The 65,060-nt window shown below is 44.5% G+C and overlaps 7 protein-coding genes across 7 annotated transcripts; all 7 read right to left on the minus strand.

Annotated features, from left to right (window-relative positions):
• Positions 1-746: 746 nt before the first annotated feature.
• On the minus strand, positions 747-37,186 carry LOC107188965 (homeobox protein OTX1 A-like; the record flags this gene model as incomplete). Its single annotated transcript, XM_015577369.1, has 4 exons — positions 747-2,700; positions 5,967-6,121; positions 13,556-14,012; positions 37,118-37,186. Coding segments are annotated over 4 exons (1,395 nt in total), but the record flags the coding sequence as incomplete, so codon positions are not given.
• A 6,473-nt stretch (positions 37,187-43,659) lies between these two features.
• LOC107189073 (sodium-coupled monocarboxylate transporter 2-like) lies at positions 43,660-46,313 on the minus strand. Its single transcript, XM_015577506.1, has 7 exons — positions 46,093-46,313; positions 45,626-45,971; positions 44,924-45,246; positions 44,750-44,858; positions 44,440-44,661; positions 43,836-44,341; positions 43,660-43,753 (listed from the first exon to the last, which is right to left on the minus strand). The coding sequence occupies exons 1-7, from the start codon at positions 46,311-46,313 to the stop codon at positions 43,660-43,662; spliced, it is 1,821 nt and encodes a 606-aa protein (XP_015432992.1).
• Positions 46,314-47,303: 990 nt separating this feature from the next.
• Positions 47,304-49,422, minus strand: LOC107189059 (integrin-alpha FG-GAP repeat-containing protein 2-like). Its single transcript, XM_015577492.1, is given in 7 exon segments — positions 47,304-47,483; positions 47,560-47,794; positions 47,865-48,258; positions 48,261-48,585; positions 48,650-48,904; positions 48,965-49,201; positions 49,258-49,422. Coding segments are annotated over 7 exon segments (1,773 nt in total). The 5' UTR covers positions 49,405-49,422.
• On the minus strand, positions 49,422-49,971 carry LOC107189060 (mitochondrial inner membrane protease subunit 2). The gene is made up of 2 exons (XM_015577493.1): positions 49,672-49,971; positions 49,422-49,610 (listed from the first exon to the last, which is right to left on the minus strand). Exons 1-2 carry the CDS (start codon positions 49,969-49,971, stop codon positions 49,443-49,445), a joined length of 468 nt encoding a protein of 155 aa, XP_015432979.1. The 3' UTR covers positions 49,422-49,442.
• Positions 49,972-51,809: 1,838 nt separating this feature from the next.
• LOC107188966 (microtubule-associated protein 1B) lies at positions 51,810-56,957 on the minus strand. The gene is made up of 8 exons (XM_015577371.1): positions 56,813-56,957; positions 56,217-56,570; positions 55,470-55,732; positions 55,200-55,398; positions 54,756-54,892; positions 53,771-53,811; positions 53,553-53,739; positions 51,810-52,968 (listed from the first exon to the last, which is right to left on the minus strand). Exons 1-8 carry the CDS (start codon positions 56,955-56,957, stop codon positions 52,330-52,332), a joined length of 1,965 nt encoding a protein of 654 aa, XP_015432857.1. The 3' UTR covers positions 51,810-52,329.
• Positions 56,958-57,549: 592 nt separating this feature from the next.
• Positions 57,550-58,364, minus strand: LOC107189081 (28S ribosomal protein S36, mitochondrial). Its single transcript, XM_015577514.1, has 4 exons — positions 58,257-58,364; positions 58,105-58,159; positions 57,857-58,029; positions 57,550-57,660 (listed from the first exon to the last, which is right to left on the minus strand). The coding sequence occupies exons 1-4, from the start codon at positions 58,278-58,280 to the stop codon at positions 57,643-57,645; spliced, it is 270 nt and encodes an 89-aa protein (XP_015433000.1). The 5' UTR covers positions 58,281-58,364; the 3' UTR covers positions 57,550-57,642.
• A 391-nt stretch (positions 58,365-58,755) lies between these two features.
• Positions 58,756-61,556, minus strand: LOC107189107 (heat shock protein 83). The gene is made up of 2 exons (XM_015577560.1): positions 61,484-61,556; positions 58,756-61,117 (listed from the first exon to the last, which is right to left on the minus strand). The coding sequence occupies exon 2, from the start codon at positions 61,115-61,117 to the stop codon at positions 58,964-58,966; it is 2,154 nt and encodes a 717-aa protein (XP_015433046.1). The 5' UTR covers positions 61,484-61,556; the 3' UTR covers positions 58,756-58,963.
• Between the last annotated feature and the right edge of the window lie 3,504 nt (positions 61,557-65,060).

Here is a 65,060-nt window from a genome sequence, read left to right on the forward strand (position 1 = left end):
TCAATGCATACCGATATGGAAGAAAATTTTCAAGCAAAAAACTATCGACGAGAATAATATGCATGCTTTCCTGCTATCGTTTACTTCGAAAATTCACTTTTATTAAAGTATGACTAATATTATTTGTTTGATATGGGATTTCATCCGTAGCAGTCGGATAGATTTTCATCGCGTTGCTTCTTGCTGAAAGATTTCCTTTTTTCTCTGCAACAGTATGTATCGATAATGAGTATGTAAAATGGAAAGCTTTAAGCTCAATTTTCTTGCGATATTTTAAGAACAACGTGCTGTATGTGTTTAACAGATTCTTGTGTACTCTGTATACTACTACTTATACGCGGAATTTAAATTAAACCGATGATCCAAACGTCGAGTAGTCTTCTTGCAAGAATAGTTACGGCAGTGATGATGAGTACTCGTCGTTTCGCGTTAAAACTGCAAACATCCTCGACTATACCGGTAAAATCATTGTTGTACGCGGTTTCTCTTGACGCTTTGAAAAATGTACAGATTACCGAAGAAACTTCAGTTGCTTCCCATTCGTTTACTCTTGTGTTCATCACTTTCTGGAAATCAAGAGGTCGACCATCGAAGAACATAAAATGCGCGTTTTCGTCGCGCAGAAAAGGAAAAGGAACGGTAAAGTATCGGCGGTTGATTAGCAATCAACGACGAAACTCGAATTCGTCGGATGCGATTCAACCTTTCGTTTCCGTCGATTGTCTCTGGGTTCGATTAAAGCGATATCTGGAAACGAAGTAACTCGCGACGGTGGTCGTCTTGCGATCGATCGCGACGCGTCCTGGTTATTTCCTACTCTCTTCAATTTGCCTAACGATCGACAGTTTCTTTGAATTTTGAAGATTTGAAATGTGCCGCGAATAAAATCTCGAGTATAATTCTGGTGGATACAGAGCCGAGACGTTTGATTGTTTGAACGCTACGCGCTGGAAAAAAAACGGATATACGATAAACGATTGTTGCGCGTCAATTCTAAAAAAAAAAATGCTTGAACTCGAAGAATAAGGTATATCTCCATTCGGTGTTCGAACATAAAATTGGAAAAACGGAACCTAACCCGAGCCGTGAACCGAGTCAATCATTTGTCGGTGAATGACTCGTCGAACAATGGTCGTCCAACGTGGTACGTTTCTTACCACCGATTGAAAGTCCTTGCTAAAAATAATCTATTCGTATTTACGTATTTTCCAGTGATCGTGGATCACAATCGTGCCACGCCTAGCGTACCGCTCTGTCGGTGTTCGTGATCTTTCACGCGACCAAAACGAAAACAGCGAAGAACGTGTCGTAAATTATGGTAAGATCAGCTTTCTCAGTCTCGTCATTATTTACACACGTTTTCGTTCTCTCGCGGGTCGCGTCGTCGACGTGAAACCGTTTCCAACTCAAAGCTTTTCGACGGGCACTCTGTAAACGAAGATGACAGAATCGACGTCGATCTTCATCGACATTTACATTGACCATCGAAAATTCAAATCGCGAACGTTTCACAATCATCCTACATTCCAAAATGATGCTAGTGTACTCGCGAATGGGAGAAAGAGAGGGACAGTTTGACGTTAAAGACGAAGCAAATAACCGATTGCGATTGATTTATTACGTTCGAGTCGTCGTGAGTTTGCGCAATTCGAAGTTCACGCTCGCGACGACGGCTGCTCGGACCGCAGCGCGATTCGCACGCGCTGGGAGGTGGGGTACCGAGAACGATGCGCCGATCCGAACCGTCGAACTTCGTTGCTGGTCAACCGGGGATCGATTCGACCGAAGAAAATGACCGTGTTCACCTATATATTATCAATTATCGTCGGAATCGATGTTACCGTTGATCTCGAGACAACTCGCCGCGGAGTTCAGACGCCAGTGATAAGCCGCGGAGGATCCGGCCGCGGCTGCTGCGGCGGCGGCGGCAACGGTGGCGGCGTCTTGGCCGCGATGAAATAAACCGGTGGACGACCTGTTGGACCGCTATACCATCGTCTGGTACTTTTGGTCGGGAAGTATATAACCGTCGGAGTCGGTGGGCGAGGCTGCCATGTCGTTCGTGCCCGTTGGGTTCTGATGATGCAGGGTCAAATGGGACACCGAGGACGTGAGCGTCATATTGTGATGGTACTGAGGATGGTGGTAATTTCCTTGGGGGCTGTGATGCATATGCGAGATCTGGGTCTGATAATAATCGCCGCTGGTGTACGGATTCTGGTAGGCGTTGTAAGTCTGCCCGGCGTAACATTGGTTCGGGTTCACCGAGCCGGGCGACGCTGAACTCCAAGTGAAACCATACTCGCCGTGATGAATCTGGTTCATGGGAGGTGGATAAGACGACGGTGGTAACTGGCTGGAACCGGGGGTCAACGGCGGCGACGGTGTTGTAAGGGCGCTGTTCGCGCCGCTGCCACCGGTTGGAGTCACGCCGAGACGAGGATACGTCGACGTCGTCGAGAGGAGAGGCGAGTTCGGGCCCGGTGCCTCTTTGCCGCGCGGCGGGGAGACTGGAGATGAACGCCTGCTGGGCGTCGCCGACGTGCTCGTCGACATTTTGTTTGCGTTGTTGCTGTTGCTTTGCGCCTGATTCGATCTCGGTGAACCCTTCGCCGGGGAGGTCTGTTGCTGTTGTTGCTGTTGTTGCTGCTGCTGTTGCTGTTGCTGTCTGCACTTTGCCCGACGGTTTTTGAACCATACCTGCGGAAACGAGAATGAAAACATACGAGGGTTAAAGGAGGATTCTTACGGATGACAATACATCGAATAGCAAAGTTTTAATTGGAAATCATTCGAACGCGAACGAATGTCCTTCGGTGTTCGTAGCACCGAAGCACGAAACGATGCCGAAATCTTTCCGTGGGGTATGTCCGTCGGTTTCGTAGAAACCATTGCCCGAGGGAGTATCGAGAAGAAAAGCCGTCCCGTCACGCGGGGCCAGAACCGTACCCGATGGGGAGTTAATCGGTGCAATGGGAAAGTAATCGCGGGCGGACAGCCGTAACATTTCATTAAATCGCAACAATAACAAGAAGCCGAAAGAGGGGGCGGGAAAAAGCTGGGGGTTCCGTGCACGTACACGAATTCAGAATCTGGTTTTGTGCGTGTATCGGTGTATCCCTCGGGATTCGCGGTAACGGTATAACGTCGGCACGCATGCGCGAATCAAAGCCCGTACACGACGGGCGTTAGGGTTGTTTTCACCCTGCTGACGGAGATCGAATGGTTCTGCCCCGCGAATACGCGTACAATGGCCATAGGTGTATCGACCTTCGCGCGTTACCTACGGGACTCTGGCTCTGCTACCGGTGTAACGCATGGACGTAGGTAACGGCGCGATCGTAACAACGAATACAAGGAGGAATCGCGTAAGTGAAATCGAAAAATATCTCTCTCGTTCACCCCGCGCGAACAAGGGGAGCGAAGAAGGACAAAAAGTAACCCCCCCCCGACGATCCGCAAGCTCGCGCGCACAGACCCCCTTTCACTCCCCCTCACGCACCCTCTGTAATCCCGGCACACAATGTGGCCAGGGGTGCGATCCTATGAATCTATGCCTGTGCCTTTAAAAGCGGGACCCGCCGTCATTGTTGTTATTATCGGCGGCATTGTAACAGTTGTTGCGAGGAGCGCGATTCGTCCAAGCGAACACGGGATTTCCAGCCGCTATAGATTCCGTGTTAGTTGGTCGAGTTGAGAACACGAAGAAAGGAAGGCTCGAAACGAGAAAAACCCTTTTGGAAAAACCGAATCGCGGGGACAATCGTTTCGCCCGGCTCTGGGGCATTGAAGAAACGGTTAAAGGTAGCCTCGAAAGAAATTAGAAATTCGAACGACAGGCTAATTCGTAAAGGAGCCGCGTGATGACGACGATGGAAACTGTTTGTTCCGTTCCTTATCGACGGAGACGACGGGCGGATCGTCGGTTCCGCAAACACATCCCTGAAAATAGGGTGCGAAAATCCGACGCGGGTGAAACGCGGATATTGCGTATCAACCGCAAGAGAAATGATCTCGAAGAGGGGTTGAGGAGGGGGTGGAAAGTCTACGAACGCGATGGAAGTTGAACGAGAGAGATAGAGAAAACGCCCATTACCGCGGTGTGTTTGCACAACGACACCCTTCGTTCGGAACAACACACAACCGGAGTTCGCAGCTACCCCAAAAACCAACTGAACGGGCCCGCGCGGTGCCACCCGGAAGCCCCCGGGGCGACCACAGCCAGTTTTACCCGTGTGTATCGATGGCTAGGTGTAAATTGCATCACCATCTGGATGGCATCCGACTCGGAAAACCAACCCATCCGCCACGGGGTGGAGCAGCTGCGTTGACGTTTCGTTATGACAAATATATTTTCTTATTTATACTATTAATACGACCTCGCGGAGTCCTGGCCTTCGTACACGTTCGTTCGAACGTTCGTCGAAAGACAGAGAAAAGCCTACCCGATACACGTATGTATGTATGTACAAATATGGATCTCGACTGGAGAATACAAAACGATCGGCCGTGGAGCGGAACAGATTGCAACGACGATGGTTACCGTGCACGCTCCGTCCTGGATCCGGATGCGTATAGACTGTGCGATCATCGAGATTATCGTCGAGTGGAATTTAATACTAATAAATCTGTCCTCGGATAGCACTTCATGGCTTTACTCGTTCAATGTCGCCGCCTCCCGAGGCACAGTCAGCCTTTCGATCGTTTTTTCTTTTCTTTTTCTCTTTTTTTTTCTCTTTTTTTTTTCACCGGGGAAATAACGTTCCGACGCGTTCGTCGATCGTAAATGACGGACGAACGACCTGGCGCATTCAAACGTAGCAAACATCGCGCGCAGCTGTGTCGTTCTCTCGCAGAAAATGCGCGTATAGAAACTCGCGAGCGAGATAGAGCGAAGGGCTATAATCCAGGAACAAATCAACTATATGTTGTGCTCCATACATCGTGCTCCTCTGTCCGCTACCTAGACTCATACACTTCTGTGTCCCGCGTCGAGCTCTCTCTCTCTCTCTCTCTCTTTCTCTCTGTTTCCCTCTCCTCTCCTTCTCCCACGGAAACTTTTAGATCCACGGATCACCATCCTCTCCTACCCACCTCTCACCTTACCCCCCTGCCCCCTCTACATTATTCGTTCACGTGGGTACGCCTCTATAATGTGCAGCGTGCACACGTGTGCGCTGCCATGACGTGCGTATGTTACACCCTTTTGCAGTTGCTCCTCCATTCACGAGAGGCTTAACTTTGCGTGGAAACTTTGCTGGGCGGAATTTCCTGGCGGTGTCCCATATTCTCGTGAATGGCGGCCCCTAATGTCAAATATGCTCGCGTGATTTGGTGACCCATGTTTTTTGGGTACCGTTGTGCCCGAGTCGAAACAGACGATCGATACAAAACTGCACCACAAATTTCCGTATATATGTACACATATCGGATGCTAGATATCCTTCGGTGGATCCTTCTAATGGCGTATTATTATTGTGCTTCCCGAGAATACGAAAGTACACACGAGGGATTCGCAAGCTCGAAATTCCCGTCACGATCGTGACTTTGAGACGTCGGGGCACCCCGCCACGAAATAAAGATGTCACGAGGACCGCAATAAAAGCGTCAACGAGCTCGTCGGGCACATCTATCAATGTACAGCCACGGCCGGGACAATGGCGAAACCGGAGGGACGTAGGGCGCGACACCGCGTTGTGTAAATACCTTAAATCTCGTCTATGCTTGCCGAAGCACGAAGCACTCTCCTTCCCTCTTTCTCGCCGGCTCGTTACCATCGGACGAGGAACAATCTCATTCTCGGTGACTTGTTACACAATTGTGAATCCGACCCGCGGCGAATAAAGCCACCGATTTCCCCCGACCGATGCGGTCGCTACCCCCGGAAATTGATTTCAGGCAACGCGGCGTGTTCGAATTTCGAACAAATAAAAAGAATACGAGAAACTAATAGAAAATCAATTTACCTGTACTCTCGACTCGGGCAGGTTTATCTTTAGAGCGACCTCTTCTCGCATGAAGATGTCTGGGTACCTCGTTTTCCCGAAAAGTCCTTCCAGTACGTCCAGTTGAGCTCTGGTGAACGTCGTCCTTTCTCGACGCTGTTTGCGTTGATTCATTCCTGAAACGCAAGAAAGCGGGACGCTAGTTAAATAACCGTCCAAGATCGTAAGAACCGCGTGCATCGAGAATCCGTAACGGTGAACGAGTATGTCAAGGTGTGTATCGGTATTGAATGCGATCGCTCGTGACGGCAGACACGAAAGGTACCTACGTCAGTGCTGGATAGAAAAGATTGATTCCATTCGAACGGATACAGAGTTGTGCAGAACGGTGTGTTCACGAGTTGGTCGACCAAAACGAATAACGACTACTAGAAGCCACGGAATGTTTGACATTCTCGAGGAGACGAGTCTCGTCGGCGAAAAAGGAACATTCGCGACGTGGTTAGTCGTCGAGAGGACGAAGACGAGTCGAGGCAGTTCGACTCTCGAGAAGGGTGAGGCGTCACCACCGCAGATCGGAGGACAGGAAAGGGGGTAGCGCGGAGGGGTGTAAGCGTTGCGAGGTCGCGATAGCGTAATTTTGAACAGTCCCCCCCGCCCCGCTTCGACCCACCCTCCTCTACCTTCCTCGTGCCATCGAGCCTCGCTTGGCTCGTTTCGGGACCCACGTAATCCGCTTATGAGGGGGGTCACAGGGGGGTGGCAGGAGGACGGGGGACAAGCCAGAACGGTGGATCGGGGGAGAGGCGAAGGGTACAACCCGGAATACACGACCATCCAGAGGACCAAAGTCGCGGTTCGTTCCCAGCTGCCTCTGGAAACGATGGTACCCAACACGCCAGCGTACAACGTTCCGACCAATAAAAAGAAGCGCCTGGAAAACTGCGTCTCGCCAGTGTCTCCCGGTTGGAAGCTGGATCGTAAAGTCAAGAAAGGAATGGTGGATACCACCGGTGGCAAGAGGATCGCTCGTTACGCCGCTGTGCCACGCGATAGATCGTACTGACCCTCACGAACCATTTCTAGGAATTATAAAGCCGTAACTAAAGATGGAGACGTTCTCCGCGTCTCCTGTCTCATGAGCTTAACGTAAAGAAACTTTACCTTTGCCATCGACGAACCAAAGACGCAGAAATATCTTTCTTCCGGGTAAACTCTCGCGACCCTTTCCGTCCATGTTTGTTTCAGGCGCGGAGAGTCAATCGAGCCGCGTCTTGGCACGATGACGACGAAAAAGTACCGTCGTCGTGGCGAAAAAAAGAGAAAGCGCCGGTGAGTAGGTTCGGCGGGCAAAGGGAACAACGCGAAAAAGGCGAGGATAGAAGGTGGAGAAGAAGAAAGAGAGAGGAATTAAAAGCAACAGCAGCAGCAGCTTCTAGCGGCGAGAAGTGGTTTATGGCCAGAAGAGAAAGCAAGCGGCAGAGAAGACATTGTACGAAACGCATATATTCTTCTCCCTTTTTCAAGGTTGAAGATAATAATTACGAAGATAACACGTGTCTCCGGCTACACGTCAGAGGGGACCAACGAAACAGGACTGTAAAAAAATAACGAGCTCGCGAATGGAACACGAGGAACGAATGATCAAAGAAACAGAAGCACCGGAGGAGTCGTCGATGAAAAGCAACACCAAGACCGAAACGTCTTGAAAGAGGAGTGGTCCGCGAGGATCGCCGCCGTCCTCGTATCGGTCGTATCTCTTCTCTTGGTCCACGAACTGTTCCCTTAAGCTAAGAACGATACGTAACAACACGCCGAGGCAAAGGATGATGACGATGACGCCGACGATGATGCATACGCGTGATTCGTTGCCTAACGAACTGGTCGAGTGGGCTATCAGCGTGGTACCAAGGTAGATCCTCGAGGCAGATTGCGCCGGGCACAATATGTAAAATTCCATGCCGGTTGGCTACCGTCGCAACGATGGCCACGACACGCCTGCGATCGTTTGAATCTATGATCCGTATCTTCTGTTCCGTTCGCTCCATGGCGGATCCAACGGAGGACTGGGACGAAGGGATGAGGCTTCTGGAGAGAGGAGAGAGGAGAGAAAGAGGGAGAGAGGAATGGACCCAGCGAGAGGATGCTTGATTGTCGAGTGGGCGTTGGCGCTACCGTTAACGACGGCCTTTGCCGGCTATACATCGGCCTCTGTGGAAGCCAGGCCCTTATCCAGCAACGAGACAATGGAATTCCGATTATGGTCTTCCGCCTGCTTCCACGCAACGCCGAGTGGGCGCAAGGAAAAGCCCTTCGTTTGCTCGAATGCTACGCGAGTGGGAATTCGAGACACGAGGCACCTCCGCTGTCCCGAAATTATGGAAAATATAGTTTTTGTCTAGACGCTGCAACGCTGTTCCCCCGACAGGGGTTTTAAAACGTCGACGGGAAGGCAGTCGTAAAAATTAGACGCGAAAGTTTTCAAGCAAGAGGGATCATCGTCAATTCAGATGGACTCGATTCGATAAAAGGCGGCTAGCTAAGCAACCCTAATGGGACGGCAAACACCCGCTGCGTCCTGAAGTATGATTCGATTTATTATCGTCGGCGCGAGACGAAAACCGGGGTTGATATAAGGGTTGCTTTGGCTCATTGGCCCGCAACGAGATCAGACGCGACCCTAATAGCAAATTCGTTTTCTGTTTATTGGATTCTTCCCTACCCTACGCGCGGGGTTTCGTGTTTCGCGCCACCGAGTGGAACGGAATCCGTGGAAGTCAATGGACTGCTAACAAAATTTCACAGTAATTTCTCTCGCCCGGTCAAGTGTCTTCTAATCGTGAAACTTGGCACGCGGAAATGGTCCGTAAACATTCGATGCCCGGTCCATACAGATAAACAGGACTGTTTAGCGTCTCTAATTATTGTTTTCAATGCTCGACGCAGCGCGGAGTTTCTGCAGTTCGGTCGAATGAATTATACGACTGGCGCTTGCTTATCCGCGATACGATCGAATACTACGCCGGCGATGAAATATCACGAGTCCACGGAACGCGAATAAGCTCGCGTCGTTTGTTACGCGGAGGTTGAATACGAATTCCACGATCAGATAATAAATAATGGAGATAACGCGAGAAATCTCTAATTCGGAAAGCTCGGCGAATTAGAAAATGCAAATTAATATCAATTACAGATTGTTCGGTGGGGAGAATCGGATACAGAATCTCGATGTAATTACACGATAAATTGACCGGCTACTCGGCGGCGCGCCATTCATCAAAACGGTTAAGTTGTGGATATCGAATCATAAATTACCGGTCTCGAGCGAATATCGTGAAATTGAAGACGAATCGGGGGAAGCTGGTGCGGCAGACAAACCCGTTCTATGAGGACGCGGTTACTTCGGTATTCATAGAATACGGGATGCGACGGTAGCGAAATTCGAAGGCGACGCGGCACAGCGAGGAGGGCGGGACCGGTTAAAGATCCAGAGAAAGTGAATACGCTCGAGAAGGGAATCGAAAATTAATTAAAAGCTAAAACGCGAATAGGTTTGCTAGACGGTGTGCCAGGACGTGGGGGCGGAGGGTTGGATTATTCAGGGGACCGTGGGATGATAGCACGTGCCACTGCCTTGTTGGAGAGGGAATTCTAAAAGGCCATCAGCTACGAAAACATTTGGTCGACTTTGCGTTTACAGCGTGACCTCTGTGAAATCGCTGCGCAAAGTAGATAACCGCGGCGAAACCGGAGTTTATCCTTCCGCGCGTTCGATGTTACATTTTTGTGGGTGGGAAAGGTGGGTGAAAACAGAGGACCACCGCCGGAAGAAGACAACAGCGGTGAACTTGAGAATGGATACCTACGTGTGCACCTGAGAAGGCCACACCGTGGCCCGACCGAACGGACAGACGAAACGCGTGTGGCCTTCGGACCTATGGTCGTTCTTACACGGTAATCTAGCAGAGACGAGCATAAGTAAGTAACGAAATACCAATACATCCGGGACAAGCGAATAAGAGGATAAGCTTCGTATTACCGTCCTCGTATCCTCTGCGATAGGTCTCGACTACTCCATCTGCATACTACCGAAAACCCAACTTCCTATTTTAATGAAAGGAAATTGTGTCGAAGAAGAAAGTAACCCTCGCGAAAGTCGTTGCGATCGGTAATATAATTAACGGGCAAATTCTACGCGAGACTGTTCGTCCGATATGAACATGGGAATAAATTCAGAAAAACAGAAAGAAACAACAGAAACCGTAGTAGGCAAAAGTATCGATATCGTTGTACGTGATATTTCACTCAGACTCGAGTGTTTATCCTGCAATTAGGTCTGGACCTGTATTTGGATCCCTCCTCCGGGAACGACACCGTCCCACCTACTCAATTTACTCGTGACACGCGACGATCGCGTTGCTAGCCGTTCGTATTGCAACACACCGACCAAGATTTCTCTCCCCGTGTGCTTTCGCGTGTTGCTTGTTTAGCCCGACGTTTTGTGGCCACTTCGTAACGACGATGGGCGCACGTGCTCCCGCCACGTGCCACCCTTAACTCGATGCTTAATTGAGTGATTGGAATTCTATCGTATTGACAAGCTCTCCAAACGAACCGTCGTATTATCTCTCTGCTATAAATCATTAAAATCCACCAAAAAAGCTGTGATTAGAAAAGAAATGACGAAGATATCGGAAGGATAAACGCGATACAAGCGCGACGGCATTAGTTTTCCGATTGCTCCTCGGTTATACGAAACGAAATAAAAAATCAGAGGCGTGGATGTCTATTTACGCGTCGCGATCCCACCGGGAGGCGGAGGAAGTTAAGTGGACGGGCAATTTCTCTGCGACAACAAATAGTAGTCGTCGAATGAGAAAAGGGCGGCAGCATGTGACGCGATTCCCACGTACCCGGTGGCTCCAACAGTGTGTCCCCGAAAGATCGGGGGCAGAAACCTCGGCGCGTTAACGACAACGTTTCGACACCCCAATTTTCGGCACCCTCCCCATCGCCGGCGGCTACATTTTTTTTTTCTCGACAGCGAAGCGCGACCCCCTGTATGATTGCATAATAAAATAAATACGGACATACGACGCCTCCAAGTGTTTCCCAAACGCGAGTGTCATTCGACATGAACTGTCCTTTTCGGCGCACGCGACGAATTCGTTTCTTAAAGCGCCTATCTCGGTCGCTTTGACCATCCATCGAAGTTCCTCGATCATTTTGCTTATTTGTTTTCCTCGAGATACCAAGGTGATGTTTCACGAAACTAATTTCCATTTTAATGTGTAATTTCTCGCGCGAACGACCATCAACTTCTGTGTATAATGCATTTGGCGAACGGAAATGCAAGATTCGCTCGTAGAGACGGATGAAAAATCCAAAGAAAACGGAAATGTACGGTCAACAGGATGCATGAAGGATTGTCGCGAGAATAGCATGACTTGGCGAAGAATGACAAATTCAAGAGATTTTCATTTAAAATATCATGACACGCACTCGATAGATGAACGATAAAAACGGTCCTATCTTGGAGCGTGTCAGTTACCGTGTCTCGCTTTCCTTATTCTCAGTGTCCTCTTGCCGATTTCTTTCATTATTCGACTAAACTTTTCGCGCGAACGCATACGAAGAAGACAGAATCACTCTCGATTCCTCTCTCGTTCCGCGGCTTTTCATGTAGCGGATACGCCTACAACGGATAGGTGGCTGGACGTGGGTACGTAGGTTCCTAACGGACAGATCCGTGTTTCCATGGAAACCCACCTATCTGCGTTGGTTGGACCTATAGTGCCTGCTGCCACCCTGATAAGCGGCTTACTCTCATGGTTCTCTCTGCTCTTCTTCGCTGGGGCATTTCAGCCCCCTCCTCCCACCCCTTCGCCGCGATTCGACTCCCTCTGCGCTCTTTCTCTCCCTCTTTCTGTGCTGCCTCTCCAGGCCTCTTTCAAACCACCGCGAAAAAGACGATACAGAGAGCAGGTACGCCGTACACTGGGGTGCTTCCGGTTTTAACGAGCAAACCTCGGTCATGTATACAGACTCAGGTCGAAATAATAACGCAAACGTAAGGAACCGTGGCGCGGGAATACGCACGCTATTATCGTGCATTTGGAATTTCGTTTCGGTCCATTACGACGAAAGTCAATAATCTCGTATATAGAACCGCATTTCGACCAATATTCAATTTCAAAACGGTGCCGATTTATCGCTCTCGACACGGAAAAATAGAAAATTCTCCCCCTTCTCTCCCGTGGATTGACCACTTGATCGATGTTCCCGTATTAACGCTCCACTACTTTTTTTTTTGCTTCGCACAACGTTTTTCAAACGAAGCCATATTGCGGTACTGTGCAAAACTCCGCACAAAAGAATCTTGAAAATACACGCGGAAATCCACTATTTTTTTACTAGCTTGCGAACAAACAAAAACACTTTACATTTGCTGTTTGGGAATTTATGTAAAGAGTGGCTTTTTCAGTCGATAGATACACTTTTGAGGAAGAGAAACGCTTGCTCGAATTGTATAGTGAAACATCGGATGCGAGGACAAAACGTTTAAAACTTACAACGATAATGTAACGTGAAACATTTCAAGGAACACATTGCGCATAAATCTTAAAGCAGGTGAAAAGATTCACGCTGCGATCACGATTCTACGAGAATCCGATTTTATAATACGGATTGTGTACCGACAGACGTCTGGACTGGATCCATGCAGAATTTACGAAGAATTTATTTGGCTTGGATCGATCCAAATGTATGCGGAATTTTCAAGTGGAAAATTATACCGATGCTTTAAAGGCAGCGCCGAAGAGAAATGCATTCGAACGTCTGCCACAGAATGATACAAGCTGACTATAGTTAAGAAGCCCCGAGTTTACTTCGGCCTCGTATGGCTTCAGTCGATGCATCGATTTGCATGACAATCAATAATAGCTACCATGGCGGACAAAGCAAATACTTTTACTGCGAGATAACGTGCAGCGCAATTCGTGAAATGCAAGGAACATGCATCACTCCACCGAACGATAAGGTCGAGAGTTTAAACGTGGAATAAACGACATGTAATGTTCACGACTGGTAAATAAATCACTCAAATGCACTTTTTATCTCCTTAATCTCTCGTTCGTAATTGATCACACATATCCTATTAAATTTCAAAGAACCAAATGGAAAATCAATCTAAAATGAATCTAAATATTAAAAAGTGTTTTTTAACAACGACGAAAAAACCTTATTTCGTCTATAATCAGGTTGTCAGAAATAGAATCTTCCATATTTTTAACCGTAGGCTAATTTTTTTAACAAGTTCAAATATTACCACGATCGCACGGATGTTTGTTTCATCGAAGAACAAAAAGTGTATATGCACAACAAAAGAAGAAGATAACATAGTCGCGATTTTTACATGAAAGTTCCGAGTCCAAACAACTACCGCCACCTCACGCTTTTGCCTCAATACTTTTACCCGCTCGAGACTGTCAACACCCCTTGCACGTATTATCCGCGGCAACCCGCAAAGTATTCGCGCGATTCGCGTTATCTTTAAACGTACACCATCCCGACAATTTCCAATAATAATTGCAAAATAAATGAAGACAAACCTTGTGGAAAGGCTCCGAGTCCATGGTCCAGCGGATGAGGATGCGGATGACCGTGTGTTGCGAGGGCGAACGGTGAAGGTAGTCCAGGATGAGGTCCACCTGGATGTGGGTGAGAGTGCGGATGTGGATGAGTTCCAACCCCCATTGCCGGATGACTGTGTGGGTGGTACTGAGGACTTCCGGTCGGGGTGCAAGTGGCACCCGCCGCCTTCAAGTACCCCGCCATGTAACCCGCGAGGCAAGCCAGCTCACCCGCCACCGCTGCGCCCTTATCACGCTCACTTATCTCCTGACCTCCGCCCTCCTCCGACGCCCACCAGCTGCTCTCCTCCCGATGATTGTTCTGGCTCAATTGTGAGAACGGCTTCGTATTGGTTCCCGACAGTTTCGACGCCGTCACTTCCGGTACCGACACGTTGCCGTTCCGTGTAGAACCGTAACCTTCGTATTCCTCCACCTGCAACAATAAACCCAACGACATGCTTAATATCACCGTCTTCCTCCATCGTTTTCATTAGATTTACAGGTTAAAAGGATCGACCGTTCGCCAGGGCGAAGATTTCTGTATGTCTCGTGACAACAGGGTGCCATCAGTTGGAATATATTTCTCGGTTATTTTGGAAATGTATCGCACAAGGTGCAAGAACGTGAGATACGGACGGTAACGCTTCTCGTTGTTGTGCCTCGGGTACAATGAAGAAATTAGCATTCTTTTGGCGACCGGGAGACTCTGTCACAATGAACGTCAACGCGAAAGAAGCCGCCCCTATTGTTGGCGAACGACTATTTTCCAATGGGACTCGCGGGCTTGCCCCCTTTCCCATCCCTGACAATCCGTGAAACCTTCAACGCGAAAAGTACCTTCGATCGAACGAATTTCCATTTCTTAAAGATCCACGGACACCGACCGGAAAATGGTCTGTGTACGAATGCTTGACAGGAAGTACCGTCTTGACTCTATTAAACCTGTCACTTTCGATTCAGGTATCTCCTGAACTATACTAATTTCTATCAACGGATAACTCTACCGGTTGTACGAATAGTTTGTTGTCAACGTGTTAAGCACTGAATGAACTACGGTACCACTTACCAAATTGTACTGTACGCCAGGATATCCAGAGTAGTCTGACATTCACTCGCATATATCCAAAACAAATCTTATAAGTGTCCCAATTGATCCACGTATATCACAACACGTAATCCTAAGTATCACAGATATTCCAAGTCTTTGGTATCGTTGTCAGTTTGGAACAGATTGCACCAAAAAAGTGTTTAACTCGATGCACTACCCTCCGTACGCGTTCCGCTACTAACACACGTTGCGAGAAACGTTCCGTTCATGCCACGCGGTACTACTTCGTGCCTCGTGGAGGGCTGCGGTCAAACTGTGTCCTACCCCCACCGTGACATCCCTAAATAGTTTTCCAGGCCCTGCCTCAGTCCCTTCCCAAAAATGGGGGTGGGGATTTCAGAGTGGGCCTTCCAGGGGTAGGGGTATTCGTATGAATGGCCACCCATGGGGGCGCTTTTCAGAACCAAGAAAGCCTCGAACGGAGGTCTCGAAAAACCTGCGAATACGAAGTAACGAGTTTCAGTTTTTGATCCACCCACAGGAATCGATTTCTCTTATGCAAATCATTTTACCTTATTCTACCTTCCTCGTTTTCCAAACGGTACCCGTACCGTAAGATGCGTATGCTTCAAATCTTATGTAATGCTTCGATAAAATATTGGTCGATATCCAATGCTGATAATCTTGGAACCGTGCGCATACCATAGATTCGAAGTAGGCTAACGATAAGACAAATTTCACACAATTTAATACGTGGGAAGGGTACGCACGAGCTCGAAATCGAGTGGCGGCGCGTGCTAAACCGGAAGAAAACGAAGAGAACTGGGGACCATGCTAAAAAGGCGGCTTATCCGAAAAACTTAACTTCCCGTCAGACGCTAAACGGCTAAATAAACTTCCAAGTTTGTATCCGGTCGACGGACCATAGACGGAGAAAAAGAGAGAGAGGGAGAGAGAGAGAGAGAGAGAAATACGATGCGTCAGAGAAAGATGGAACGAAGAGAGGAGAGAAGAGGAGGACGATGCACGTTGGTAGGTATGTTTACACGGGGGCATTATGGCGGATAATGTTTGTTATAGGCGTCTATGCTCTACGGCCAGGAGAGGCGAGACTATCCGACGTTAAAAGGCCAGCCCGGTCGATCCGCTTACGGCGGATGAGGCTCAAATTGAGTGAGAGATAGTGAACTCTCGTGCAACGAGTTGCACAGCCATCGCACATGTCCCGATCCACGTAGCATGCGTACTTGTGCACACATACCTTGCAAATCTAGGCGACATCTCGTGACAATTCCGCTGACAGCCAAAGCAAAATGTGTAGGTATCTACGTATGTATTTTCTTCGTGGGCATCACGAAACGAACGCGCAATGTTTTTGTATGTGATCCCCCCGTCTAGATTTAAATTGATATACGACACGAATATGTGCTTTGTTGTATGAAAAGAATCTTGATTCTTAAAAAACCCGAAAGCTTTTTCGTAAATATTTGCGCCACGCTTATTACGCGCATTAAGATTAAGCTGTGACAATGAACGCGTTGTTTTGCGAAGCAGTAATCATTTCGGATCGACCAGCGGAACGTCCGTGAACGATTTAAGTCTTTTTACGATCACCTTTGCGTCGAAATGGTTAAACAATGGTCCTTCCACCGAGGCTACTTAAAAACTGCCCTCCGAAAAACGTATGTCTTGCAATAAAATTTTTAAACGCGTCGTCGAGGCAACTGTCGCCAGCGCCCACCCAGACACCCCCACCGTTCCCTACCTGTGCCCACAAGCATACGCTGCCCCAATCAAGGAATTAATGACACTTTACGTAGACCCTTTCTTCGACACCTTTTGTTCTTTTGAACTTGGACAGCACGACACTGTTGCGATTTGTACGGGACCGCGGTCACTGTCCCAGGAGTACCTCGCTTTGGAAAAACCCTTAAACGGTTGCCCATTCAACCGTGCTTTGTCTGTTAACGCCCTTCTGGGTATTAACTAACCACGGTAAACATTACAGGGTGTCGGTGACCGGTCTTTAAGAATTCGCACTGCTAATACCTTGTATACCTGAGGATCTGCGATCTGTCAGCATCTCTGGCACACGATTCAGACCTTCTTCAAAGTTTCCCTTTCTCCGAAAAGATTTGCTCATAAATTTGTCGTTGTTAATGGATATACGATTTATCGCGACGGTAGTACACGGAAACACGAGAAAATTTACTTACGAACTGTAAGAAGGATTAACAAATTTTCCATTTTCCTAGGAATTCAACTACAGAACAAATAATTACAATTTAATGGTAGACATACGCTCGTTATTGATTCAAATAGCTGCAAATTGGCGCACAGTACAGGCATCTAATGCACTAATCAATTGAGCATTGAAAATATCTTTGTAACGGCAGATCAGAACTTCCGGTAGAAAAAGAAAAGAACGAAATGCAGTCGAATAAAGTTAATAGTTACTAACAATTCCGGAATAAATAGTCGTTGTAAATAATTTGCTAACATTTTCGGAAGTTTTGTGACAAAATTTAATATACTTTAAGATACGAAATCATTTTTTCGTATAATTGCTTGAACTATGCAGTACATTGGCATCACTGGCGCTAACGGTCAGTCTTACCGGATTCAGGTGCCTCGTCGGTCTCATAAATTTTCGCTAACGTAACTGGTACCATTTCTCAACAATATTTGTGCATCCGATACTCATCTTGTTATCTGGAGAGAGCCTGAATGTTGGGGAGTGCTGTGAGTGTATTATTTTTATAGTTTACTCAATATATCCGCGTTTAACAAAAGAAATCCGAAAGTGTCGAGTGGGTGCGTCCGTTATTCAGCATCCTAATCGAACTCTTTTGTCTGTTCGGGATTGAGATTGATTGCCGTAATAAACCTTCACTTGTAAATCTTGCGCTACTTTTGTCCGTAGCGAACTACAAAACCTGTAATTAATGAGACATAAATTCATACCAAATACATACGATAAATTCTTAGCTGAAAGCTAACGGTCGTCAGATGATGACGTATAAAGAGTGGGAGGGGTGGGGTTGCGTCGCTTCAAATCTTGGAGTACAGTGAACGCGCAAGAAAAAAGATGGCGACGCAGCAACGTAACGTACTTGACTTCGGTGCCTGTCGCGTTCGTTTCGTAAAAGTTGTGAAATTAACATCTCGTTATTTGATATTGTGAGTGAATGTGCAATGTGTCCATGGATTACCTGATGATTCTACCGGTGAATGCCGCTGCGGGCTTGCAAAGGTGAATAATTATGGATCTATACTAATCATCACGAGTCTTAATCTTCAATATATCAACGCTACTGGTCTACGGTACAAGGTAGAGAAACAAATACATTTATTACTTATAAGGCATAATGACAACCTACGGTGAAGAAGGCGCACATAATACATAAGCACTTCGAAACACTTGTGATAAATGCATCGTCGTCTGTTTGTTTCGATGTGATAAAAACAGGACCTTTCGGAATAATGACCGCAGAATCCGTAGGATGTCACTACGCATCATAACTCTTATTACGTGTTACGTCTGACGAATCATAACACCCATTATTGCGTTACGTCTGTTTACATTAGAGGTTGATTTATCCAATTCGACTTATTTCGTACGGTAACAAGTCTTCAACTTTGTAATGCACATAATGATACCTATTATAACTTCTATCGCACTGACTGAAAATAGTAAACTCGAAAAATAGAACTATTTTTCTGTACAGTGCCTACCTATACACAATGTTCGGTGCAACAAACTCTATTTTATTAAACCTACATACTATATCCATGTATACATACGTAAAGTTTAAGACATTTAATTAATGCATACTAACTAATCGAATCTTGAGAAATTTGTTGTCTTCGCGTTTATCCTTGGATCGATTGCCGACGTTGATCGCGCTCCTGACTCGAAATTTACTTCCTTGCGAGTGAACGAGTGTCGTAGTATTACATAGAAGAGGGAGAAGTACGGCCTGAGACGTGACTCGCGAGACAAAGATGGTTAGCGTAGACAAGTTTGCGCAAGCCTGGGCAAATGAGAGAAAGAAGAAGGATCGACTGGGTAAAAAATCGATATAAAGGTGAAAAGAGGAAAACAGGGTGGAGTGGCTTGCACGCTGAGCGAAGAAGCGAGAAGAACGGAAGAGAAAGAGAGAAAGAGAGAGGCGTGTATCGAGTTTGCGCGTTTTATTCCTCCTCCTGTGTTCAGGCTCCGCCCTGATGTTTTCCCTCCTCCAGCTTCCCCATTCGCCCTTCGATCCCTCCTGGACCAGAAGGGACTGTACCTTCTTCGACGTATAGTATCGAAACTTTTTCGTCCCTCGATGACGTCTACGTCGTCTCGTGAAACCAATCCAGTTCCGATTTAATAAACTCGCAGTGTACATCAACGGACTAGATCCGATTTTTCGAAAATTATCGAGTTATTTTTCGTCGACCGTGGGAATAAAATAAGCCCGATTGAAACGGATCATCGTTAAGGAACTTGCCAACTTTGTTTCGAAAAATCACCTTGTCCCGCGGGCGCCATAAACGAGTTATATTGCGGTGCCTGAAGTATTCCCCGCAATCGACTCTACCTCGTTTTCAGAGCTTTTACAGCCGCTATGATTACGGTGAGAAAACTAATTCCATGGGTACTATGGCTCCCATTAGCTCTTTTACTACTGCACCCGTATTGATATTTCTGGTCGGGGTTGCCGCGAGTCTCGTGTACAAAATAACGAGTTGGTTAACCAGCCTGCCCGTCTGAGGTTCGAAGGATCTTTTATGCACCCGTGCCGTTTCGACCACGATGACGAGTTATTTAGCATCGAATATCTATGCTCGGGATGTGTGTTTGTTTTCTTTTTTGTTTTTAACGAAATCTTTCCGTTACTCGATTCCATTTTCAGGGCCGGTCATTAACGTTCGGATTGTGATTAGATATAAAGCATCGTTACGATTCACGGGAGCGCAGAGAATCGGAATTGATGAGCAATAAAGTCGCTATTAGCCGAGGGCGTCGTCCACGAGAATTGAGATATTCATTAGCGTCCAATCAGCTTTTATAGTTGTATCGAAAGTAATTCCTATGCGTCTAAACGCGACTTCGCGATCGTCCTATCGCTTTACGCGCTTCATTCCGGGACTTCATTACTTTCACTCGAATTCCATCGGTGTTCACGTAACCGGTTTACACGATCGCCGCGGATTTCATCGAGACTTGCCAAGTCCCGACGCGATTCGATTCCGAATCTTAAAAATATTTGGCGCAAACGATCCCAGGTGTCGGTGGGAGGGCGGATGTACATACGTGCAAAAAACTCGGCATCGAGTTCATTACTCCTGTCGAGAGCCGAGTGCATAAAGGTCCCCTTCGGAACTCTAGATTCAATAAAATAAAAGCAACGGGCTGACCGATAAAGCCGGGCTATGTTTTTTCAGCCGGTTAGAGAGCGCAGGAAAAAAAAAGAAAAGAAAAACGTGAAGAGACTCTCGCGCTCGTCTCGCCTTTGTCGCCTCGTAATACCGTGAACCGGAGTTCTTCTTCGGTCTTTTTCTTTCTCTGCACGCGGGGACCATGGCAACTTCTTCCTCGATCACCTCCTTCACCCTCCAGCAGCGAGTGTCTTCGCGGGAGCACATAAGCGGCGGTAAATAATAAATGATCCGCGCCGCTCCTGGTACACCAACGGGGGCGCATAGATTGGGATGCTGGATAGAGGGCCAACACACCACAAACACACGCACGTTAAATACAGTTGCGTGTTTACGACGGGCTTGTGGGAAAGAGAGATGGGACCGATCGGTCGCGTCGGCTCGGCTCGCGTCGACTCGCGGGAACCCTGCGGAAGAGTAAAAACCACGAGAAAGCCACGACGGGTGGAAGGGAGAGGGTGGGGGGGGCGTCCCCGGCCTTCTTCGACGAATTTATAGAGGAGAAATTAGGAGGTTTATAGAAGCTGTGCGCGGTAGCTAACCGTAGATCATCATTAGAGGCCCAACTGGGCTGCTATGTGCGGATACATATGTGCCTGTGCCGGCCACATATTTACCGTCGTGCCACGGCACATCGCATCGAGCCACGCCGGTTCAACCTCCCTTTCTACCGGGCTGAATCCGGCTCTCTTTTCGACCGCGTGTGCCTTCAGGATCGTGAAGCCGATCAAGGGGGGAGAGAGAGGGGGCAGAGGAATGTTTTTCGTCGACGCGTTCCGCTACCACCGCAGCTGATCGTCGAACATTTCTGAAATATACATATGTACAGGCTGAGGTTTCATTCGTAACGGGAACGATAGGACGATTCTTTCGGTGAAAAAAAAATTAATCGATTGTTTCTGTCGCTACTTTCGAAAAAAGATATTTACGATAGGAATCTTACTGAAAAAATGTGCTGAAATCGGGGGCTGTCGATGGAAAGCAGTAAACATTGATGGGTGTAAAATGCACAAAGGGTAGAGCGTTTTATGGTTATTGGAAGTAGCGCTCAGGTCAGATCATAATTTCAACGAAAAATTGCGTTCATCCACAAATGACCGATGGCCCGCAATTTCCCGGCCGACTTTTCCATCGAAAATATGCGTACCTCGTTTTGTTACCGTGCCAAGCTTTCGCGGCAACGGCATTTATTAATGATCTTATCCTATATACGATGAGAATAGATCGTTCGCGGGATAGGCGAGAAGCAGGTGAAAGGCAAACGATTCGTGAAATCGTTCTTTGCGAAACTTTAATTGGAGTCGTTTTAATGTCAGCGCTCAAGCGACGCGGACTAATATGTATTATGTCACGAATTGCCCACGTACATTTTTAAACAGTCACATACATGGAAAGGGACAAAAGGAATCGATTCTCGTAAGGTTTACGAAAATCCTTGTTTATCGTAACAATGACGATCAGGCTCGATCGCTTTATAATAATTATTTTATGTTCCATTGGTTAGAGAAGTTGGTGAAAGGGTTGTGAAATGGGCGGTGTTGTTAACACCCCTCGTTATATATTGAGTGAAATTATAATTATCGTTATGCGGAATAACAGCACTCATTGTGGCGTATTCTTCGTCATCTCCTGCGAAGGAAAGCAACCTTTCGAACGCTGGTTTCGGGTTAATGGTTACGCACCACGCCCCTAAAACGCCTCTCGATCCTCGGCTTCTCTGTAGATCTCGGTGTCATTTTAACCGAGAGAAAAAGTTTTGGCTAGAATTTATAGCTCGATCGTGCGTTACTTAGGCGTTTAACGATCAAATTTCTCCGCGAACATGCTCGATTTCTAATTTGTGCGACTCAGTGAACATATTCCGCTTCATTTGTCTCTTTCGGTACTCCGGGATGCGATAGGAGAAGGTCTATGCCACGGGGGAAACATCCCTGCTTGAAAATAATCTCGGTATTGCCGAGCGACGATTAACTAAAGGAAACAGGTTGCAGTTTGTTGCGTTCGCAGCGGAAAACCGATGGTTTGGTGTCGACCGTGCGTACGTATAACACACATACCTCTACCTGGCCGGCGGTCCGAGGACGGTCTGCCGCAGAAACAGTTAAATCTCTCGTGGTGGTAGCAAACACCATCAGTGCTAAGCCACAAATCCTGGCTTAACCCGAGCCTATGAATTGAATTGGTTAAAGCCCGCGTTAAACTGGGTTCTCTCCTGCGCGCAGTCAGCAAGAAGAGTTGCACCGTCTTTCTTTCCCCGTTCGTTGTCCAATCCTTCCTCCTTCGTCCGGCGTCTATGTCACCGGTGGTTCGTCTCCTTTGGTCCCCGATATCGTCTTCTTTTCGCTCGTCAACCCCGTCGGAAGAATGCCTAATTGGCAAAGCCAAAAGATGCCTTCGAGATCTTGCTCGGGATTAACGCGGCTACTATGTACACACCTATTTGCTTCCAAATACACGGGTAAAATATTGTTCGACCAGTTTGTCTCGCCAGAATAAACGCATCTCCGGTAATAAAGGTTAAAGCTTCTCGTTGACGATCCTTTAAGTATCGTTGGCTTTGAATGGAGCGGCTCTTTGAGGATTTTTAACCCGCAGCGTGTCCATTATTATACGAATCCCGTTTCCAAATACGGGGCATTAAAGATTGAAAGAACACCGATTCGGACGGAAGTCTCGTCGAATAATTAATCTCTTCCTGAAAAGTTTCGCGCACAATCGTTTCGTTGGGAGCTTTGCGTATCGGTGAAGATAAGTACCTACTGTCGCGACTGGGAATTGTGGATTATACCTGTCCGTCGAAATTTGTACGCGAGGAGGAATAACATTTTTTCCACTGGCAAACGCCGCGGAAAATGCGATGCGTTTAAAAAATAAAGAAGAAGAAGAAGAGGAGAGTACAGTGGTTCCCGTTAGGGTGAAAAAAAAGGGCAGCTCGTGTCGGTGGAACGGTCCCCGCGCGGGGTGGCACCTAAACAAACTGCGTTTACTCGTCGATCATCGAAGGCCTGGGTAAACACCGTTTACAGGGCCCGTACAAACGAAATGCCAAATTGTAACAAACTGATCTATAACTAAATTACACGGTCGCCTGTGTATGCCTCGTCTCTCCCAACCTCTCTCTGCAGCTATATAAACACGTCAGCGACGCATTGTGTCGGACTCGATCCTCGGATCGAAGTCTCCATTGTTGCGTCGGCAGCGTTGAAAACGCGACCGTGGGCCCCCGCCGCCGGTCCTTCGTTCGCCCCATTCTCCGTGTCCGCGCCTAGACCTATATACAAGGGTATGATGTGGGCATGCACCGTCGCGTCGTCAGCGGCTAGGCGAATTTCGTTTCCGGGCCTGCACGAGACCGAGACGGGGGCTGGCCTTTCATTCCCTTCTTTCGTTTTCTGTGAGCACAGGTGCGCGAAGCCGCTACGTAGGTGCGAGGACGCCTCGCGTCGGGCACCCGCTGCGCGATCTCACGGTAAATTTGGATCGAACCTTTTCGAAAAATCACCACCGAAGGGGAAGTTAAATGTCCGTTTCGATGACTTCCGTCTTATCTAACGAAACGCATTTCCTGCGTATTATCCGGATACGTTCCGAATCATTAGAAAAATTCTAGACCCGAAACTTTGCAACAGATGATTAATGGGTTCGGTTGACAACGGCGCAAAGAAACAGTGGCACCACGGATCAACCCGAAAGCTGGATAATCAAGGAATAACGTTAGCCTTAGCCCCCGGAGCCAATAATTCCTTCGACGCCTCGGAAGTTTCGCAGATGTTTGTCCGATCCGTTTACGACGAATCAGTAACCAACGCGGAAAATCCTGTTATTCGACGCGGGGATTTTATTGTTTCCCCCGTGGAATCGGTTCGGAAATCTATTCCGTTACCGTTATCCACGAACCATTTCTATATGTTATCGTACCTTTTTATGCATCCCGGAAAACAATCTAATTTAGCAAAACATCGTGGAATGCCAGCCGAAGGGGCGGGCGGAAGGGGGAAACTCGGTCGGGTATCGTTAAAGTTTTACGACCGTGCGGACTATATCGTCGGCTTAGAGGCGTGAACGTTCATGAAGATCTTATGGTCCGTCATAAACAATTATTTATACCTTGGATCGTTGAAAATTATGGTTGAGAGTATAGGACGCGTGAATACGAAGCCGGTCGAAGAAAGGCAATTTCAAAATCATGCGAGCAAGCGAACGAGCGAGCGAGCGTGCCGAACGCGCAAGCGAAACCGGAAAACGTCGAAGTTCCAGATATCGGGCGTGTAATCCGAAAAACCGGAGCGTAATCTCGGTGAGCCGTACCTCCCCTCGGCTAGGGTGGTTTCCACGTAGCTTCTGAGCCAATAGGAGGATCGGAATCGACGGCATTCGACAAACGGCTAATCCTTCCTCTCTACCACCAGGAGACCCCATTAGTACGTCAATGACTTGCGGTAATTGGCATTCTCTCCACTCACGCTACGATCGCCCTCCTTCCCGCACGTGGTCGCGGAAAATTTATGACCCGCCTACCGGATCGGACCAACCATAGTACTGCGAAATTTTCCTCGAAACCGGCATGCTCGAACAACGGCGATCAAGACGTTGACGTGGTATCCGTTACGATCCCTCGTCAAATATCGTTCAACTTGACGCATCCGTTGTGTCCGTTACCGTTAGGATTCCCCAGTCGGGACACCGAGAATAATTAATAATTCGGAATTCTATATAATTCAGGAGCTTCTCGCTCTGCCATTCTACGTAGTTGATACACATTATGTTCCGTGAAAGATGTCGCGAGTGCATGGGGTGTTCGATCGAAAAAGGAGACGCTACGCGCGACAACGTAATGGGAATTTCAGTTTGCCTCGAAGTGACTTTTCTTGTAGCCCTATCGTATTACAGGGCGAAACGTCTAGCACGGCGGGCGCTTGAAAAGTGGCGCGGGACTAAAAATCGACAAAGTCGAGGAACGAAGGTAGGGCCCGTGACAAGGGCGAACAGTGACAACGGCGGTGACGCGGGCAGTTCGATCGAGACGCGACAGATATATTATTATATTCGAAGCGGGGCGCAGTGTTCCACCAAGAGATCCACCTGTCTCGTTGGTGCATTTGATGCGGGGGCAACAGGTACGAAAGAGAGAAAGAGATGGGGGAAAGAGAATGTGGAACGAGAACAGACGAAAGTTTTCGTGAGGGGGCGGACGCGTTCACCCTCCGAAAATGGATTTCTTCTTTTCTATTTCTATATGATAGTTTTATGGGACAACGGAAGTCGGGGCCGTCCGCCGTCAGGGTAGACCGAACGGAGACCCACCGTTCCCTATGTGTACCGATCGTGTTCCCCGACGAGGCGTGTCTCGAGTCTTTTAACGATTTGACACCGGCGACAAGTAGAATACGTTCTGCGGGCGTCCCTCGTAGGCGCAGATTCCATCTCACGCGTCAACCTGTCCCGGGCGTCGGCCGTCTCGTTTCTCGAAAGCTGACTGGGACGAAGACCGGGGGACTGGGTTGGATGCGCGGTTCGACCGTTCTCGTCCGAAAGAATTCTCTGCTTTCTAATCTTATCCGAACTTGGCGCAACATAATAAGTACAAGAGAAATTACGTAATTCCACGTCAGGGAAGATACTTCGAATAGAATGTTCGAAAAACGCGATGGAAGATCCGTAAATATGCAACTCTCGGTGATTTTAATTCGATGGAACGCGCGAAATGCGTTGAAAATTTGCCAATGAATCGACGAGTGGAGAACTGACGATAGGGAGAAGAATCGGAGGGAGTTTGACATTGCGGCCTATTTTCACGGTCGGTAGCAGCAGGCCGTTGTACCACGAAGGGCGTTTATGGGGTATACTTTTCTCTAGAGCGTATATCGTGGCACGTGTGCGTGTACGTGTGTGTGCACGTCCCGTCGTAGCATCGTGACGAGAGAAAGAGAAAGAAAACGCCGACTGAAAACGGTCCTCCTTGCACGGGCGCAGCCGTGCAAAGCCTTCACGGGGGCTTTTTCGGCGCCCCTTGGGATCTCTCCTATCTCCTCTGTGTAGTTAATCACTGGCAAACGACTCGTTTATTGGTACGAAGTTATCTAATACCCGACTCCGCCCCGACCGCTAATAGAATACCGAGATTTTATCTGGAAATAGAACCGCGACTGTCTGCACCCCGATAATTTCGTACCCTACCGTCGAATTAATTTTCCTTTATCCGGATTCGACGATCGGCAATCGAACAATCGATCTTGCCGATGCTTCTGTTCGATAAAATATGCGACGCGATTAATAATTACGGGGATGCTAAGCGGAGCGCGGCGACGATCGATAAATTTCACGATAGACAACAACAGAAATAAATCACCCAGCCGCGCTACGTCGTAACAAGTGCACGAAAGATTACTATACGAGCCAGAAAAAAGATCCACGCGTCCGGTTCTCACGAAGTTAGGTCGAACTGGACAATGAACCTGTGGGCGTAGGATTTATAGTCCTGCTAGAACGATGAATGGAAACCGAATGGATGCCCACCCTCGACTACGTCACGAGTTCTACCCCCTGAGAGGGCGTCGAATTAATTTATATTTCCTGCTTAAGGTGGCAAGTTGACCCTCGATCAGGTGACTCGACCCGTGTTGGTACGTGGTTAGGGATCTACTCGATATATGTAATATTATTCAGATTATCGAGTCGAACCTATATCATTCTAGGCCTCATCCACGCTTATCTACGATCGTTCGGCGATCCGTTCGCGGCTCGAGTTTTCATTCATAGGAATCTTAATCGGCCCGGAGTATTTCAACCGTGAGATTGACCTTTCCTTTCCTTCGTCGACTCATGGGCTGAAGGCGAAAGGACTTTCGATCCACGATTACAAAGAACTCAACTTGTAACGAGTAAAATTCCTCGGAACAGCGATGAACAATTTTCTTTCGATTAACCGTACGATTGCATGCATTTCGCGTGCTATAGAACGTCTACCGATCGTACAATTCTGCAGAGAGTATCGCAAGATCAAAAACGTTCGTAGGTCTCGCAACCCTACGCCTACCGCACGCCTCATCTTTTGCGGTCGTTTATAACCGCGTTTCGGGGAACGTGGCGGGCATGAAAACGTCCGACGAAGCGTTAAGTGATGCAAAATACAAAAAGGTGCAGTCGTTCCATCTGCGAGGAAAAAGGGGACAGCGTGTCCTTTGAGAGCAGGGGGGAGGAAGGCTAAGTAGAAGGCTCGCACCACAGGCGTCGGTCGTCAAGGGACGCGAGGTCCTTCAGATTGGATCTCCCTTCAAGTTTACATCGTTTTCCCACTAAAAGGTACCGCAAGAACCTTCGGTTAATCTCGGTCGGTCTATCCCGAGGATTCCGCGCGAAAGAGCACGCTTTTTTCGAACGGTTCGGTTTTACCTACCGCGAGCCATCGACTATTCTTCCGATACGTAACTTCGCCAAAAAAAAGAAGAAGAAACAGCTCTTTTTGTCCCATTGAAACACATTGCGACTCTGTCATTTCACGAATTGCTTGACATCGTTATCCGCGACGAAGATAACGACATTTAATTTCGATCTTCTCGAAACCGGTTTGATTCGAAGCATGTCACGAGACACGCACATCGGTCCCTTAATTATTCTACCGTAAATCTACGCCGCAACGAACATCTCTACGCTGTAATCACGCGACACGAATACGGACTCACGCTCGACCCGCTTGATTTAACACTGGCAATCGTAATTGAATGTCTAGATCGGTCAACCACCAATACACCAATATCTGTGAGCTTATTTTACATGGAAAACTGTTTGAAATAGCATTTCGCTCGTGACAGATGTCCTAAAAACGATCGTAATCGCGGTCGCGATCACGAGTGACCGCCTCCATTCAAGTCCGTTTCTTTTCGTTCGCTTTTCGACGGTTTCCTGTTCTTGCCCCAGACTAGGCGAACCAACAAGGTTATACACGTACTACTTATCCGGTTCACGTTCGAAGCTCGGTACCAGTTGATAAACACTCATCAACATACCCTACCCGCGAATCGACAGGAAGCAAAACAAGTTGTTCGTTCCCGGGGAATCGGGGAAAAAAGTCGTCGTAACGGATGAATTTCATAATTACGCCTCGTCACATGCTGTGCGATATTTTAACGCGGGTAACGTTTAGTCGAACGCCGGAGTCGTAAAGATGTTGATTTATCCCGCGGCGCTGGCGTATTACCGGGTCGTTTAATTAAACGCGCAGCGATAAATGCATGACTCCTTTATTAGCTCGTCCTATCGATCCAACGGCTCGAACGTTCGGTATGTACCGTTAAACCCTTTTCCACTTGTGATTTTTAACGCGGCGTACTCATCACGTTCAATAGCTATTAACGTATGCAATTCGCAATCATCTGAAAACTGTATCGAATTCAATTTTGGAATTAGTCGTTTAACACTAGCTGAAAAGATTCGACCAAATACGTGAATTTATTCGCGAATTTTCAAACGGAGCGTCTCGAAAATATCCCTAACGCCCATCCAGTGGCCACGAGTCCCAGCTACTGTGCATAGAAATGATTGGGGCGTTGTGTTTAGCTTTCAATTCGTTTCACGCGGCGAAGACAAACCCGTGAAGGAAGGGAGAAACGGAGGAAGACACGTCGGGTTCTTCCTTCTTCGACACGCTTCGACAAATTACTACACAATACTCCGAGGAGTCGGTCATCCCCACCTTTGGCTTTCGATTCTCAGCTCTGTTCTCCCTTTTTCTCGCGTGAGCTTTCCGATCCTCTCGTTTCCCCGAGTTCCTACTATCTTTACTCGACTCTTTTCTTTCAATTCCCGTGCTGCTAATGCTCCTCGTATTGCCTCTCGTCCAAGCCTCCGCCTCTGCCTCCACCTCCACCACTGCTTCTGCCTTAGCCTCCGCCTCCGCTTCTGCTTCTACTTCTGTCCGTGCCGTTGCACGCGGGTCTGTGCATGTGCATGTACACTTCTCTGCGCGCACGTGCATGTGCCTTCTGTCTGTGCTTCTGCCTCTGCCACACTGCTGCAGCCTCGTTTCAGCTCACCTCTCGTCGGGTTTCGGAGGATGCTTTTAGAAGGCATTAGATGGGGTGCTCACGGTTCGTCGCCCGTAGTCGCTTTGCATTAAGGATCCACGCAATGTGCTCGACACGATCTCTCCTCCTCGCCTTCTTACACCTCCCTCCGCCACATTTTTTTCCCCTCTGTCCTTCTCGTCTTACTGATAGATGGCTCGTAAAGAAGCTGTTCCGTACAGTGATATAATTCGACGACTCGAGTCTCGTCGTTTGGGAACATTTTTTACGCGCGAAAACACCAGGAAGAAGGAAGACCCCTCGTTCGAAGGATTAAGTCGGTGGTTTTTCCGCGCGACTCCCCGGTATTCGTATCGAGGAAAACAAGGACACTCGTATTCCCCGTTCGACGATGGATTAACTCACAGACCCGGCCTGTGATGGTGGCTGAACGTATAATGGATAGCCGAAGATTTTCCCCGAGTGCTGATTCCAGCGGGCCGCGATAACGGCGAAGTCGACTTTCACTCGGGGTTCTGACGCAGCCGGGAAGATTAACGTTGTTCGATTCGAAGGAACGCTTGGCCAGTGGCTGACCGAGGTCGCAGTCAGGTCAAGGTCATTAACATGGCCGCGCAGCGCGGCCAAGAAGAGACATATTCACAAAAAGGGACGGCAAATCGGTGGCACAATCCTTAATTAAGGGATGAGGCACCCGGTGGCCCGAGTCACAAACCACGCTCATAAATTCTTCGGCAAACGCATACAAAAAGTAAAAGTCTCACGGCGGTCGGAGGAAGAAGAGCGATCGAAATAAAAAAAGAGAGCGAGGAGGAACGAAGGTGCCGCTGCCGGCGATGATTCCAACAAACGTACAGTCTTGGTAGGAAATCGGTCTATCGTGTCTTCTCGCCTCGAATCTCCAATCGGGATTCCTTCGAATCCTTGAAATTAACACGTAAATCATTCCCGTGGTGTCCCGTGTATACAGAAATTCCAGCCGCACGAAAAAGGGCCCGTCCGACAAAATTAATACACGCTGTATTTCTTCGTCGTCCGTAATCAATAACGATCGGAACGTTTTCACCCAGGTGTGTGAATTCGAATGCGCGCGCGCTTTAACGGCGAATAAAAATCGAACGATCGAGAATCGAGTCGTAGAACGGGAGATTCGTGCTTCCGTTAGCCCCTACGAATACCACGTGTCAGACGTTGATAAACCTCGAGCAACGGTTTCGCAGGAAAATTAAAAGACCATCATTCGAACAGATCATCGGATACCAAATTGCGTGGAACGCGTTGCTCGCTACCTTCTCTGTCGCCACCTTCCTTCGCGCCTAACATTGCATTCCGTGTGGAACGAGGCGACAGGAAGGATTGCGAGAGGAACGCGTGGATCCCCGCGTTGTACACCTTTATGTCGGTACACCCAGTTCACTCGGATGTTTGGCATCGCGAAGTTCTTATGGTGTTGGCTGTACCCTGTGTGGCACCCCGTGTCTATATATAGATGTGGGACAAACGCGCACACCCATAAAGGATATCCACCCGTGAACGTGGAACGAGGCTCGGAGCATATCATGGTAGGAACGGAATATGGGATGGCATGGGAGATGACACATGGTCCGGCCGCCGGTTGTGTGTCCTGCATTGCCCGGCCCGAAGTGTCAGACGGAGAGAAACGCGCATACACACCGTGGATCGCCGCTAGGAACGAACAAGGAAGCTCCTATAGAAGCACCGAACGGAGACCACGGCAGAGATCGAGAGAAAGATGGAAGGAGAGAGGGAAAACGAGTAAGGGAAAGAAAGAGAGGCCGGTTAGCTCTCTGCCACAAGCCGCCGGCGCGAGAGCACAGTAGCGGCAAATACCCATAAATATAAAATATGTCCCTCCTTTTCACCCTTTTGCACGCACACCAGCCTAGACCCGCGTAATATATCGATAGCCGGGTACACGCATCCACCGATGCGAAAGGTACCTCGTCCTCCTTCTCTCGTTTCTCTCTTTCTCGCCGCTTTTTCCTCATACGCGCGGCTATCCACCTCAACACCTTTGTGTACAACATTCCTTCCCTCTTCTTTCTCTCCGTACCCTCATCGTCCGGCCACGATGATCTCTTGCTTCTTCTCTTCGTTCCTCCTTCCGTTCGACATTCGCGGTCTCTCCGCCCTCCCTTTTCCCTCTATCGTCACTATCGCCGCGGTTGATACACACAATCCCGTGGATGCTGCCATCGCGGCACCGGAGAGAAGCGTGGAAGAAAGGATTCCCTGTGGTTTTTACAATCTGGCCCCCCTCCGTCCGCCACCCCCCCTGGATGATTACGATAAGTTACCACAGGGAGAGAACGGTTTTCGGTAGCGCGTCGAGATTTAACGTGCAGCACGGTAGGCGTGTGGTTTCCTTGGATCTGGAGCCGCCGATTACCAAAATTAATTGAGATGTATTATTACGCGATCGCGCAATGAATAATTTAGAGTACCTTGTGATCATTCTATAGACCTGTTTTTTTTATCCAGAATTTGTTTCGTGAACTTAATTTTCGAAACCGTACACCCAACGATTGCGTTCTTTTCTAATCGAGTGTGCGATCGCAAGTACCAAGGTCTAATTGAAACTCGATCTAGATTTAGTTCAAGTATGCGACATTTATTGAGTTACGCGGGTATAAAGTTTCAACACTGAAGTCGAAGTTACCTAACAAACGCTTCGAATGTCAGGAGCAAGCGACTGTGAATCGCTAAATGACCGAAGGAAGTAGCTAAGTGTTAGGTCTGCTAAAGAGTCGCGATTATTTTATTCTCCAACGGAAAGGTAGAATTTGGATTCCGTTTCATTATAATTACGCCGGGTAGAAACGACACCCGACGGATCGGCTCGCCTCAGAGAAACGCGCGAGGGGTTCAGCTCGGTACAAGGAGGCAATTTAACAGGTACAGTGACACGTCTCGTTTTGTTGTTGCTGTTGCCGTGGCTGCTGCCGGCGCGTCTTGCGCGTATTTATGTGTACGCGCGCGTAAGCTCGGAGAGGAGTAAGCGGAAAAGAAAGGCAGACGGAAAGGGGGATGAGGGAGCGACTAGTCTCGTGAGAGGAGAGCTCGAGACCCGGGCCGAAGGACGAAGAGCGGAGAAGCGGAACGACGACGAAACCCGTTCTCATTATTATATTCATATTCAGAGCCGCGCGATGGAGCAAACCTCCCTCCGCCTCCGCCTACCGCCCCATCTCTCTCTTCCTTCGCCCCCCCGTATTCGACTCTTTTTCCCGTCCACCTCCGTCTCTGTCTGTTCGGGCGCATCTCTCGACAGCGTAGAGCGGTATAGATATAGCGGTATAAAAATCTCTATAAAAAGTTGAAAAGTGCCGCCGCCGGAGTTGAGGGGCGACAATGGATGAAATATGCCGCTCCGTTCGACCCTACTGGAAGCCTTAAGGTGCCGGACACCTCCTTACACCTGCGCCCGGCTCCATATAGTGCCTTATTATAAACCGACCCGACCGAGAACGACACGGACAGGACCTGGAACGATCCACGAAATCGACGCAGGGCCTTTTTCTCTCCAATTATACCCGTTCACGCTAGATGATCGCGCCCCGCAGTCTACCGGGATTCCTCTGTCCGTTCTCTCGCGAAGGGATATCTTCTCTCCTCTTAATATTCGCTAATCGATCGTTGATTTTTTAACCGTTTGACGGGAACAAACGCCGAAACCTACGCCTGGTGGCATCAACATGCCCACACGTGATCGCACGATTTATCAGACTTTCTCTGCGGTAAAGGGAGCACGATATTCGTGCTAGATAGACGCCAGTCCCTTTTGCTGTATGTACGTTCCTCTTCGTTATCGGGAGCCTGAACTCGCACGATAGTCCTTTCACCGATTTAACGTGGCCCCGCGTTACCATTGACCCTACCATCGGTGGCGAACAGCGAATTTATCCACGTAAATCGAGGTGTGCTCCCTTGTCCTTTTGCAGTTGCGCGAAATATACGAATGGGAGAGGAAAAATTTGTAAATTGAATGAGAGTTTGGGGAAAATCATTTTGATTCATTTGGAAGCGCAGTCAACGAAGACCACAGATCAGTTCAAAGCTGCTTAATAAAGATCCGGGTGCTCGTTCGATATTTCAAACGAAACGAACAACACCGGTCGCACAATGCCAGTCGTTAATAATGATTTGTGCTACCCGTGTTCTGATCCAGAGTTCCGCGCCAACAAAAGTCGTTTTTTTTTAGCCGACCGGCCAACTTTTATTCGGCCAATGTTTATCGCGCGTACACGCGGATGCTGGAACAATTCTTCGCATCCCCCAAAATATTGTCGGTCATTAGAGCGTTCTTTTTATGCGGTGACGACGGACAACTAGAAAGGAGTCTAGTTTGGCACGCGCTAGAAACGGATCTAGACCCACAAATCGACACAGACCGTGAGCGGTTCCCGCGCCCAGGTGTTTCCCCGGGGCTAGGAGTTCTCTTCTGGCACCTTTTGCGGGATAACCAGAACCCCCGGCGTGCTTCAACGAAACCACTAATTGGTGGAGAGGAAAGAAAGTGTAAAAGCAAGGACTGTCGGGGACAGTCCGTTGCCAAGCTGGAGGGGGTGGAGTTGGGTCCCAGGAAGCCGAAGCCTGTTTTCAGAGACGACAATGAGGCTGATTATTAACCAAACCGGGGGGTCCTCTGTTGTGGCTACGGACCCGTGGTGTTGTTCGCGGTACACGGTCCCAACTTGTCTATACCTAACCGCACCACCGACGCCCGAAAAGATATACAGTCGTTCTGTCGTCTCTTTCATCATCGACCGCAACTGAGAAACAACCCAAAGCTATTTGCAAACCTTTCGGATATCCCAGGACCGACGTACAGGTGCCCACTACTCGAGACAGATTTACTTAACTGGTCTGGGAATTCTCGGCCGTTCTACTTCTCGAAAAGATCAGATTTTGCCTGGAAGGATTAGATTACGCGTGCTGGTAACGAGGAGGCGTGTATTCGACTGATTCGAGTACACTTCGGCCCCAAGGACATGAATCGATGATTTCCTTTTTTCTTTTTTCTTTGTTTATCAAAATTGATGCCGTTTCTGCGAATAATACCCATAACGTTTAGATCGTCGCGTTTCGAATTCTTCACCCGAGAAAACTTTCCGCCATCGGGGAAGACGGTTCAAGGCCCCCGACGGGTCCACATACTTCGACCATTCCGCAGTCACCGATTCTCGTAATGGATTTGCTAAAGCTCTCGATTACATCACAAACATAAACACGAGCCGCGTTTCTGATGCAGACTATCGTCGACCGGCGGGACGTCGTCGCTTGTAAATCACGCGTTAATGACACATACAAATCGACACGTGGTTAATTTATAACCGCATTACAAAGACGCGCGATGCGTCGAAACAACGATTCGCCTTTCACTGACAATTTTAGTAAGAACCCAGATATAATTTACGGATGATGCACGACTGTACGTCACCTGGAACCCCCTATTTTTCGCGCAGAATCGGGAAGAACTAACCAATGTATGCCGGTGTGTCTTGTGGACGAAGCTATTCGTTCTCCAAACTCCATTCACAAGACAATACAGTGATTCCTCGATGAATGCGACAAGAGCAACGGCGTTATTCCAACCACTGGAGTTGTCCACTTGCGGAACCAATAAAAACGGAGTAAACAGAAGCTAAGCAGAGGCTCGGCTTCGAGCAAAAAACAAATTTATGAGGGGCTGAAATCCTTTTCGCTTTGCTACAGATGCTCCGAAATGGACTCGTGTGTATCGCGCTCATCGAGACATTACTGTAGCATTTATAAACAACGACGATGAAATGAAACGGTCCAAGAACACTGTCGGGATCCAGTGGCCCGGGCCGAGTTAACATACGTGGATTCCAATAGAAATTTGAAGAATGGAATCTCGATTCTGTCCTGTCTCGAGCGACGTCCGACGGTCTGCCAGGTTCCTCGCTGACTCACTCGTTTTGGACTCGGTTCGAGGAGAACGCAGCTGGCTCGAGCCAGCTCGGAACGGTCAGGTCGAACCTGACCCCGTCGTGGCCGTTACCGTTTCTGAGTGACGTCTTCATGTCTGGCTCTGCGGGGCATTCCTCGTTCTCATTGTCCGTTTGTCCGTCAGTCCGTTCGGTGCCTGGACACGGGATGTATATCGCCAACCCCCCGTCGTCGACCACTTCTCGCCACGAAAACTTCGCCGCACTAACCGCACACACCAAGTGTCCCGTAAAAAAGACGAGAAAGCCACGGAAATAATCATACCGGCACCGATCTGCGCGCGTGTCTCATCGGCGAATCAAAAGAATTCTCCCGAGTCCGTCGTGTCTGCTCCAAAACTTGGTAATTGCGAACCTCGAAAGTTGTGTAGGTGGCTTACGTGAAGAAGCATTCGCGTATGGAGAACGAAACACGGTAAATTTAATACCACGAAGCTGAATACCTACCTAGATGCACATTCGCAACGTGAAAGTTTGCAACAGCGGACTCGTATACACCCAAAATAATTAGGAAGATTGATGTCTTTCGCAGACGACACCGTTCGTTTCCAGCAGCGGATAGCTTTTCTTGATCGAAACGACGCATACGAGCGTACTTTTCGTGACGATTAGCGGGGATGACGTTGCGATATTCGGACAAATGCACACACTGTGGTTTAACGCCGCTTTCGAGTGCCGGTTCCGAAAGAAACGGCAGCACCGATTCTGAATAGTAACGAAAGACGATCGGTCGCGGGGAGAAAGGTAGAGGGGCGTTTCGTTTAATTGGCCGCAATTAACGGAACGAACCTGCGATTCGCCGCCGTAAATCATCTGAACGGAGATCATGGAAGAAACTAGATCTACCTTGAAACGCCATTTTGTAATTTTAATTAGCCAGCGGAAAATATAATAATTTTTAATTGAGAAAATCCCCGGTGAACCACTCGTATCCTATAATATTTCGTGAATTAATGTTACATGTAAATTAATACGGGCGTAATACAACCAATTGGAAATAAAGTGTAGGAAATATTTATGGTTTTTGGAACACCTACTAAAACGCAAAGATTGTATCTCGTATTTTAAAGTTGAAACGTCGGGTCCATTGATAGAGCGTGTCATAAAAGTGGTTAAAGTTTCTCATGGTAGGACATTCCGAGTTCAGCGGTTGAATAACGAAGGTTTAATGAACGTAAAAGAGATGCAGCACACCGTCGCGTACGCGTTCCTGATCATCCTTAAATGAAAATATTTACGTTATCGAACTTAATTGATTCCCAGAAACAGATACAGGTAGTACGTAACGCTATAGTAATATTAGAAGGCATTTCGACGTGCTGGGCGTGTAGTACGATAGATGATAATCCAATCACGACAACATACTACCGAATTCTATTCTGCGCGCGTATCAATGACAACTTACAATGGCAGGACCACGAGAATGTTATCAAACACGGCTCGTCCTCGATCTCGCGAGAATTCGGTACACACGAATTACAAATGTTTACAGGGGACATTTTCACGGGTTATCGACACATTCCCGACTATTAAAATCGTACGTATACAACTAGCCTAAGTTGAACCTATATACCTAGCGTTTCGAAATGTCGAACTTACGCTCTTCGAAGAGATTTCAAGAGATTCAGGAGACTAAAGCGAGTTGCCTCGATAATTCTTGCTACTTGCCCCCGCGGAAGATAAATTTAATCGTTCAGAAACATAGGATAAAAGGTTCATCTTTAACTACTGTATAATTATACTGGTGAAATGTTCTACATAGTCGGTGGAAGAAACATAGTGTGTTTGCTAGAACATACCTACTACATAATAAGAATATTTCCTCGTAAGAAAAAGGAATAACAACAAGGATACAAGTTTGCCAACTTTAGTTTACGAGTTTACTGCCATAATTTTACAAATCTCTGTAACGCACCTTACATTAGAAGACTAGAAGCAGAGGCAACCCAACAACATAGCGATTTCCTATATCTGTTCACAAAATTTCTGTTTCACTGTGTTTCTTCCACCGACAGTTACGCAACCGTTCAGGGTAGTTTTCCCTTACCTTTCCAATTCCGTGGCGACCGTCGATGCGACGTTCTGTCGGTCCTCGCAGGATATCCGGTCGTTCCGTTCAGCGCGTTCGTTTTGATTTAGCTTCTCATCGATATGCAGCTTCCTGCGAATCCGTTTCCCAGTCGTGGACGTGGCTCACTCCCGAACTCGCGACCCCGTTTTATCTGGACTTTCCAGTCGTGTTTCACACGCGAAACCGCGCGGCGCGTACAATTTCCCGTAGCAGTCGTACTAATTTCGTAATCAGCGAAGGTTCGTTTTTCGATCACGTGCACAAGGTAGTATGTAATGTATCCTGGTCGCAAGAAAGCCAAGAAGGGATTGTTTCTGCTCTCCTGGGCTGACTCTTGTCCTGAGACGAGGCGTCGTCGGGTCGCGGGATTATTCGTTGGGTCGGGGTCGTCGGGTCCGTGGCCCGGGGTCAGGACTCTCGTAGTTTATACGAGACAGAACGATCGGGGGGGAAGAAACTGGAGCGTGCGTGGTACGTTGCCGACGGGTCGCGAGACGCGGAGAAAACGCTCGTGTTCCGTAAAACTCACTTCGGTCACGGGGCCCCGTGTGTATCTCTCGCGCGAGAGCAGCGGCGATATCTCGGGATACTCTCTCGGGCTCGGCGGACTTCTCTCTCTCTCGGCGACGACGATACACACGCCGGTGGCGGCGGCGGCGACGACGGACGACGCCCGTGCTTCCTGGTACCGCCACTCGATAGCGCTGCCTTCGTCCTCTCCCAACTCGTCCTCCTACCTTCTCTCCCTGAACAGGCCCCCCACCAGGAGCTCTTCCTTTGAACCAGGACGCGCGCACGAACCACCCGACACCGATGTGTGATGTCGCGCGCGTTACACGTCCCCAGGATACGGGTTCGCCTCGCAGCAGCAACTTGCGCGCACCCGAAGGGGGAGAGAACGCTCGCGCGCGCGCGTTCGTCTCGCTTGCTCCAACAACTCGCGTATATATTCTTCTGCGACTTTGTCCCACCCCTCGAATCGAGCGTTATATTTCCCTCTCTCGTTCGTGGCCGCCCGATGGAACACACACGAAGACTCGAGAGAGAAAAATTCCAACCTCGAAGGGAATATCGTGGACGCGCTGGACTCGTCGTTTCTCTCCTACTCCCTTCTCTCTTGTCATTCCCCGCCGATCGCCGCGCGTGACCAACCCGAGACACGCACGCGGAACACAACGCGTTGTGTGTGTGAACCGCTGGGGAAGAACGGGGAGAGAGAAAGGGCGAAATAGGTGTGCGGACTCGTGGTCCGTCCTCTTGGCTGGGTTCTCGTCGCCACTCGCAGAGCCGAGTCACGGTTTTCTCGGACGGAACACTCGCGAAGAATTTTAATAATAAATCGAGAAAGAAAGAAGAGGCTCGAAAAAAGCCTAGGTCTGATTTCCAAGATTCGGTAGACGCCTCTTTGCCTTCGAATTGAGCCCTCCTCCCTCTCCTCGGTGAAAACGTCGATGGATGAGTCCTGGCGTGGATAAAAGGTGAACGTACGTTCGAGTTTCTTGCTCTTATCCTCTTTTCGCTCTCGTCTCGTTATTATCAACCATTAAACGGTAACGCTCTCGTCTTCCAATGTAACGAGGAAACTCTTGTGCACGCGATTCTGTGTACAGAGAGATACCAAGAGAGGGATAGGCAGTGCGTTTCGAACCTCCTCCTACTTTCCTTCTTCCCCCTCTGCCACTTTGTGTACTGTGTCTACGAAATGCACACGACCCCCGTAAACGGAGCGATACTCCCAAGTACCGGCCCGATCGTCCGGGGAGCAACTATCGGAAACGTCTATCGGCGAACGGATGTGTACCCTTTTAAAACCAAACGGCTACGTCGCGTCCCCCAAATTCCCAAAAATTTCGTGAAACACTAACCGAGAGCACAGTTTCGCGGTTGTACGCCTTGTGTTTGTGTCACGCCCCACCATCGATGGTACACGGTACACCACGAAGATCTCGGCGTCCTATCTACGGAACACCCACACATCCGAAGGTCACCGATGTCGGAGCGAAAGACAAAGAGGGGAAATAAACGCGCAGCCTCCACATGGACCAAAATGGCCGGTCGAGCGACGGCCGATTGGCGGGATGGTAACGGCATGGGCGTGGTGAATATACGCCACGTACCTTGTAGCCGGTCGTCGACGATAAAAATAAAGGTCTCCCCGCTGCTCTGGGTGGGGATGAGAGTGGAGGGGGATCGATGAGAAATACGAAGCAGAAGGGAGGAAAAGGGAGACCGGGAGTGCAGGGTGCACACGTTGCATTCGTTACGCGTTACCGTTCTCGAGGGGGCGAACGTCTCTGGCGGGGTGAGGTTTTGCCCCGAGGTAGGGGAAAAGACTTTTTTATAGATCCCCCGTTCCCCGTCCTTCTCGCGCCGCTTTTCCGTCCATCGGACGCATCGCACTCGTTCCTTTCCTCTTTGTCACTCTACCGTGCATTTTGATTCTGTCGCGTTTTCTCCAACAGCGGAGTCACTGTATCCGCGAGAAAGCGTATGTATCGCGCGTAATATACCGTAGACAACGCGTACACGAGGACGATAACCGTGAACGTACAATCGGGAATATCGTTGTGGGCGTTGCGCGACGCGCCTGCTGCTCGGTGATCGTCATTAACAGAGATGCTAATTGGAGGCAAAGCGGCGTCGAGCCGATACCCCCGTCTGGATATGGTATTCTCGAAACACGAGCAACATTTTTCTACGCCTACTCGTTTGTTTTAGTCAACCCCGTTTACCACCCTAGATGCAACGTTTCGACTGTATATTTACACCCACGAGCAAACTCGGCTTCCACTAGGAGAAAAAGTAACTTAGGGAAAGGGCCTCCTACCGCTCCTACCATTTTGTATATTTATTTCAGGTACTGAAACAAATGTTAAATCAAATGTTAATTTAGTTAATTAATGCTAAGGTTTCAATGACATCAACCATAAAAACATAATGAAAAATAAATGTGCTTTCGGCTATCGAGAATTACGGATTCAACGAAGCGCTTAATATGGTAGGATACAAACTACCTTATAGAATATTTTCTGCCAACGTCGGCGAAGTTAATACAAACTTTGAGCCAAGCTGAAATCTATCGCAGCTCTTTCAAACATTCTTCAAAGGTCGTCGGAGAACTTGAAGTGATGGAAGCAAAAGGTGACCAAAGGGATTGTAGGAATATGGTCGAAAATGAACAAGGAAGTTTGTGTATAGTCGTGAAAAACGGACAAGGGAATCGGGGGTGGCCGAAAATTAAATGCTATTGACTATATCACCAACAAATACCATAACAATGTCAGATCTCGATTTTCAGAGGTAAGAACTGCCACGCGTTAATTCTTAAAGTACCCGGATGATCTCGACGGATTATAGAAACACGTTACGCTCAATCGATCCCGTGTGTACGTACAAAAACTCTAGGTGCATCTAGCATTCAGGGGACTATTTAGGCTAAACGCGTTTCCATGCAAACTACAATAAACCCTGCGTGCAATTTTCGAAGACGATTCGCAACGTGTCCGTGTAGGTACGCGACGCAAAGGAAATAATTTCACTCGAATACGTTATTACACGAATTACGGATCACAATATCCTACGGTATTCCGTAGATCCAACGAACCGTTTCCTGTACGATGATATGTATTAACGTGGCGGGTGTCAGCCCCGTGGACAGAATCAGGCGGCGGTTGTTGTTTGTTTGTTTGTTTGTATGTACTGCGAGCACCCGGGGTACGGTTGGTTGCATTGGTACAGGGCAAAGGGTGGCAAGCGGGGGGAAGGGAGGTAGATGGGTATATCGTGTTCTATTCTATGGGTACGGGCGTACCGTGTGTGCGGTTGGGGCACGACGTTACCAGCCTGAAAATTGAATGTCAGCCAAGAAAGAAATGTCACAATATTCCGCGTGTCTGCAGCCCAGGCCTGGTTTCTATTGCATCTTTCGTCCCTGTCTCCCCCTGTTCGGTCTCTGCTTTCGCGAACACAAGAGGCGTGCGAGAGACACGGTCGGACTTCTGGCATTCATTTTCATAGAGTCTGTTTACGTACTCGATGCCAGAAAAGGGGATGGCTACGGAACCAAATGGCCGTATAACACGCGAACGAAAATAAAGGTGCAACCGAAATACGCGGAACAAGGGATATTCTCTCCGCCAACAGGCCCGGTTGAATCGGCGAAAGGATCTCTGAAAAACAATAATGCGTGACAACGATATTAGGCCCCGCGATATGAATTATATCGTCGCGTTATAGTATCACCCTTTCCTTAAATTGCCGCATAACGTTAGGATTTTATGGAACGATAAATTTCGCGTTCGTTGGACGACCTCCCAATTCGCCACCGTCCGAGTCGACCCGTAAATCAGCGATCGTCTCGTTGACCGAGAAATCCTTTCGGCATCTGCACAGTCTGTATGTATATATTAGCCGCGCCTTTTCTGAAAAAGCAAGCGTGTCATGGCGGGACACGAGGTCGTCGCCGTAATCCGACGTCCGAATGTTTGACAGAATAATTTTCACGTTAGCAGGGTGCATTATGCTCCTTTATGCTCGCGCCTGGCCCTAAGCATTGTCGCCGAAATAAGCCGTATCCCACACCGTACCCGGCCCCCTCAGCTTTTATGCGCTTTTGCGCGTATACCGTCTCGCCACACAAAAACCAGGGAACCCCGTCTCGTATAGTTGCACGCGGCACGAGAAACGACGAAGGTGGAAGAAAGAAGGAGAGATTAGAACCTAAGCCAAACCTCCGCCGCGCCGTGCCATGTCCTGCCGCTCCCGGTAGCTTCGTACCCATGCGTACGAGCCATCCGTTTCTCCTTGGATACTTTTTTTGCCTTCTTCCTTCTCTCTACCAGTCCCGTTTCTTTTGCTTCTCTCCTGGTCGCGGTATGTTAATCTTCGGTTATACGAGAACGATCGTCGTCTCGTCGTATCGATGAGAAATGTACCAACCGACGTTATTCGCTCCCCGTCCACTCATTTCGGCTTCGGTGCAAACGTGGTAGGTATACTGCTTCTAAAGTCTCGCGTATTCCGTCATTCTTCTTTGTACTTGTACACCACATATTACCCCCGCGCCGTATCTTGACGAGCAACGAAATCGATCGACCGAGCGAGACGAGGACGGCAGAATGCCAGTTAACCGCGAGAATGCATCGAGAGAGATCAGGCTCTCTCGGATCTCTGTCACTCGACACCAAATCAGACAGAATCTGTCAAAAATCTGTCACCCGACCACAATGGGCCTGAACCCTCGAAGATTTTACCTACACGATGAAACCAGGCCGTGGAGAAAGAAGGACGGATGGTGGCAGGAATGTAAGTAGGTGGGCCCTTACCACCTATATTTGACACCTTTCAGTCCAATAAAATAAAATGGTTCGGTGGAATGTGGTCCCCCGATTCGAGACAGAAGTGCCGTTTCCACGACCAGACGTGGAACGTCTATGCGAGACTTCTCCACGAAGCTTCTCTGTCGTCCAGCCAAGTTCTCTCCAAGTCCGAGGATAACATCTCGAACCCTTGATAAGGGTTCGTTCCGTCGAGTTTCACCTCGGAATCTCGACGCGATTTTTATCTCCCTGTCGTTGCCCGGCTCGCTGTTCGAGTCAAATTTTTGCAAGAACAAATAATCCATGAAACGCTTCGTGGAACTATAATAAAGGCTACGCGGATGGATATAGAAGTGTTAACACTTCATAATATCGCAGTATCTTAGAAAGCTGCGTTCGCCACGCATTTCGATCGGTGAACCGTGACCGATAGCGCCGTGATCGAACCATTCCCGCAAACTCGCCCTTTGTGCCACTCCAATATAGATCTCTGTTATGGATTTTTCGTAACGGTTGCAATGTCTTCACCATTGTAACCAAGAACGGTGAACCGACTTGCCGATAAATTGTATGCAATTTTTTCGAAGCGAATCGCGGTCGATCCGCCAACACGATTAGACGTTTATGGACCGGTGAAATTTTTATAACGTTAGGAAAACAACTTGACGCTTTATTGAACGGACTCCAAGTACATTGCACGTAACGTCGAAATAAATTGCGACGTTTGTATCGAGGATTGCGCGCGGTCACGGGGCTCCGATGAATAGAACAGCAGCCGTTGTAACGCGTACTTTACGATCGATCTTTCGCGGATTTTCTGGACCGACCCGACGAATGACTCGACAAAAAACACCCTTCGCATTTACATTCGTCCTAATCCGATAGGCATCGTTCCTCCAGATGTTTTGGGAGGGTTGTTTGTATCGAGATGCGTAGGACAGATATATAATCTAGTCAATTTGACACCCTCATCGAGGGTCTAATGGGTGCTTTCAACCCAGGACGGACCAGTTATGGCGTTGCTTTCTTACGACGAACGGGACTTGACCGTCGCTCGATGCACCCCGATAGATTCTTCTCGTCCTATAGTTCGTTTGTTCTCAGCACTTTTTAACAATATTACGAGACTCGATTTAATTCGTTCTTAAAAGTACAATGAACACAATATCGGAAGGAGAAGTGTAACAAGCTGCATCCATTTCACGCGTTGATCTTCTCTTTCTCCGGATTCGTCACCAATGTCGACGGTATCGAGTGCATCGGTACCTCGGTGTATTTTTCCGGCGGTAAAAATCTATAGAAAAACAAACGCGTTTGAGGCATGGAAATGAAGAAAAACTTGACGGAAGCTCCAAGGAAATTCCAAGTATACGCACCTCTGTATTATCGGTGGAAATAATTTTCTGTCCACGTCCTTTAAGTCGGGAACACCACACAGGAAACTGACCAGAGTGCCTACAACCATTACTATCAAGAAACCGACCAAAGTGTAATACATGAACGATATGGTGAATAGAATGAAAGGTTTTTCGTTCGGAGTCGGTAGAGATGAAGTCGTATTGGTCACTGTCCGATTAAACGGACTATCTACGTTCAAGCAATCCTCGGTCGACGTAGGAAGTGGCTGATAGACCAATCGTTTTGTAGCCACATTCACTTGAGCCCCAACAATGATCCAAACCATGCAGATCATGGAAAGTAATCCACCAGCTATAGCACCTTTCGACGTTGCCCATGGTACTATCATTCCCAGAGTGAAGATGCCCAACATCGCCCCAGCTGTGACACCGTGGAGGGTCAAAGACATTTGGAAAATGTCGCTCAACCGATCCACGAGAAATACTAGCGCCACGCAAACCAGTCCTACGACAACTACGATACTCTGAAAATCGCAGGCATTGTATTGCTTATCGACACTTACACAGCTGTACGTGAAATAGTCTGGGAAAAATAGGTGACACATCATTTTTTTTCTCGTACTTTCATAATAGTCGCCGCTCGAGCCTCTTTGTTGTTGCTCTCCGACAACCAGGGATCGATGAAATCCTCGTAAATTGTGCCGGCTACTGTGTTCAAACCAGCGCTCATCGTAGAAAGACCAGCGCTGACGAGGCCGGCCAGAAAGAGACCAGGGAGTCCCGGTACGCTCGCGGCAACGTCCAGCACGTAATACGGAAGTAATTGGTCGCTCCTCGTGATTACCTGGAAACCAATTGACCCTATAAAGTTTACCAGAAACAAAAGACCCGACACGGCGGTCTGGCGCCGAAAGAAAGGAAAGCAAACGTACGTGGGTGCTTATAGGGTCGCATTTGTGATACCTGGTGTACATTATCAACCCCGTAAAGACCGACACCCATTTTATGACTACCAGACATATCGCCGTACATCCTACTGCCCTGGAAAAATAAAAGGTACGGTTCGTTATCCTATACCGTTAACCGCTTAAAACAGTTTTACCGACTTGTAAGCCTCTTTGATATTCGGCACCGCCAAAAAACGTTGCATGGACACCTGACTGATTCCAACCCCGGCCAGCCAAGTCATCGTCATTCCCACCGACATACCCCAAAAGGAGTTTCGTTCGAATGGGCTCGGACTCATGCTACAAAAAAATAGTAAATCATCCCCTTGATGACCGCACAATGAACGAATCGAAGGCAATTCGTGCATGAATTGTAAAAGTTCAATAGACTTGCTGCGTACTTCCAAAATACGATTCTCTGACCCACCTAGCGTTACGATCATCTGAATGGTATCCGCCCATACGACAGCTTTCAATCCTCCCTGAAAGTTTCGAGCGAAAGACATATATGTATTCTGTACTTTTCGGACGAATCAATCGTTAATTGTTACGATTCATTTTCGTTCAATGTATTTTCACTCTCCAGTAAACGTTTGTAGTACGGTACGCGAAAGAACCAGTTTCAGCTACCAGTTACGCGTAGAGTTGACATTATCAACAGTTTAATCATTCGTCTTTAAATCATTGTCGCGTTTCATTCATAGCACGTTCGAAGTTTTGTCAGGGGATTCCTTGAATTTCGTAACGTCGTATAATCCCCAGTTAATATTTGTAAACACCGTATTGTTTGCGTTTCATCGTCGTTGTACGACGTACACGCACACACATATTTGCAAGAGAACGACGATTCGGGCCACTTACGATCGTCGTGTAAAATATGCAGACGATGCAGATTATTGGCGCTACCAGGTGCAGATTGATCGATGTCGCCTGCGAGAACGCCAAGGCTGGTACATAGATGATCAGAGGGACGTAAAGGGCCAGCGAGAGAGTGGCTAGAAACGAGGCGAACGTCCGGACCGGCCTCGTGAATCTCATTTCCAGATACTCGAAAGTACTGGTCAATTGGAGACGGTAAAACACCGGCATGTAGATAAGAGCAATCAGACCGCAAGATATGATGGATGTAAAAATGCAGGCTGCATACTGTGTCCCGTATTGATACACTTCGACAGGTATAGCGAGCAACGAGACCGCCGACACGTGACTGAAATAAGTTACACGGAAATTCAATCGACAGACTACCATTATTCTGATTCGTGTCTTGTTAAGACAATGTATGTACATTCTTCGGGGAAAACACAGTTTTTCAAAATTATTCTCTCTACCTTGCGATTAGACTCATGCTAACCGGAAAACAAGACATTGATTTCCCTCCGAGTAAGTATTCGGTGGTGTTATCCTGTTTCTTGCTGAAACAACCGAAGTAAATCCCTATCAAGACGCTGACCCCTAGGAGGCCGGTGAAAAGACTGTAATCGGTCCATCCAAATGTGAGTTGCTTCAGCTCGTGCCCGAGTAAAGATGATCTCGTCTCGTTCTCTGCCATTCTAAAACTAATACAACTGCAATTAACTCACGCCGGACACGCCGCGGGAATACACAGATCGAGTGTTTGCACACGATTGATCCTCGTAGGTAATTGGAACTGGCAGCCTCGTTCCGCGTATTTTTTCCTTTTTCCTTATTTACAAAACGATAAGACTAGTTACGGCGGAGAAAGCGACAATATCGATTCCGATCCTTTCTAATTGGCAAAAACTAATGTTGCTCGCGTGAAAACGCATACCATAACACTGGATGTTAACTAATGTACGATCAACTGTTGTTATTGTGTATAAAATCACTTACATTCACTATGAAAAAAAGAACGGTACGATATTTACGACACTCGCGTTTTAATTTCCTGTTTGTCTATCAGATCATGAGTTCATTAATGTTTCTTGACCGGTAGCTCGCAGATTAAATAGTAATTCGAGAGATTTACGAAACGACCTAGTTGCGTAGGTATTGAACACTATAATGTTTCAAGCGTTTTGGAAAAGTACCCGACAAGGTCCACATTCCCACTGGCACCGATGACGTTCAAACCGATCCTATATGTTTAATCAATGTTACACGTTCGCCAGACTAATTTACGATAGATAGATAAACTTTGTTTGTCCCGGTGTACCGCAAATAGTTAGGTATTTTTAAATCAGCACTTTCGGGCCGAACCTGCGTCTTATTCCGTGATCAACATCGTAACGGCCTTCTTTTGACTAAAAATTTATAATAAGAATTTTTGACGGTCGTATATCGTTCGCGATAAGGCAAGTGAATGCGATGAGCGTAGCCTCTCGATACGAAAAAAGCACGGTGCTCGAGAATAGAAAAGATACACTAATACTGGCAATAAATTCGTTAGACGTTGATCAAACATCGTATGTGCCTGGAACGATTATATGCAACAGCGCATCGCACACAAGAATAACACGAACGGTTTGCAAGAATATACATATATTTATGTCTCTACACCACTTTACAAAATTACAAGTACTCAAGATACTCCGTATAACAACCATTCTGTTAACTGTTGCATTTTTTGCTGTCTTTCCGTATCAGAAGAGCCTTCTAAGAGATCGTGTAAACTCTTCTTTTCGTTAGGATCGAGCTCCTCCGAGGGATTCAGAGGCTTAATGACCATGCTTGGAAGCGTAACATCATGGTAGAGAAAAATCTGAAAATACCCCAAAGTGCATGTCAACTTTCCTAATATTTTTTTTTCATCTTACAAGAGAGACGGGAAAAGTCACCTTATTGTTAAAAGTGTTGTACACAAGACAGGGTGTCGAAATTCCAGGCGAGACGTTATAGTGGCCAGTACAGAATGCTCTAACTGGCTCTTCGAATTGAAAACGTACGCTGTTTCGTTGTTGATCTAAAATATAAGTCTGGCCATCCCAGGCGCAAGCTACTATTTCGTCAGAGCCGTCTCCAGTCACGTCTAAACGACACAAAGCAAATATCAGATGATCCACTTGCATTGACCTGGAAGAAAAGAAGTATATTGTGCCATATTCTCACTCTAGGAAGGTAATATTAAGTTTTTTAATCGTACCATAGAATAACTTCATCTTTAACCAACATTATTGTCCCGTCTAAGGTAGCAAGAGCATAAGGTTTTCCTTGCTGTGAACCTTTCTCAAAACTTGTGTTAGCCTCCTGTTTATCATCTTCCTTCACATTTTCAGTATTGTCACCATTCTCGTTATTTTCGCAAGAAAAATCTTTATACGTAGGCAACAATGAGTCTTTTTCCTGTTTCGCGTCATAGTCGCCAAGAATTACATTTCCACCCAAAATATTACCATCAACCTGATCTACATTAGTAGGACTAATTTTCCCAGAATCTTTATCCGTTTCACGACTGTCTACAGTGGTACTGCTTTCATGCTCTTCTGTTGCATCTATATTGTTGTTTCTTAGTTGACATTATGAATTCCGCTCTTTGATTCTAATGAATACAAGTCCAAATACTTACCGTGTTGCGTCTCACTTGAAACAACCTGCTTGGCCAAAGATTCTTTAGGCGCAGCACAGCCCATTGTTTTATTTTCTAATGTCATTGACTCCAAGTCTCCTATGATCTCTGTTGAAATATTTTGATTGCGCATTCGTGATATACCTAACGTTTGATAATCTACAAAACTCGCTGCTGATTCATCGTCTGTCTTGTGAACTTCGTCTTCTAAATGACACTCCTTCGGATTACACTTAATTCGCATAAAGGTTCCTCCAGGTTGAGCAACTAATAAGGTCGGCGTTCCATCCGCAGTATGCTGAATGGAATTTCAAACTTCTTACTGTACATATTTATTTTTAATTTATGTGGGTCAGCCATACCTGCAATGTAACTGTTCCTATCTGATTGGCACATTCCCACTTATTCAATCCAACTAACTTGCCTCTACCTAGTTCTAGATTACTTGACCACCTATAGGATCTAACCACACGGTCAGTTAAACCTAGTATCATTTCATTTGCACCATCTTTATCAACATCTGCTACCAATACAACCTTTGTATTTGTTGGAATTCTTTGTACATGGACGCATTCCATTTTTCCAGACAACTCGTTCGTTTCGCTGTTCCCATCTATCTGATCTAAGTACAAATAACATAGAGAATTTATAAATCACAATTGCTCTGAATTGTAGACTAATACAAATTTTAAATCACCTTTACTAGTGTCTTGATCTGATGTTTCTTTGGCAGACTGTTGAGAAGAGTTTGCATTAATAGTACTGGGGTTTACAGACCTTGGACTGTAGAAGATATGAGCCCAACCGTCTCCACAGATCACAACTAATGCATTTCGTCCATAATTAAATACATCTCCTATTGCAACACTGGTAATCATACCTAGACCGGGTATTTTTTGCCACAACTCTGATCCCTGTTAGACATTGATTTAATGTGATATGTTCAATATTTTCTTGGTAAATAACTTACTTTGAAAATATACAGTTCTCCTTCTGCAGTGCCAACAACTAGTTCATTGTCACCATCATTGTCGATATCTCCTATTGTTAACCCATGTCTGCACACAGTCCCAGGTAGATCCCATTGCAACCGTTTCACAAAACTGACAGCCCTCATTTGGAGGACCAGAATAGTAATTTGGCTAAGTTTAGTGGTCACTTGTGTTTTAATGTACTGGACTGAAGGCTTTGCCACCGACTAATTGGCCACACTATCCAGGTAGCTTTTGCAATTACTAGACCAACAGAAACTGGCCCAAAAATATTAGAGTCAAGAGAATGACTGCTGTTATCTCCTTCCAACCAACAATGACCTTCTGGTACCTAGTAAATAAATACTTTTATTGCCTAGTCAAGTGATAGAAATAAAAATAAATCTAAATACCTTCAACACATGTTCTTTATATCCATGAGTAACTACAATATCTCCAGCCAGTCCCACTACACGTTTAATTAAAGTTTCACTTGGGTTCCTAGGAGATGTGACAGCTACTATCTCACCACGGTCAATACCATGTCTCCAAACTGACCAACGATTCAACAAAACATAATCAGAATCACTTATATTAGGATTTAAAGTTGGTTGCATAGAGCTTCCTTCTACCTCAGCTATATATCCAATTTTCGTACGAAAGGTAATTCCTATAGGCAAGCCTATAAGGAAATACCGGAGAAGTTCATACATTACCATCTATCGTACTTATATACTAAAAATGTTGACAATCTGTCATATTTATCTATATTTATTAAGTACGAGTTCTGAGTACTGCGTATAATTTACTCTGTAATACAGAATAAAATATTTTCCAATAGTCCAATCTTTCATATTTCATAGGAATCAAATCAAAACAAAAGACAATGTGCAAATCAGTATATATATTATATATTAACTATTTATATACATAAGAAGTAAAGCAATTTTCTTTGGGTTAAGTAAAAACACACATACACATATATAAAGTTTAAATAACTGACAATTGATTTACATTATTGTAAAAAGTAAATTAATACCGTCAAATTTAAGCTGAAATGAGAAATCCCGTAATCTATGAGATGAAACAAGTATTATCGTGTATCAAATTATATACGAGAATTCAGTACAGGTTACGAGGATAATGTAAACGCAGTGTACTTAGACTGGACTATCTGTATGTACAACATATATATATATATATATATATATATATATATATACATATAGTGAAAAATTATATAACACACATTCGTATTATCAGCTGATATTATATATAAATACATATAATGTAACATATTACACATATAAACAGTAAATATATTATTCATTAATGTTGAAAAACTATGTATTTAATATATTATTTATTTTTTTAATAACAATATTGAAGATGACTATATACTGCGTTAAATTACGTAAGCTTATTATTTAGGTAGAGTAATTTTTTTAATAAATAGGCAAGTGTATTTAATAATAAGCAGATTATGACTATTAACATGCCTGTTTTAACAACAATCTAAGTATTTCAAAAACATGTTTTAAAATAATTATTACGATTTCATAAAAATGAATTTGAATTGGAATCACTTTGTAGTATTAAGATTATAACATTTTGATCACTTTTAAGATCAGGGTAATTAAAAAATGCTGTTATGTTTTTAGTTTCGTTATTGGTAGCGCATTACAAAAAATGCGGCAGCTCTGTTCTATAGAAATATACTGAAGAATACTTACTTTTAATTACAAATATATAATAGTGCTTTAATAAATTAAAAATTCTTTTCAGTCACACATTTTTTATACATTTTCTAAAAAAGGCATAATATAAAAAGTAACTACAAAATTGCTTTATTTTCAATATACGTGTATTTTTTATATAATTTGTAAATTTAACAAGTTTCCGCATTTTTTGCACGTAATTTGACAATCACCTCTTCCTATTTGTATAGATACTTTATAACAATATTAACAGTTTCGTTTCGCAATAATTACAGAGAAATGAGTGGTGAACATTATAATGCATTCTTTACATTTATATTTCTGTGGAACATCATGCAACTAAATAAATTATTTATTGGCTCTCAGGAGGTATTATGTTCGAGTTTTACTTATATTTCAATTGCAATTGGTTTCGCATAAAGTCATCACGTGATCATATTAAAGAATAATAGCGATTATTCCTTACAATTGCATTCAATATCATAGAATAATTGTATGTTCAAGCATAGGTATGAAAATGACAATCCTACTTACTAAATAACTACAAACTACATTATTAAAAAATTTCCATTGAAACATAATGAGACTACCACAAATTGGATGCCATAAAAATCGATTATTTAACATTAAAAAATGAACAACGAAAGTTACATTTAAGTGTTTGACATAATAAAAAATACTGAATAGCGTTAAACTCAAATATCTGGTATGTACACGAGCATGTTGGATCAGTGCTTGCCAATCACAATATCCAATCAAGAATAAATACAATAACAATGTTGATAGTTGTATAGTCTCCAATAACTGTACTGTAACGTTGTAGCATTTATTGTGTAATAACAGTATCGAACATGTAGATGAAGCACTACCTCTTACTTGGCCCCTTTGATTAACAAATTTCTGATATTATGAAATACAGGATACAGCAGACAATAATTTAAGCATGCGATAAATTCGAGTCTTCTGAACTTATTAGGTTCTTCTTGGCGATGATTGACCAACACTTTTATCGGCTGTCGTTACATTTGTCAAACTGTTTTATTATTTTTTTTTACTGCAACACGTCATTCGGAAAGATTGGTAAACACTGATATAATCAATTATTTCTCTATTACTTTAGGTTCGTTTTCTTCTGAATCGTCTTTCCACTACAAGGCCACCCATTGTCACCCTTTTTTATCTCACTTTCCTTGTTAATGTTTAAACTTTGATTCATTTCGTTGTTCTACCACCACCGTGGTAATTATCTATTTCTCTCTTATTTCACTTAGAATCATCTGTTTTGTTTTCCTTTCCACTTCGTAAACGTCAATTATCAATTCGAAATTGTTAGTGCAACAATTTTCTAGTTTCTTATAAACTTCTTCCACCCTTTTCCTTCTTATCTACCTCTTCGTCCCCCGTTTCTTCTGCACTTCTTTCACTTTCATTTAGCTCTTCTTTTTCATCCGCATCGGCATCTTTTTCTTGTTCGTCTTCACCATCTTCGGTTTCGTCATTGTCATCGTCCTCTACTTCTTCCTCCTCAAAAACTTCTTCTTCGTATTCTTCTTCACCTTCTACTTCTTTTTCGGCATCATTTTCTTGCTCCTCTCTTTGGTTGTAATTTAAATTCACATTTTCTTTTCTTTCATCATTATCATTATCGTCGCCCTCGTCTTCATCTTCCTCCTCCTCCTCCTCCTCCTCCTCCTCCTCCTCCACCTCCTCCTCCTCTTCTTCTTCCTCTTCCTCCTCAACCCCACTTTCTTCATTAATTTCATCGTCTTCATCTTCGTCATCCTCCATTTCATGTTTCACCCCTTTCGCTTCATTCTCGTCTTTTAGTCGATCTTCGTTCTCCTCATCGTCAACTGTACAAGTAACTTGTGTTTCTTCATGTTCTATGTCTGCAAGTGAACCACCAATCTTCGACGATTTTTCCGTATCATTTGTATTTAGAACTGTTACATCCTCTACTTTCCTTATTTCTTGATTCTCTTCTTCGGATTCCTAGTTTAATGGAACAATGTTAAATACTTTTATTTCCACAACTATACGATAAATGTAATATTTAAAGTATAGTAACTTGTCTAAATGTGTACTAACTGTAAATTCTGTAGAACTACGACAAAAAAATAATAGTGTATAATAATTAAGTAATTGTTAAATGCGCTTAGTATATGTAACTATGTCAGTAATGTTTACAATCACTTCAGTAAAATCATCAGCTAGTAACAAAATGATTAAAAAAAAACTATTAACATGTTGCCAAAGGTTACAGATATAGCAGTTCCGACTGAAATTAATAGATTAGTAACATATTCAACGTATAATACAAATGGGATACTAATATCTAAGACAAATCTTATTAGGTTGAGTTATTATTTTGTAATTATACATTAGTATCAAGTTTTTGGAAAGATATTACCAAGAAACATATTTTTAAAATTGCAACATAGAATTTCTGTGATTTTCCAATTATGTGTTAGGTAATCTATATCGAAGCAAACAATTAAATGAATAAAAGAATCACCAAATAAAACAAGGCTCCGCAGATTCATTTGATTCTGTTGGTAATTCTAATATTTTCTTACAGCTGCAGTTTGGTCGAGACTGATGAGGGAAAGGGTCATTTTGCCTGAGAGTACAACAGGTGCTTCTGCATCCTCCTCTATTTTTTGTGCTTGTGTTTCTGAATCTGTTACAAGTAATTCACACTGTGGAGGTAACGCGCCTTCTAAATAGATAGGTCTGGCCTGTTCATCGGAGGCGCCTCTCACGTCGTGTAATGTATTGCAAGAATTATCATTACCTGTTTGCAGTGGGTGTTAGACAAGTAGTATCCCTCATTTCCTGGAAATTAAACAGTTACAATGAAAAACTGTATGCACTATTTCCATCAAAACATTGCTATTTACACATTTTTTAGCGTAAACTAAATATAAATGCTGCAGTGTTTAAATTAATGCTACTATTAATGTTAACACTTATCGATTGGTTAAAAAACGCAACATGAAAAGTGTATAAAAAATCCATGCTGCACCACTGAAAAAAACATATAGTAATAAAAAGAAAATACATAATAAATACAATTTTCTCTTAACTTGCGATATTTAACAACAATGCGTTATCATGCACTAAAGATAAACAATGTTCAGTATAAACAAAAAATTAATACCAATATTTGTTTATGCCGATTTTTATTCTAATATATTTTATTATTACCTATGAATATTGAATACTGTTATTACAAAATTGAATTCTTAGTACTCTAACAAGTAAGTCTTCAACGCAGTAAATTTATTACGCGCGGAAGAATAGAAATTTAATACGGAACAATTTCTCGCAAACTTTTGGTTACTCTTGTTAGGAAATTTCTGAGGCAAAGAATATACCTCAGATGAGCGATCGACCCCTGCCAGACCTTCGGACTTTGGAGGCTCATTTACTATTTAAATGTAAAAATAAGCACTATATATTCTATTACTTAATAAATTCATTAACTGAAATTCTTGAAACGAGTATTTCACTCAGCTAAAATATGAATACGCATTTTCCATAGAGATGGATATTTAAAACATTTATCAGTGATTTAAAAATGGTTATCTAGGAGCATTGAAATTTGGAAGTAGAAGAGGAAGCAAGATTTTGAAGATCCTTTACTAAATGTACAATATGTATATAATGTACATTGGGGTAGATAAAGCTTGAAACGCAATCAGAACACAACAACGTGCACATTTTCTAAGAGCTAAAAAACTGAAAATGTAAATTGCTTCAAAATTAGTCTAGTAAACCTTGAATTCTTGTTGTGAGCTTGGACGCATAACTGATCGTGACATGTTGTCTATCTTGACAACAATTCTTTCCATGGCTGCTTCCGTCTCGACCAAACGTCGTGTCAGGTGATCTATCTTTATGTCTCCTGCTGCTTCTTGTGTTCCAGCATGTATAACATTACCAAATGTGTTCAGAGAATGTACACAAGTACTTGCAATATTTGTAATTTTAGTCTAACATTAATTTTTTTGTTAAATTTATAGTATAAATACGTGTGTGTTCTAATTGTGCAAACCTTGCATCATGCAACACCGTTTAAAAATCTGATTAGATACTCAAAAAAACATGTACCTTATCTTTCAGTGTTTCTTTAAAGGAAATGAATTTCAAGGATAACACTGCAGTAATAATAATATAAATCAAGTGTCATTAATTATATTTAAATCAATAAAAAAACTTACGATCCTTTAACTTGTCTGTAGGTGAAAGTCTGTTAGGTGATTGTGATCTTTCCTTGCGGAAAAGTAAGTTACATGCTGTACCACCAGACATTGCAGTAGCAAAGGGTTCAGGACTAAATACCATTTTTCGAAATTCTTTTTCTGCTGCAGCTCCAGGGTATTCTGAAATGATTTCATTATCCGAATTCTTCTTCAGCACCTGAAATGAATCCCTTCTAATAGAATCTATAATATGTACCACTACACAAGTGAAAATTGTATAAGGTATACCTTGACAATAGTATACAAGAAAAACAGTACAATGCCTAAAGTATATAATGGCATGATGATTCCCATTGTACCATTTCCTTTTGGTGCAGAAACAACATGACCTGCACCTCCCAAAGGTGGTCTCAGTTTTGGTACCACATGATCAGGTCTATCTGTCACTTTAGGTACAATATGAGAGGAAGGTATGGCTCTACCTCGTTCCCTCAATGCAGGATGTAAGCCTCCAGCATGAGGAGGTGTACGTCGTTCTTGGCGTATTGTGCCTAAAAATATAAATATTGTTTTGTCAAATATTATCTGGGCATATGGATAAAGCAAGCAGAATCAAAGCTGTGTTACATTTACTACACGGTTCCTCAATTTTATAGAATTAATGTTAGTCTGTAATCTTCATGAATGGTGGAAGGGATCATTACATGAATGTATTTGAAACTATGACTATAGTCCAAACTTATACCTATCTACACATCAGTAGTTATGTTTGCTCTTTTGGCAACTTGCCAAAAGTAGAATTTGATTCTGCTTTCCATACATTATTTGTGAAATTATTCACATCAAAATCATGGTTTTAAATGGTAATAAAAGCATTAGTTTAATAATGTTAACAAATATTAATATTAGTACCATTAAATAAATATTAATGTAATCAGTAGAGTTGTTTCTGATAAAGATTATCAAAGATGAGCATGCTATGTCTTATTAGTATCTATTATCAAGAGTTCTGAACAAATCTTTTTATAATCTTACTGTGCGGCATTAAAATATGATATCTGATGAGGTGTGGTGTTCCTAATTGAGAAAGGGGTATACCAAAATGCATCTTAAGGCAAAGAGAACTATTAAATGATCTGATTTCTTCCAAAACTTGTTTATAACTTTTTCCCAAGCGTTCTCTATCAGCAAGAAATGTAGATAGATCTATACCACATCTGGCTAAGATTTCTTCTCTACATAAACTTGTACTTTGAGGTGTCAATTTTATAATTTTCAATGCATCTCTTACTCGTGGATCAACTTGATGATGCTTCAATATGTTCTGACACATTTCCTGCATAATGTCTGCAGCAGTGACGTCGCTTTCAAATATTACATCGCAGCAAGCTGATAAATATACATGAACACAATTCATTGATAATAAAGAAAAATTTATCAACATACACATTACATGGGTAATTAATACAATAGAGAAAGAGCATTTTGTTGTAATTGCATTTCTATAATTAAGTGTTCTACGAATAACTCAAAGAAAAATAAAGTAAGAAATTACTGACTCGATTGAAAAATAAAATTTCTATATAAACGTATTCTTAATATTTAGATGTACAAACACACTTAAATCTTACCAGAACTATCAGACGTGTGATGTGGATTGACAGATGCTGTGAGCATAGGATAGAAAATTTTCGGCCATAATACCGCAAAGCACCCAGCCACAATGGCTAGAATAAAAACCGTCTTTCTTGGGCCGAAATCCGTTATCTCAGCCATTTTCGTATATTCGTCGTTCGTGTAATTTTCGGAAATTCGATGAAAAATAAAACGATTGCGGATTTTCCGCTATCACGTCCAAGGATCGCGAACGGATGGAAGACACAGCGCACTGTCGTCTGCTATTTCTGTCATGGGACAGGGCTGTCTCTATTGGCTTTTGCCCCTGAAATATTTCTTTTTATCTTATGAATGCCAAAAGTTGAACTTGAAAAATTGATAAGAACAATATGCGAAGTTATACAATTTTCTAATACGTTTCCAACTGGTGGTACGGAACAATTTGCAAACAATTTGCAAACAATTTACGAATCAACATAAATGTATCCTTCAAAACTGTAATACCTTATATTTAGATGATGAGTAATTGGCAGTGATAATTATAACATAACTGTGCATAAACGTTACATTAGGATGTAAACCAATTTTACCAAGATTCCTTCACCCTGTCTTCAGGTTAGCATACTTTACTTGTAACAAGAATGAGCCAAAAAGCAATCCAGAAATAGCAGGTTCTGGCAATGTCACACAGGCAAGTAGAGAGACCTTGCCTGATAGGAAGAAGACAGAAATATGTACAACTTGTAGCTTGCTTTCATTTATTTACAGAATACATTGAATGTATGAGGGAAATGACTTGTGTACAAGGTTCTAAGGTTTGATGATGCTCCAATGATATATAGATTTATTCCGGTCCACCTCTCTATAACATGAAAAATAATATAATGTAAAATACCTATCTTAATTTGTGTATGTCTGCCAAATTGTTGCGTATATTTAATCATTTTTAATCTATTCGTATCATAATGATTTCTAATATTGTATCATGCATATCAATATGTCTGAGAAATTGAAAGAGATTATAAAAATAGTAACCGATAAAATACTAGTATACTTACATTAATATATGCAATTTCTTTCTCATCTATTGGTCGCCTTTGGAATCGCGGAGGGAGGTGAATGTCTTCTATCGTTGGCAAAACCGTCACGTTAGGTCCCGTTGCACCGCCAATAGTTTGCTTAGACGTCGCCCCTGAATGTGCAGACGGTATGGCTGCTGCACCTGCAGTTGCTAACCAATAATAATAAAATTTTTAGTCGGCTTTTGCAATAGAAACATGCAATCCGACAAATGATCTGACGTTACCTCTGTTAATTCCACCCTTACGAAATTTAATCAACGGCACATGAGGTTTAACTACCTGCAAAAATTTAATTTTTGCAAATAACCACTCTGCTTGTTGTATGCATAAATTAACATGAAGTACATCTTGACCACTAATATGCCGATGCACTGACCTTCCAACCTTTTGTTGCCATCATTATCTTTCTTTAAAATCTATCCGTTTGATGCAGAGACTAAATTTCGTTTGCAACAGAACCTTCTTTCTGTCTACATTAAACCACTTTAAACCTTCAGGTAGAGGGCGTTTTTTGACATACTTTAGTAAGTATATAATAATCGCCAAATACCTATAAAAGTACAAAATTCTACCGGTTGTTTATGATACAAACATGGAAGTTAATATTGTTTGAAAATTGAACTGTTACTTTTCTGTTCAAATGCAATAAAGCAATTATGCAGCATGTAGTAACTTCTATATGAATATATATTAAATTTAAATGATAAATTTACCAATCTAAAGTCAGCAACATACAAACGCGAAACGCCAAAAGCCCAATGTAAAATTATGACGATTATTTATATTTGAAAATTGTTAATCTCGTATCTATATTTCTACGATTCCATGTTTTCGAAAGGTACAATAGTAAAGAAATAACACACATATGATACTTAATACATTTTACTTTATTGTAAGTTTAACTTATTCCAAAGATTTTTGGTATTTAAACAAAATTTGGTTTGATAAATTAAGTAAGGTTTTTATGATACAGAAGATGAAAATGAAGATGGCTATCAATACCACATAAAACGTGGTTATTTATAACAGTCTTTTAATGACTATAATGACATTAATTTCTTTTGTCATAATCAGATCTTATATCTAGTCTACTTCTTCCATTCGGGAAGCATCTTCTGCTGCTTCACATGGTACAACATCTTCTGTTTTTTGTTCTTCGGCTGCAGTTTCCTCTTCATCTATACCAAGACCCAGCTTGATCATTCGATAAATTCTTGCAGCATGAACTTGGGGTTCATCCAGAGTAAAACCTGAGGAAAGAAGAGAAGTTTCGAACAGCAAAATTACCAAATCCTTCACCGCCTTGTCACTCTGATCAACCTCTGCCTTCTGTCTGAGAGTTTCAATGATTGCATGATCTGGATTGATTTCAAGTTGCTTCTTTGCAGTCATGTATCCCATGGTAGATGTGTCCCTTAGAGCTTGAGCTTTCATAATTCTTTCCATGTTAGCAGTCCAGCCATACTGAGCTGTGACGATGCAGCAAGGAGAGTCAACCAAACGGTTAGAGACCACAACCTTTTCAACCTTGTTATCAAGAATATTCTTCATTACTTTGCACAAGTTTTCGAACTTGGTCTTGTCTTCTTCCCTCTTCTTCTTCTCCTCCTCGTCTTCTGGAAGTTCCAATCCCTCTTTGGTTACAGACACCAACTGTTTTCCATCAAACTCCTTCATTTGTTGTACTACATATTCATCAATCGGTTCTGTCATGTAAACAACTTCAAAACCACGTTTCTTCACACGTTCAACAAAGGAGCTGTTTGCAACTTGTTCCTTGCTCTCTCCAGTGATGAAGTAAATGTGTTTTTGGTTTTCTTTCATTCTACCTACATAGTCCTTAAGAGAGCAAGCTTCATCTCCAGATGCCGAAGTATGATACCTCAGAAGATCTGACAATTTACTGCGATTAGGACTATCCTCGTGAATACCCAATTTAATATTTTTGCTAAACTGTTCATAGAATTTCTTGTAGTTATCCTTATCTTCTGTGAGTTCCTCGAACAGCTCCAGGCATTTCTTAACAAGGTTCTTTCGGATGACCTTTAAGATCTTGTTTTGTTGAAGCATCTCACGAGAAATGTTGAGGGGAAGATCTTCACTGTCAACTACTCCCTTCATGAAGTTCAAATACTCTGGAATCAATTCTTCACAATTATCCATAATAAATACCCTTCTTACATAAAGCTTAATATTGTTTTTCCTTTTCTTGTTCTCAAAGAGATCAAATGGCATACGACGAGGAACAAACAGCAAAGCTCTGAATTCCAACTGGCCTTCAACAGAGAAATGCTTTACAGCCAAATGATCCTCCCAATCATTGGTCAATGATTTGTAGAATTCACCATACTCTTCCTGAGTAATGACATCAGGATTTCTGGTCCAGATGGGTTTGGTTTTGTTCAACTCTTCGTCTTCGGTATACTTCTCCTTAATAGTCTTCTTCTTCTTTTTCTTTTCTTCTTTCTCTTCTGCCTCTTCATCCTCTCCTACATCTTGGATTTTTGGTTTACCATCATCAGTCTCTTTCTTTTCCTCTACCTCTTCAGACTCATCTTCACTGAGCTCCTTCTCACGTTCTTTCTGCACAACTAATTTGATTGGATAACTAATGAATTGGGAATGTTTCTTTACAATCTCTTTAATTTTATTTTCCTGCAAGTATTCACTTTGATCTTCTTTAATATGAAGGATAATTTTTGTACCACGACCCAGGGGCTCCCCAGTATCGTGTCTTACAGTGAACGATCCACCAGCACTGGATTCCCATAAGTATTGTTCGTCGTCGTTATTTTTTGAAACAACAGTAACTTTGTCTGCTACCAGATAGGCAGAATAAAATCCTACACCAAACTGACCAATCATAGAAATATCTGCTCCAGCCTGAAGAGCTTCCATGAAGGCTTTGGTACCAGATTTAGCAATGGTACCAAGATTATTAACTAAATCAGCTTTGGTCATACCAATGCCAGTGTCAATGATGGTCAGAGTGCCATCATTCTTGTTGGGAATGATTTTAATGTACAATTCTTTACCAGTGTCAAGTTTAGAAGGATCGGTCAAACATTCATAACGTATTTTATCAAGAGCATCGCTGGAGTTGGAAATCAGTTCTCTAAGAAAAATTTCCTTGTTTGAATAAAAGGTGTTGATGATCAAGGACATAAGTTGTGCGATCTCTGCCTGGAAAGCAAAGGTCTCCACATCTCCTGCCTCGGTCTCCATCTGTGTAGACATCTGGAATAGACAATAAAAATGTATGAGAACAAAAAGAACATTCAAAATTTCACAGTGTTTTGTATGTAATGCACAGTAATCACGTGTGTAAAAAAAATTACGAAAAAAAAACCACTTTTACGCGAGTAAAGCACGTGCCCAAAGAAATTATTATACGATATAAAGAAAGAAATATTCAAGACCGGGAGCGCAGTAAAGAAAATGTATTGTGAGCGTAATAAAATTTATTTCGAAGCAAACACAATGAAAAGTTTAATAGTTTCATTAAAATGATAGTTTAATCGTAGTTCAAACAAAGAAAATGTAATGATCATTCTTCTAAATAGAATTTAACCGTTCTTAAAATTTATTTAGATGCTATTGTACCTTTGTGTTCACCCAAATCGGCGTTAAATCAGTTTTCAGAAATGCACGAACACGTTGCCTGGCACCTGGCACTTTATTGAATGAAGTGGCGCGACCACTAGGTTCCGCTTTATATACCAGCTCAAATTCTAGAATGTTCTAGAACGTTCTAGAACATTTTTACCTCCCTGGATTCTCCATATCCGGTGGAACTTAAATCTATACTGGCAATGGTTAATCGATCGACATCTTTCGTGCATATAAAAATGCTGTTATCCGTTCTATTAAAATACGAGAACATGATCTTTTGTCAATCAGCCAAAAATACTTTCCATGTCAATAGTAAAAATCACATCGATCCTTTTTCTCTTAACGTGGTACTTCCGGCGTTTGTTCGGATCGAATGAATCGAACATTATCGAACATTTTCGAACACTCGAAGACTGTAATGTTTATCAAGATACTTCCTATTAAATCATGATTTGGCTGTTTTTTGAGTATCGTCATCGGTTAGCTTGCATAAATGAACAGGAGTCATTTTTCAGTATTTCTGTCAGCAGTAGTACCTAATCGATACGTTTTGCTTCTCATATGTTCTTGCTTCTCGTAGAGGAATCTTGGATGATTCAATTATAATTGTCTAAATATCGATTATTTTCTTGCCATACCGTTTTGCATAATTTTACCGATCCAATATTTAAGGTTCCTAGGATTTCCAAACCTCTCTTTGTAATGTCTGCGTAGGAGTATTCTGGCAAATGATTCATTCTGTTTAATTGTAATTTAACAGTTGTATCCGTTCGAATATATTAACGAAAACGTTGGTTGAATGACTCATGGAAAATCATGTGTACCGTATGCCCTGCAAAGCTTCGATACCAGTAAAAAGTGGTACGAATAACACTTTATAGGAAGTACAGTTGAAGATATGAGAATACATAAAGAAAAAACGATGGAAATATTTAAAAACTTGTTAAAGTTAACTTGTAGAATGTTGGAATCGGAAAAGACGTTCATAAATACCGCGAAAGTCCAGTCGATATCAAACTCTACTCTAAATGCCGGATCGTGGTGCCCTCTGCTGTTATTACAACTAAATGAATTTTGCATATAAAGGACGCGAACCAATGAAAATTTTAGTACATCCTATAAAAATAGTCCATCCCGGCAATTCTTTTTTAAACGTGATTACGTTACTACCTAGTTACGTATTATTGAAAATAGAAATTCGCCTGCTCGAGCAATCCTTTGATTAAAGACTATGTGTTGGAAATGCAGCATAAGCATTATAGTTACCGAACAAAATGTATTTAACGTACACTAGACTGAAGAGAGTGCAACGTCAGTCTCCCATTTTTACGAAACACGAAATATGACCACGTATACTCGATACTCGTGACTCTTGAATAACTCTAATGGGTACCCGAGTCACGTGGCAATGACACTACTAGCAATTACAAATGCCTAACTCGTAGGTTCACGCGCGCGAAGAGAATAGAGAAATCAATGGAGCACGTTAGACGCATTTTCTTTCTTTCCTTCCTTTGCATTCAAGCATCGGCGCGAACTACGAATTTTAACGAAAAACAAAAACTTTCTTTCGTCGATTTGCTCGATGAATATTAAAAGGAATTTCGGGAATGTCAAGGAACGATGTTTTTTGTTTCGAATGAAATCATCTTTATTTAACATATGCACAGACGGTACAAGTCGTCTGTAATTTGTACTACGTAGATACACTTTATTGTTCACAAAGACAGCTGCATATAAAACTTTTATTTTTACATATTATCCATTCATGAAAGGAATTGCATCGGCTGTACGATTATAAAGGGAGATCCAAATACGTCGAGTGGGGCGCATCGTCCTCGTCGATACGCGCGGAACAATTACACGGGAAAGGTCGGTGAAGTTGATATGGCGAGGAGCTTAACTCCGGTAACCTAGCTTTATGATGTCCAATAAAACTCATACAGCTAGATAACCAAAGAAAATGTCCGCGCCAAGATCCCTGGGCTGTTTCCGGAGGCGCTAAAATTCTTCCATGGGAGATGATCGTTTCAGCCGATTCCCCCTCCTCGGCCATCGAAGACTTGCTATTCTGCTTTACCGGCGAATTCATGGGCACGGCAACAGCAGAGTTTTACTTTCGCAAGAGCACGAAGATAAATTATGCTCGACTCGCAGCCACTACATCTGTATAGACATCGAGGCCGGGTCGCGATGACTCCTTATCCAGATTTCCCGATTGTAAATCGATGAAGTTCGTATTTGCGTGCGGGCCGCAGCAGAGTGCACGTATCCTCCGCACGATCTGAAACAGAAAGGAGAAATCTGAAACGGTTTTAAAATGATCGTACCTTTGTCCGTCGTAACAACTAAATTGATCGATACACGTGCGCGCGTCGTTGAAAAGCGAAACATCAACCGTTGACATTTCAGAGTGAAAGTCTCAGAGAGTCTCTGCAAGAGGATGGAGGAAGCTTCGAGCGTATTATAGCCAGCGGCTACGGGGACCGTGTACGTACGTACGTACGTACGTGTATACCTGGAAATTCTTCCGGCGTTTTCAGGCCAAAGTCATTCCCGTTGAAAGCACACACGAGGATAGAAGAAAGCACGGAGAGAAAGCGAGTACACTTACATTCGAAGACGGAAACAATGAATTCTCGTTTAGTCCGCGTGGTCGTACAATTGTACAAACGAAAAGTAAACGGCCGATGAGACGAGAGGCGGGAGGCGGGAGAGGATATCGTGTATACTGCTTCTATGTCATAATTAGTTGCGTCATAATTACTTCGACGTAAAACCGTCTATCTACGGTATCGTCGAGTTTCCTGCTTGTCGTTTCTGCCCGACCATGCGACTCTGCGAGATTAACGAAACTTACGCGTATCTCGTCGAACACGCTGGTGTGGAAGGAGATAAACTGGCCGTTTTAGAGTGTCGCGTGTAACGCGTCTAAGTTGCAACGAATAGTTTCTTGCCTGTCGATTGCGCCTCTATGAACGACTCGGAGTAGCGTAACGTATTAACGTTAGAATGATTTATAGCCGCGTAAAGATTTGCGTCGTGAGCTACCCTCTCCACGCTGAAGGAAAATACCAGCATTGCATCGTTGATTTTATTATCAATTATTGTTCAGGACTTTATCTGTGGCTTTCTATTGTATCGCGATACCAAAGACGCCGGTTTTCGTTCGGTCGACTTGCCAGCAGACCGGTACAAAGTTTCGTAAGAGCTTCCATTCGGAGAAAGTTATGATCTCGGTACGTTGCGCTCGCGTCTCGATTTGATTTTATTATCAAAACCACTCTTTTTCTTCCCTGTCCCCTCCCTACCACTGTATTCTTCTTCGTTTTCATGAAAGCTTCTCAATGTTAAAAAATGTCTAGAACACGACGAACCGGACATCACGTTTCGCAGCGATTTTATATTTAAACAACGCACGTACTTCTCTAATCTGCAGCAAGAATCTGGTAGCAAAAGCGTGACGATTTCAGGAACGTTATCCAAATTTCGTAATAGATAATTTAAACGTTTGCGAAACAACCTCTGTCCAGGCCCATTCGATCATTTCGTATTCCCGACCGAACAA

The sequence above is a fragment of the Dufourea novaeangliae genome, unplaced genomic scaffold (genome assembly GCF_001272555.1).
Source record: "Dufourea novaeangliae isolate 0120121106 unplaced genomic scaffold, ASM127255v1 scaffold125, whole genome shotgun sequence".
Classification (NCBI taxonomy): Eukaryota; Metazoa; Arthropoda; class Insecta; order Hymenoptera; family Halictidae; genus Dufourea; species Dufourea novaeangliae.

Excerpts from the sequence above, each read along its gene's own strand:
- LOC107189073 (XM_015577506.1), bottom strand. The coding sequence starts at position 46,313 with ATGGCAGAGAACGAGACGAGATCATCTTTACTCGGGCACGAGCTGAAG. Across the intron at positions 45,972-46,092 it reads AGCATGAGTCTAATCGCAAG|TCACGTGTCGGCGGTCTCGT; the intron begins GTAGAGAGAATA and ends AACTTATTTCAG. Across the intron at positions 43,754-43,835 it reads TTTCCACCGATAATACAGAG|ATTTTTACCGCCGGAAAAAT; the intron begins GTGCGTATACTT and ends GTTTTTCTATAG.
- LOC107189060 (XM_015577493.1), bottom strand. The coding sequence starts at position 49,971 with ATGTATGAACTTCTCCGGTATTTCCTTATAGGCTTGCCTATAGGAATT. Across the intron at positions 49,611-49,671 it reads ATAAAGAACATGTGTTGAAG|GTACCAGAAGGTCATTGTTG; the intron begins GTATTTAGATTT and ends TTTATTTACTAG.
- LOC107188966 (XM_015577371.1), bottom strand. The coding sequence starts at position 56,957 with ATGGCTGAGATAACGGATTTCGGCCCAAGAAAGACGGTTTTTATTCTA. Across the intron at positions 56,571-56,812 it reads TCACACGTCTGATAGTTCTG|CTTGCTGCGATGTAATATTT; the intron begins GTAAGATTTAAG and ends TATATTTATCAG. Across the intron at positions 53,812-54,755 it reads GCTCACAACAAGAATTCAAG|GAAATGAGGGATACTACTTG; the intron begins GTTTACTAGACT and ends TTTAATTTCCAG.
- LOC107189081 (XM_015577514.1), bottom strand. The coding sequence starts at position 58,280 with ATGATGGCAACAAAAGGTTGGAAG. Across the intron at positions 58,160-58,256 it reads TGGCAACAAAAGGTTGGAAG|GTAGTTAAACCTCATGTGCC; the intron begins GTCAGTGCATCG and ends AAATTTTTGCAG. Across the intron at positions 58,030-58,104 it reads TAAGGGTGGAATTAACAGAG|CAACTGCAGGTGCAGCAGCC; the intron begins GTAACGTCAGAT and ends ATTATTGGTTAG.
- LOC107189107 (XM_015577560.1), bottom strand. The coding sequence starts at position 61,117 with ATGTCTACACAGATGGAGACCGAGGCAGGAGATGTGGAGACCTTTGCT.